Source organism: Pipistrellus kuhlii, unplaced genomic scaffold (assembly GCF_014108245.1).
Source record: "Pipistrellus kuhlii isolate mPipKuh1 unplaced genomic scaffold, mPipKuh1.p scaffold_m20_p_4, whole genome shotgun sequence".
NCBI lineage: Eukaryota > Metazoa > Chordata > Mammalia > Chiroptera > Vespertilionidae > Pipistrellus > Pipistrellus kuhlii.
In genome coordinates this window covers 44,716,425-44,777,372 of record NW_023425540.1, presented here as the reverse complement: position 1 = coordinate 44,777,372, position 60,948 = coordinate 44,716,425, and the positions used below count along the sequence as shown (strand labels likewise).

General features: G+C 38.5%; 3 protein-coding genes and 1 pseudogene across 4 annotated transcripts; 3 read left to right on the top strand and 1 right to left on the bottom strand.

Moving 5' to 3' along the window:
• The first annotated feature begins 1,790 nt into the window (after positions 1–1,790).
• On the top strand, positions 1,791–10,523 carry LYSMD3 (LysM domain containing 3). The gene is made up of 3 exons (XM_036408903.2): positions 1,791–2,022; positions 5,151–5,416; positions 8,458–10,523. The coding sequence occupies exons 1-3, from the start codon at positions 1,983–1,985 to the stop codon at positions 9,121–9,123; spliced, it is 972 nt and encodes a 323-aa protein (XP_036264796.1). The 5' UTR covers positions 1,791–1,982; the 3' UTR covers positions 9,124–10,523.
• Positions 10,524–15,243: 4,720 nt separating this feature from the next.
• Positions 15,244–47,150, bottom strand: POLR3G (RNA polymerase III subunit G). Of its 2 annotated transcripts, none has more exons than XM_045571715.1 (8): positions 47,019–47,150; positions 40,247–40,406; positions 36,839–36,968; positions 32,692–32,748; positions 30,271–30,321; positions 25,802–25,881; positions 20,860–21,006; positions 15,244–15,933 (listed from the first exon to the last, which is right to left on the bottom strand). In XM_045571715.1, exons 2-8 carry the CDS (start codon positions 40,361–40,363, stop codon positions 15,847–15,849), a joined length of 669 nt encoding a protein of 222 aa, XP_045427671.1. In that variant the 5' UTR covers positions 40,364–40,406; positions 47,019–47,150; the 3' UTR covers positions 15,244–15,846. The 2 variants fall into 2 exon arrangements, with proteins under 2 accessions (XP_045427671.1, XP_036264798.1); XM_036408905.2 differs by having other exon boundaries at positions 40,247–40,396; positions 47,019–47,143.
• On the top strand, positions 22,414–23,026 carry LOC118702694 (annotated as a pseudogene).
• A 145-nt stretch (positions 47,151–47,295) lies between the features above and the next one.
• On the top strand, positions 47,296–56,708 carry MBLAC2 (metallo-beta-lactamase domain containing 2). The gene is made up of 2 exons (XM_036408904.2): positions 47,296–48,259; positions 53,421–56,708. Exons 1-2 carry the CDS (start codon positions 47,806–47,808, stop codon positions 53,804–53,806), a joined length of 840 nt encoding a protein of 279 aa, XP_036264797.1. The 5' UTR covers positions 47,296–47,805; the 3' UTR covers positions 53,807–56,708.
• The last annotated feature ends 4,240 nt before the right edge of the window (positions 56,709–60,948 follow it).

The window sequence follows — 60,948 nt, the reverse complement described above, 5'->3', positions numbered from 1 at the left end:
CAACCTTTTTCATCTCATGGCACACATGAACTAATTACTAAAAGTCTGCAGCATACCAAAAAATATATATTTTTTGCTGATGTGACCAAAAAATAGGCATAATTTTGATTGATTTACAGAGAGAAAAAAAAAAGTGTGTGTGTGTGGGGGAATTACTAACCCTTTATTAACCCCTGCTCCAAAGTGACTTTAAAAAAAAAACAAAAAAAACAGGTGCCGAAGCTGGTTTGGCTCAGTGGATGGAGCGTCCGCCTGCAGACTGGGGGGGTCCCAGGTTCGGTTCTGGTCCGGAGCGTGTGCCTTGGTTGCGGGCACTTCCCTGGTGGGGGTGTGCAGGAGGCGGCTGGTCCATGATTCTCTCTCATCAATGTTTCTGACTCTCTATCCTTCTCTCTTCCTCTCTGTGAAAAATCAATGAAATATATATATTTTTAAATAAAATAAAATAAAATTTAAAAATCAGGTGCCTATTCATACTTGTTTGCAAGGGTTTCTGGTACCTAGAATTAACCAATCACATGCAACCTTATTATGCACGTGACCAATAAGATGCAACTGCATTATGTGACACATATGTTCCCCAAAATGTATACGCACACTTTGAGTAATTATAAAGGCAGTGTTTACTATCAATAAAATACATTTTATTTTCAAAATTGAGCTATCAGCTGTTAAAGTGTGTATACATTTTTCTATATTCATGGTTCAAGACAGGGCATCCCTGATGCCTATGGACACCTGATGCTATTGTTGTGTTGGCCGCTGTCACTTTCTTAATTTGACCAGTGGCCCTGACTAAACAGTCAAGTGTTGCATGTTTAAAAATTCTTGCAGCACACACACAGGGGTTGAAGATTGCTGTTTTAACCCTTCTTTACCTAAATGCAAACACTCATTTAGTAAAGTCATGAGGAAAATCGGGTATGAAGTCCCTGAACAAACTACTCTGTTCATTATTACCTCATACGCCCCAAATGTAACTACCAATGACTTTCAATTGTTTTTTCAAAACAAAATAAGTTACAATTTGTAGTTAGTGGGCTTTGTCTCATTGAGCATGGGAAGCCTGGGGACCAGGGCTGGCGGGCAAACATTTCCCAGGGCCTGACTCTAGGTGGCTCACGCTCTTCACCTAGAAACACAAAGGCTGAAATAATCATCTCTCGCCGCCCAAACGGCTTTCCTCCCGTGTTTTGCCTCTTCTGTGGCTTCCGCATGAATGATTAAGCGTAGTACGATTTCATAACACACAGACGTCAATACTGTGATTTGGCGCGTCCATCCCAGACCTACAGAAACCTCCAGATGCAGCGCAAAAAGGGATGCACAGCAGTCCTCGGCCAACCCCGAGCACCATCTCACTCCGTGCTTTCTGGGCGGTGCGGTCCGCGGCGGGAGGACGAAGGACAAAGGCACCGGCGTGCCCGGGAAGCGCGGGGGCCTGCGGACTCACTAGGAGCGCCTCTAGGCTGCAGTGTGGGCGGGGCCGGGGAGAGTGGGCGGGGCCCACAGGAGGGAGGGCGGGGCCTCGGGGAGGGTGGGCGGGGCCGGGGAGAGTGGCCGGGGCCCACAGGAGGGAGGGCGGGGCCCAGGAGGGTGGGCGGGGCTGGGAGGGAGGGTCTTCGGGGAGGGAGGGGCCTCTGGGAGGGTGGGAGGGGCCTCGGGGAGGGTGGGAGGGGCCTCGGGGAGGGTGGGCGGGGCCCCGCGGCGGCCCTGCGCCTGCGCGCGGGCACTGCTGTAGGAGCCCGGGTTCCCCGCCGGCTCCTACGCCCCCGCCCTCCGCCTCCCCCGCCCCTCCCCACCTCCGCCCACTGGACGCGATGACGCACGGCAGGTTTGCGGACGTGGCGGCGGCGGCGCAGGACCGGGAAGGCGGAGACTTTGGCCTCGGCGGCGGCGGCGGCGTGAGAGGGAAACGGTGGCAGCCGAAGGCGGAGGTTCGGCCATGAACTTGCCCGGGACGGCAGCGGCGGCGGACTCGGATGTCGTCTCCTCGTGGCGTCCCCCTTGCTAACGGGACAGGTAAAGATGGCGGCGAGGGGTGGGGCGCGGCGGGGTTGGGCCCCCGCGGCGCGTCCTCACCGGAGGCGACGCGGGGCCATCGGCCGCGGCTGTGGCGGCGAGGGGGGCGGCGGCTGGAGGGGACTCGAGGTGGAGACCTCGGGGCCAACCCCCACCGGAGCCCCTCGGCACAGTGTTGGGGAAACTGAGGCCCGGAGGAAGGGTTTCTCCGTGCCCCCCGGTTCCCGGATCGACGCATTTTTTTCCCCGCCCCAAACACTCTGATTTCTCCCGCGACTTGGTGTTTGTATGGCACAGTCCACAAGTGTCCTGGTGTGGGACGTGGGAAACCGGGGGTTGGACCATCGCTGGGGGTGACACGGAGGAGAAAAGAAAGGCTAGCCTTGTGGGATGAGGAGGGACGGACGCTAAGTTTTCAAAAACGGAATGGGCCCTGGAGGGTGGCCAGTCCCGCGCTCCTTCCTGTCCCGGCGCTGAGCTTCCCCTAAGGAAGGTCCCGGCCCCGCCGCGCGGCCCCCGCGGCCCCCGCAGGCCGGGCTGAGCACGCCCCGGCGGCTCCTGGGTCCGCCCGCCTGTCACCCGCGGAGCCGGCCGGCTGTTTTCCTTTCCCGGAGAGGAGGGGAGGCGTGCCTGTTTCCTGCCCAGAGAGGGTGAAGAGCGGTGCAGGGCCATGAGTCAGCTGCCGGGAGGACTGGGGCCAAAGTCGAGCTTCTCACTTCATTAGACACAGCCAGTTCGTGATGATTCAGAAACAATATACAGGCGTGTGGTCTTCTGCTGCCTGCATTTCATTGCGAAGGGGGAGTTAGTTAAAAAGATAGCGAGACAGATCAAAATTCCGTCTTCAAGTATTAACACTGTATCGTGGACCAGAGGTTGACAATAGATATCTAAAGTGGGTTTGGGGGCACTGCTCAGTGACTGTCAGCTGTCTGTGCTAAGCCAGTGTGGGGGGTTCAAAGAACAAAATATGAGGTAGAAACATTCTAACGGGTGGCACGACTGGGACAGCATGTTTAAGTTGCGGTATAATGAAGTGGTTATTAACTTTTTTAAAGTCAGGGACACCTTTTTGAGAATACGAAAATCCTAAGTACTTTGCCTAGAAAAATATGCAGACGTATATAGCATGTGTCTATGAATCACAGGATTCACAGGCATTCCCTAAAGACACGGAATGAAAAATACTTGATTAAGTAAGTGAAAATAAAATATTAAAGGTGAAAGAGAGATATTCTTTCAGCTTTTTTTTTTTTTTTAACATGAAAGCATCCTTAATGTATTATGGCGCTAAAACAAGATTAATCACTTTGTTGCTTGTTCAAATTCCTTGAAAGAATTGATCAAGCCTTCAAAATTGCTTTTGAGATGCAAAATGTGGGGAGCTTTCTTTAGTCTGGTGGCTGTCAAGAGTCCCAGATAATGGTAGGTAATAAATAATGTAGCATCTGGAGGAACAGGTGAAGTAATCTACTTAATATATAACTATTAGTTATGTGTTATCTGAATGGAAACCTTTCAGTTTTTAAAGCATTATGTAGCCGTAGAGCAAGGTCAGAAACTGGTTTTCAAGAGTTGGGTTCAATTATATGAAATTGTTCTGAAAATTTTGTATGTGCCTACATAGAAAGTATAATTTTTTGTCATCCAAACTTCACAGACTTTTGGAGTTTGTGTTTTCTGATTTCTTTTTTCTCATTTTCATTTGGTACTTGTTCATTATATTCACAAGTGAACTAAGTCCTTCTTTTTGAGACATCATTTTGCCTTGGCTTTTTGACATCCAGTTTCTTTCCCTTCTGAACACTCCTTTTCCATGTTCTTTGCCTGCTGATTGTCCTTCACCAGGATATTAAGTGTAGCAGTTCTTCAAACTAAAACTGGGAATGTGGAATTAGTTTGTTCTCATTTTGTTCATTTTTAATGAGAATAGATCAACTTAATGAAGGTGAGTTGAGAGTATGCAAAAAAGCAAAAGTAATTTATTGATACATGTTTTTCACTTAGGCCAACTCTCATTCAGTCTTACAATGTCTTTTCTGAAGTAGAAATGAATCTGTTCACAGTAAATTGAGTTTGAGGAGGACCTGCATAAGTTAAAGTTTAGTGAAAAGCGTCCAGAGAAGAAAAATCATGACCTATGTAGAAAATCACCTACTGTAGTAAATAAAAAAAATGATGTCAGCATGATCCAAGGGGGGAGGTAGGTAGTACAAAAGATATTTGTGCTTAACCCAACATGAACTTAAAGTGCAGAGCAAGCCAAAAAGTTTTGGGTTTATAAAAGTATTTGTGTGTGTACCTAAAAACGTGTGTGTATATATGTATATATAATATAATCATGTTTTTAAGATAATATAAAAGTAGTTCTCATTTTAGTCTCAAACTCAAAATAAGGGGAATGTAAGTTTTTTACTGAAAAAATTATTATAGCAATTTGTTTTTGTTAGCCAGGCCGGTGTGGTTCAGTGGTTGAGCATCAACCCATGAACCAAGAGGTCACTGGTTTGATTCCCAGTCAGAGCACATGCCTGGGTTGTGGGCTCAATTCCCAGTAGAGGGTGTGTAGGAGGCAGTCAATCCATGTTTCTGTCTCTTTACCCCTCTCCCTCTCTGAAAAATAAAAAACATATATTTTTTAAAAAGGAATGAAAATATAATCACCTTACATGTTTTGTGATACCTGGTCTAACGCAGTGTTTCCCAAACTTTTGACATATGTGTACCCCTTCTATAATTTTTGTAACGCTGAGTACCCCTCGTACTCATGAGAACGTAGAATTAGGCGCAGCTAAGCACGGTGCAGTGCATATCCCCACCAAACTCCGGTGCAACGCGTACCCCCACCAAACTCTTCCCGTACCCCTGGGGTACGCGTACCACACTTTGGGTAACACTGGTAAAGAATGGATTACCTCTTCATCCCATCCCATTGTCGCCACTGCCAAATATATTCACTGTACTTTGTCAGGTATAAAACTTGAACCTAAATTTTAAAATAATTGAAACCATTCTTTAAAAAAAAAAAACAAAAAAAAAACCCGAAGTGACCTGACTGTATGATACATGTAAAACCAGACAAATGGATCAGCTATATTTTAAAGTTTTCTCTGCTTTCTCCCCCCCAGGTTTTGACATTATGGCAGGGAGGCATCAGAATCGCAGTTTTCCTCTTCCAGGAATTCTTTCCAGTGGTCAAGTACACGCATTTGTAAATTGTACAGAGAATGATGTGTTGGAGGAGGATGCTGAAGTATATGAGCTTCGATCCAGAGGAAAAGAGAAAATCCGAAGAAGTACATCAAGAGATAGACTAGATGACATTATAGTATTAACAAAAGATATACAGGAAGGAGATACTTTAAATGCAATTGCCCTTCAGTACTGTTGTACGGTAAGTTTTAATTTTATTTTGCATAATGCAGTTCAAAATAAATTATTTGTTCATAACACAAATTGAGTTAATTCTGTGCCTTTTTATTTTGCTCCCCCTCCTTTTCTTCTTTCCATAGAAATCTGTATCCTGTTGATGGATGTTAACTTTTTAAATTTTTAAGTGAATACTTGAATTTCTTGTTATTCCTTAATCCATGCTTCTAATTTCAGTACTAAATATCACCTAAATATGTTATCTATCTCTTTCTCCTTATCCAAGTAGTAAGAGAATGTAAAATCATATAAGGAAGTTTTCCTTGTCCCAATTTCCTGAGATAACACACTTGTGTATCTTTTCATACCTTTTTTCTGCTTTTAATACATACATATATATATATATAACATTCTTAGGAGGTTGGTTTTTGGGTTTTTAAAATAGGTTTATACCATGTCTGTAATGTTGTAAGTTGCTTTTGCCTTTTTCATTTCTTAGTTTATCAGGGATATTCCCACATAGATCTAACTCGTTATTTTATATAACTATGTAATTTTCCATAGTATGCATGTACCATAATTATTAAGCCATTTTCATACTCATGGGTAGTCAGGATTTTCCCTGTGTTTTCTATTGTGCTATGAATGTCTTTACAACTATATCTTTAAATTGAGGTACTTTTATTTCTGTAGAATAGACTTCCAAAAGTGGGATTGATAAAGGAAAAATATATTTATTTTAGTAGAAACTAAACTGTTAAAACCCATTTTATATCTGTATTATTTGAATCTTGCATCCTTAGCATGGAATCTGTTTTCTTGTAAACACACTGATTTGGAAACTGTGGTTTTCAAACATTTTGTTCTCATACGTCCAATAGAATTTTGAAATGTATGTACCTTCTACATTTTATTTTTAATTTAAATTCTTTATTGTTTAAAGTATTATATGTCTCCTTTTCCCCCCACAGACCTCTCCCCAGCCACCCCCACCCCCAGTACCTTGTACATTTTAAAGTGAACTCCTTAAATACTTCCTAATAACTTAAAGTAGTTACAAAGATATTATTTCTATAAAGTCAGTATTGATATCTATAATAATAAAAGGGTAATATGCTAATTAGCTGGATGTCCTTCCTGATGAAGCTGGGTGGGAGGGAAGCCAGCCCGGGTCCCAGGTGCATGCTGGTAGCTGGAGGGAAGCCACTGGTGCTGGCAGCCAGGGGAAGGTCTACTTTTGTATGAATTTTTGTGCATCGGGCCTCTAGTTTAAAAATAAGACTGTTAGAATAGTTCTTAAATGTATGCATGGGATTCTAAATACTAATTTAGGATTTGCTACCTGAAATTATTCGTGTAAAATATATATATATATATTTTTTATAAGTATGAAATTTCATCACTTTTTTCTGATTAATAATTTATCCTCATCCCCAAAATCTTTAATAATGTAAATTGCTGTACTTGAAAACATTTTATGAATACCTATATACTGTAGTTACCTGAAATAGAAACACATAGTACATACAGGATGTCCCCCCCAAAAATGTGCACACACTTTCATAGCTGATAGGTGGTGAGCTGTATGAGTTCTTTGCATATTTTGGATAGCATCCTCTTGTCAGAGCTGTTGTTTGCAAATAGCATCTCCCATTTGGTTAATTGTCTTTGTTTTTTGTTGGTTGTTGAATCATTTGCTTTAAGAAAAAACAATCTTGAGGTAGTAAAATTGACAAAGACCCTTTATCTTTACTGTATCTCCTGTTTACTCTTCAATCCTCTCTCCCTCCTACCACACATACACTTTAAGGGAGATGATTTTTCCCACAAGAAACGCTCAGTCTCCATTGGACTTGATCAGTAATCTGCCATTGATTCAGTTCACCACTCCTTCCTAAAAGCTCTTTGTTTGACCTTGATACTGCAGGTTTCTGATTTTCCTGTTACTGACATTTAAGAGTAGCTGATATTTACATAACATACAATATGCCACTTTTCTAAATGTTCTTTAATTGATTAATCTTTACAATAACCTTATATGGTAAGTGGTAGTATCACTTTCATTTTACACATGTGGAAACTGGATTTCAGAGAGGTTAAACACCTTGGCCCAAATCATATAGCTGGAAGCTGTCAGAGCAATCATTCAAACCCAGATAGTCCATGCTTTTAATAACCACTCTCATCTATTACTTTCCTGGTCACTCTTAATCTCCTTTGTGGATTTCTCTTACTCAACATACCCCTCAAATGTTGGCATTCCCTTACGGTAGTGGTTGGCAAACCACAGCTTGAGAGCCACATGCAGCTCTTTGGCCCCTTTAAGTGTGGCTCTTCCACAAAATACCATGTGCGGGCCCGCACCAGTGCGATATTACTTCGTGGCCTATGCCCAGAAGTTGCTTTTGGCCTGGGAGAGTCTATTTTGAAGTGACATCAGAACATTCAAGGGGCCAAAGAGCCACCTGTGACTAGCAAGCCAAGGAGGTCTTTCCTATGTTACCTTTTGCTCCTGTCTTTTTCTAGTGAATCCATTCTACTCTTGTTGCCTTTTTACTGGTAAACCACAAATATATATCTCTAGTTGAGATCATTCATCTGCTTTTCAAACATATATTCTAGAATCTACTTAAATAGCTGGCTTTTGGGCTTTTAAACATGGGAGATAGTAAAAAGTTAATTGGTGATTTCCTAAGACTGGTAGATCATAAGTGGTGTAGAACTGTTACCACAAATAAAATATAGTCTCTCTGGGTATGATAACTTAACCCTTTGCACTCCAAACCATTCTGGACATTGGCTACCAGCTACTCGACGCTACTTTGCGGCAGACACGTGCATTGAATTAACTCAATTCCCCGAAATCACTAATTAACTGCAATGGGGGGACATCCGAGTGATATGCTAGAATTCCAATGTCCCCTGAGAGGGGACAGCGGAGTGCAAAGGGTTAATACTACTAGTAATTAAGCAACTCTTTTCCCCCTCTCCAAAAATAAGTGGGATGAATGATTATTGCTACCTCTATTTTGATTTAGAATTCATTTGAATGTTTTGTTTTAACAGGTAGCAGATATCAAGAGGGTCAACAATCTCATCAGCGATCAAGACTTTTTTGCCCTTAGGTCTGTCAAAATTCCAGTAAAAAAGTTTAGTTCATTGACTGAAACACTTTATCCTCCAAAAGGAAGACAAGCTTCACGTCCTTCATCTGTTCAATATGTTCCAGAGCAACAGGAAATTTTGTCACTTAATGATTCTTTTTCTTCCACGGAGTCAGCTGGTAGCTTTTTAAAAGAAGTAGACCGAGACATAGAACAATTAGTAAAATGTACAGACACCAAAAGAGAGAACCTTAACGAGGTGGTGTCTGCCTTAACAGCACAACAGATACGTTTTGAACCTGATAACAAAAACATTCAACGTAAGGATCCTTATTATGGAGCAGACTGGGGAATAGGGTGGTGGGCAGCTGTAGTGATAATGCTGATAGTGGGTATAATAACACCAGTATTTTACTTGCTCTATTATGAAATTTTAGCTAAAGTGGATGTTAGTCACCATTCAACAGTGGATTCTACACATTTGCATTCAGGAGTCACACCTCCATCACAACAGAGAGAAATGGAAAATGGAATTGCTCCAACTAAAGGAATACCATTTGGCCAACAAGATGATCATAAACTGCATAGTCACAATTCTCAGCCTCCTGTTGCTCAACACAAAACATAGCAATTAGCTCGTAATTACAGTGTTTGTGGTCACCGGTTCATCTGGAATGTGATAAATCCATTCTATTCAATAACCACTTCAAAAGCAGAAATTAGGAAGATAGAAGATGCTTTTGTTTTTCAGGTTTTTGGTGTTTTGTTTTTTTGAGCCATTTACAAATAGATTGAGTATAAAATACCTGCAGTTGTTAGTTGTTGATATTGAGAACAGTAAATTTATATGTTGTATCAATGTTTAAAGCAAAAATGTATTTTGTGTGTCTGGGAAATTCTTAACTTGGAAAACATCATTTTTCTTATTCAAGACTAGTTATGTTTAAATTTTATTTAAATAATTATTAAGGTTATTAATGTTTATTAAGTAAAAAAATGATAACACCAGATATCTGCAACTGAAGACAATTTACTGTGGACCATCAAATTATTTAGTTACAAAAGTTTGATTCTAAAATTATTTATAATAGCACATTAATACTCTATTTTAAAACTTTTGAAAACAACTGTAGCACATATGCTATGAAGACTTAAGTAGACACAGAAATAGGAAAGCGATGTGTGATGTCTGTTAATAGAGGCTAAGATAGAAATTAAATATTTTTAAGCTCTGAAATGTCAGGGTTTATGGTTGAAAATTTACCAATTGATCACTAGAACACTGGATTAAGTAAAAAACCTAAAGTGATCTTTGTCTCTTAAAAAAGAGTGCTGCCTCCATTTTTAATTTTTAAGTCATATTGGCCTCTGATATTTGTAAGCATTTTTGCAGTTCTTTGAAAAGTGTTGTTATACATGTACAAGTTAGCATTATTTAGAAAATTTCCTACATACTGTGATAAGATGTTGCTGTGTTAAATATGGTAACATGCCTTAATTACATTTAATGCCTTATAAAATATATAAGCTAATATTTTTAGAATTAAAAGGCATTATTTCAGATGGTCCCGTGGGATTCATTACATAGGCTGTATAAATTTGCCTTCACTTTCACTATCAAGCACAAATTAATGGGGTCAAAACAAGTTTTCATGTCTGCTTCTGATGTCTGTTGCAGAAAATGGTTCATTAAGCAAAACAGGAGTAAAGACATCTTTGGCATTAGCAATAACACGCCTTTATTTATTGATACCTTAAACTTTTCAAAGAGAAAATGTTCAACTTAAATCTTTTTTCCCTTTTAACTAGAGCACGAAATTGGGGAACAGAAGCCAAAAGTGTACAGGGCCACTTTTTAAAATTGCTATGGATCTGCCAGATAAACATTTGCATACTGATTTCATATAGTTTTTTAAAGTATGTGTTTTTAAAAATGTAACTAAAATGATTCATTAGAAACAAGAATTGGTGGAATCTGGATTGCCTGTTTTATGTATAATAAAGTGTGTACCTTAAGATCTGTAATACCACCTCATTTTCTGGGCATTATTTCCTAATTTTAATGTTTCAGCTTTTGACCACTTTGTATTTCAAACTAATCTTGATACAAACTGGTGTGAATAAATATATGTGGTAAATAGGATTTCATGTATCTTCAGCAGCAAAGTGTAAAAAGACAGGGCAAGGATGTAAAACATTAAAACCTTTGCATGTTTTGAGGACCTTAGATAATGACCAAAAAGTATTAATGTGGAAATTGTAGCAAATAGATTCTTTGAGTAACTCTTTTAGTTTAAAATGTAAAAAATTATTTTAATGTGCCTTGGGCATCTTGAAAGGAGGAGTGTGATCTTTGTAATTTATGCTCAATGTCCACTTGTATTAAGCCTGCTGAAGAATCAAGTTTTAGGGAAGAAAATACCAGTATTTTAAGGCAGAATGGACTAGATGTCCTTTGAAGAACTTTTTTTTACATCCAAGTGATGAAATTACAGAAAGTCAGTGATTCCTTTTTGTTAGTGGTACTTTGAAATAGAGAGGTCTGATTCCCAGGATAAGTTATTTTTAAAGTAGTGAGATATACTGTGTATTTATTAGTGTCCTGTTCCTTAAAATACACATTATACCTGAATTATATATTTTAATTGAATATAATTTGAATTATAATTCTATATTATATATAGAATTATAGATTCTAATTGTGTCATTTTTAAAAGAAAAATTCCTAAACATTTAGTAGAGAATAATTTAGCTTTTAAAAAGTACTAATATACCTCAAAACTTTAGCAAATGTAGATTACTTTGTAAAAATCAAAAATTGTGGATTTTAATTGTGTTGAAACCCTTGTTTGAATTTACTTTGAGGTTTCACAGAAGATATACCATGTGTATGTATGTGTGTGTATACATATACATATATATACATATATATATATATATTGAATATATATATATGTATATATATATATGAAAGTAACAACTTGGATTTGGTTCACTTAAAAATTAGAGTTACAAGTGAAGAAAAATCTATTTAGGACAGATTTTCTTTTAAGTCGGTACCAATGGTTAAGGTTGTTTTGAATTAACGAATGCTGTTTAAGGAAATTTGATGAGAGTCTACTGGACACATTAAGAATTAGAAGACTGCTATGTTAAATTAACTCTGTTTTCTAAAGCTTTTTCTTTTTCTGGACTCTACTTGCTGTTCAGTGGCCTGAAGAGTTCTTTCGGTGAACCATAATGGTTCATTAATTAACAATTATTTCTTTTTATCTACTTCTAAAATTACCTACTTGGGAATATGAAGGATACAGCTGGAGTTTTAGAAATATGAGGGATTCAGTCAAAGTGCTATAGGTTAAGGTGGAGTTTTTAGATGTATTTAAATGGCACTTCGTGATGGGAATCATTATTTGCAATTACAACGTTGCTCAGGAAGTTAGTATTTTTCTATTAAGTGTGCATATTGCACTGTTAGATCATAGAAATATCTGAATGCAATATTTAATTATATATGCAAACACTATAAATCTTTTGTATAATGTATTTTATACAAATGCAAAATGGAATTATAGAGCATTATTAGTATGTACATTTGTAAAACTGGTTTTTAAAACTTTTTGCCCCTTTTCATATTTTAAAAGGATCTTAAAAATAAAGTTTCTATTTTATTATTCAATCTAAAATGGAAGCTGGTGAATTTAATTGAATAAAGCAAACCTTTTCTCTTTCAAACTAGTTGACATAAAGACCCTAATGCACTATGTATCCTGCCCATGTGGCTTGGTGGTTGAGTGTCGACCCATGAACTAGGTCAGGGCACATGCCCGGGTTACAGCCTGAATCCCTAGTAGGGGCTGTAAAGGAGGCAGGCAATCGTGATTCATTCATGTTTCTCCCTCTCCCTTTCTCTGAAATCAATTAAAATAAAAATGAAAAAACACTAAGATAGATTGAGTTACCAAAGGTTTACTAATTCAAATTTCTCCCTGGTTATACTGAAACAAAATCCACTGAATTACTTATAGGATGTAAATGAAAACAAATTTCAGAGGAATGTCCTTTGAGGGATCCTGGATCTAAGGGAAGAAAACCTCATAAAGCACGGTTCAGAACTTAGCAAGTGGTAGACAAAATCATATAATAATATGCTCTACTTATGTGCAAATTTTATTATGAAACAAACCTTTCTACTTAATTTTTTAAAAATCAGCAAAAGAATTGAAGTTCTTTGTAGTTTTTATTTAATGGAGGAATTTATGTAATATTTTTTTAAACCATTTTTACTATCTTGCTCTTAAAACTAATTACATCTTTTTTTATATAAAAAAGAAAGTTTTTACTAACTCCAGAACTTCTACCCATATTAAAGGCAAGCCACTGACACTGTACATTTGAGGTAGTTGGGAAGGAAGATTAATAATCCTCTGAATTTGTTAGCAGTCTTTTGTATGCAGTGTTCGTCAGTCCATGATGCCAGTGATCACACTGATGTTACACTGGCTGCCAAACCTCTTAGTTTGTTATCATGACTGTAATTACTTTGTGTTCCCTGTTAATGTGTGCAAGAATATTTGATACTGGCATCCCTGCCTACTATGCAGTTACTTTACCAGATATAATCTGTATTAATAAATTACTTTATCAAATATAAGTAGATTCAAAATAAAACAGGACACAATTTTGTATGAATTTAATATGTAAACACAGAAAAATAAACCCTAAAGCAACAAAACAATATTGTTCGCAATTTTAAAGACACTTCACCAACAAGTACTCTTATGTATGAGATACTATCTCTGCATTAAAGTTTACCTTCCTATGGAATAACTTCACAGTCTGACATTTTAAGCTATAAAAACAAGATTCATGCTGGCAAAGGAACTTGCAAACATTCTGCCTGTTCTCAACTTTTCCAAAGGAGACAGTGCACTCAGGGGAGAAGGCTGGGGCTTCCCAAGGCAAACACCTGCCCAAGGGCTGTGGTACCACCTGCAGGTCTGAAATATTGAAGACAGATGAAAGCTGGGGAGAAAAACACTATCTTTGGTACATCTGCCCTATTCAAGCAGTTATCTGTAGATTTACAACAAAGCAAGCAAACAGAAGCACAGAGATAAGCTTTATAAATTAAATAATATTAGGTTAAGATACTAAGGAAGTGAGAGAGTAAAAGAGCTATGTTAAGTATCAATCCTAAATGACAGCCCATTATAACTAAAGTGAGGTCCTGGCCGGTTTGGCTCGGTAGATGGAGTGTCTGCCTGCGGACTGAAGGGTCCCGGGTTCATACTGGTCAAGGGCATGTACCCTGGTTGCGGGCACGTCGCGGGGGGGTTAGGGGGTGGTGGTGGTGGTGGTGCACGAGGCAGCTGATTGATGTTTCTCTCTCATTGATGTTTCTGATTATCTGTCCCTCTCCCTTCCTCTGTATAAGAAATCAATAAAACATATATATATTTTAAATTTAAGTGAGGTTTCTATTCTAAGTGCAATCAATTGCTGCTTTAAAGTAGACTTCATGTTTTCCATTTAAAATGTTTTGTAAGTTTCTTTAAAGGAAAACATATAAACAACATAAGCACTGAACTAATAATGGCCCTCACCCATCTTGAATTATCTGAGGAAGTATTACAATCGAAAGGGATCTTTTTTCCTGAGAAAGCCAGTTTACAAAATGGCACAAGACAATATAAAATTTTCCCACCAGAATACCAAGATGGGAAAGTCAGGTTACAATATATTTTGTGAGGAAAAAATGTTTGTTTCTCAAAACAGTGTTTTCAATCACTTTACAAGCTATAATTTTTTAGAGGGCCAGACACATTTAAGTAAAGTAGAAATTATTTCTAGATATTAAGAGAATGGGTACATATGGTAAATTTTGGTTGGTCTTTAAACAGTTTTTACAGAAAACCAAACTCAATTTCAAGGTTGAGTTTAATAGTAGGGGTAGAAATGGAGTCTAGGGCTCCAATTCTCAGGTTAGAGGGTAATGGGTGATACCTTCCCAAAAGGGACAAATAAAAATTTCTTTTGGTAGGTGATAATAAAAAATAATTTTTGAAATATATAATATGACTTCCCTTCAAAATCTTTGGCATTTGTGAGTCTGTAGAGGCTAAGGTTTTTAGGTATTTCCCCCATTCCCAATATAAAATGTCGGGGGGGGGGGGGGGCTAGTTTTTAATTAAGACAAAAAAGGTTAATCTTAGTTTCAAAGAGACCTGAGTGTTATTCTGCACTTTATATAAGCCAATTGGATGGCTATAAAGTCCTTTGAAATATAAGAGGCCATCATGCCTCGAAGGTTGCACACATGCATTCTGCAGTGAGATTTATGTGACTACACTTTTATAAAGTACAAATTTAAATGTCTAATGTTTCATAAGCCAAATTATTTGAAATATCAAACTTATTACAGTGAGATGATGATTACTTCACATAATGTGTGGTATGAAGTCACCAAATTCAAGTATTTTTAATATTCCTCCCAAGTCTTTGCACTTGGCTGAGATGTACGCTGGAAAATTCATATAGCTCGTCCTAACCGGTTTGGCTCAGTGGACAGAGCACCGGCCCGCGGACTGAAGGGTCCCGGTTCGATTCCGGTCAAGGGCATGTACCTTGGTTGCAGGCACATCCCCAGTGGGGAGTGTGCAGGAGGCAGCTGATCGATGTGTCACATTGATCTTTCTATCCCTCTCTCTTCCTCTCTGTAAAAAAAAAAATCAATAAAATATACTTTAAAAAATTTATATAGCTCTGACTGATATTTTTCTCTGTGTATATTTTTTATCACAAACTTCTAATCTCATATGCAATTTTAAGAACGCAGGTAGGTTTATGTAGTCATCATATAGTAGCATAGAACATACCATGTAAAAGTAAAAAGTAAAATTATTTTCAAGTTTCTTTGTTTTTAAAGTGCTCCATGTGCAGTATTAAATCAACTTTCAGGTTACAGAAATCCATTATGATGACAAGTAATAGTTTTATAAAAGATCAGCAAGCAGTTAAATAAGAATAATTTGTTCAAGTACAAATATGTAGATTAAAAGATGCAAAAACTCTTTAGGCATATTCTAATCCAAATAATACCAAAAATAAAATTTTCACTTGAATACTTAAGAGGCAAAAAGAGGTGCGGAGAAGGAATGTCAGTGTCAGAGACTAATTGGTAAAGTAACTAGTGTGTGAACTCAAAATGGTTCCAAATATTTTGGTAACAAATATTGTCAACAAAACAGAAACAAAAATACTTACTCATTTCTTATCAGAAATAAGGAAATAAATCTATCCAAATGTTCAGAAGCTGTATCATAGAAATATTTTTGGGTTAACTTCATAGCTAATAGGTTGCTTCATCCATGTTGTCATCACTGTCTACGATAAAATCATCTCCATTGTCAAAGTATGAATTAATGTAGTCATTTTCCTAAGAGAAATGATAGAGTCCTCAGTAAACATTAAAATTAATGAGTAGTAACATTATTATTAAGAAACACATGTAGGCTATCCCTTTATATTTACAAATATCAAACCCTATATAATAAAAGCCTAATATGAAAATCGACCATCTGGTGGAATAACCAGTTGCTATGATGCACACTGACCACCAGAGGGCAGACGCTCAGTGCAGGAGCTGCCCCCTGGTGGTCAGTGCGCTCCCACAGGGGGAATGCACTCAGCTAGAAGCCCTGAGCTGGGCTCACAGCTGGCAAGCACAGCAGCAGTGCAGGAGCCTCTCCCGCCTCCACAGCAGCGCTAATGATGTCTGACTGCAGCTTAGGCCTGCTTCCCCCAGGGAGCGTGCCTAAGCCAGCAGTCAGATATCCCCCAATGGCTCCTGAACCACAAGAGGGCACAGGCTGGGCTGAAGTATCCCCGCAAGTGTATGAATTTCATGCACCAGGCCTCTAGTTTAGGTATAAAATACATCAGGTTATGCTATCTGCTTAGAAAACACATTAGCTTTTACTTGCATCTACCTGTGCTGCTTTCTTCAAGACCACCAACTCTTTTGTTCTCAGGCATCAACTACCGTATTTTTTGGACCATAAGACGGTCCGGACCATAAGACGCACCAGTTTTTAGAGAAGGGAAATGAAGAAAAAAAGATTCTGAAGCAAATAGTGTCCTAAAATATTTTATGTGCATTAAAACCCAACATCACAGCCATAAACACATGTAATCAACCCTGTAAAGTAAACAGCAGCATTTAGAACCATTTTAGAGCCAGGCAAGCACACAGAGACCACACAGAGCCGGGCAAGTAAAAAAACTTTTTTTTTAAAGTATATGTGTAGGCTATATTTGGACCATAAGACGCAGGGACTTTTCCCCCCCACTTCTGGGGGGGAAAAAGTGCGTCTTATGGTCCGAAAAATACGGTCTACCTGTGCTGCTTTCTTCAAGACCACCAACTCTTTTGTTCTCAGGCATCAACTAGCTAAGAGATCATGAGGGGATGCCTATTACACTTTAGTAGGATGACACATTTAATTCATTAAACCTCAGTGGGATGATATATAGTTAGCTATAACACTGAGCACTTATTTAAAATAAATGTACAGAAACTTATGGAACTGCCATTTGACCCCAATGATCCCACTTCTGGGAATATATCCTAAGAATCCTGAAACACCAATCAGAAAAGTATATGCACTTATGTTCATAGCAGCATTATTTACAATAGCCACGATTTGGAAACAGCCAAGGGCCCATCAGTAAATGAGTGGATAAAAAAACCTGTATTAGATTTACACAATGGAATACTATGCAGCTGTAAAAAGGAAGGAGCTCTTATCTTTTGAGTCAACACGGTTGGACCTGGAGATGATTATGCTGAGCTAGTAAAAAAAAGACAGATATCACATGGTCTCACATGTGGAATCTAATGAACAAAATAAACTAAGGAACAAAATAGCTCCAATGGTATGGATGCATGGAACAGAATAACAGATCTCCATTGGGCTAGGAGTATGTGAGGGGAGAGGAAGAAATTAACCAAAAAACATATGTGCATATATGCATAACCCATGGAAACAGACAATAGCATGGGGAAGGCCTGGGGTGGGGGTGGGTGGAGGGAGGCAAAAAGAGAGAAAATGGGAGACATCTGTAATACTGTGAGCAATAAAAAAAAATAATAATTTATGTCTGAATATACATTATACAACACTTTTAAAATATAAAGATTAAAAGACATTTAAGAAAATTACTAACCAACTGCAATGTATGGACTGTATTTGGGTTTTGATTGGGACCATTTTTTGAGATAATCTAACAAATTTGAACAATGGCTTAATATTTGATATTAAGGAATTATATTTCATGTGTTAGGAATAATACTGTAACATTGTTAAAGAGTTCTTATTTTTGAGTACATACTAAGATATTTATGAATCAAATGATACAATGCCTAGGATTTGCTTTATAATAATCTAAGACAGATGGGTTTTGAAGTGGGGGGACAGGAATAGACTGGGTGGGTGAATGACTAAAAGATCAGTAATACATTGATCATTGTTAAAGCCGAGCTGCTATTTTAAGTCACTAGATTTTGCACATGATTGAAATCAGCCACAATAAAAATGTCCATGTCTCTACTCTCTACAGTAGGAATTATGACAGTAAGAAATAGGAGCTATTCCCAAAAGAAAGTCTCCTGGATATCATCTTATTTAGTATCTCCATGGTGGAATTTTATATATAAATTTATATAAATAATGCAAGAAAGGTAATTTGTCATTACTTTGTCTTTCCTGAATACTGTAAGTTTCTGTATCTGGATAAGACCCTTACCATTTCCAGGAAGTTGGGTTGGCTTCACTGGTCCCAAGTAATCCAACAATATATGGAAACTGGCTGAAGCCTGAAGCCAATGTATGGAGGAGGCATGGCATGGCTGAGAGGTTGAAATTATGGAAAGGGAAATGACATAGGCGTAAGGTCTCAATAAAGGGCAGGACAATTAGCCTTCAACAGGATGAAGTACATTTCTCTTTTTCCATTAATAAAAAAAGAGGAGGAGGGAAGATAGCTAGTTTGAAGGCAGAGGACATGAAATAAAAGAGTTTTCTCTTAATGATTTTACTTTCTGTATGAAGGTGGATGCTATATCTGCTGAAAGTAAAAGAAAAGGTAGTCAAGAAGAGGGATTAAGAATAAAGATACTTGCAATGGGGAACTGACTTGACAAGAGAAACAGAAAATGTGTTAGGTAGCCAAATAGGACTAGTGTTTTTTGTTTTGTTTTTTTAAGGAGCAACCGTTTTTATAATTCTTCAGAAAAGCTCAACAGACAGATTTGGAAGGAAAAGGAGAGAGAAAATGCAACTGATCAAGTAGGTTTGGTCTTAGTTATGTACTGCGAGACGAAGACAAGAACAATAGCAACAAAGAAGTTGAAGGGTGAGCAAGGGCTCCTGAGGGAAGGAAATAAAGACAGGGACCCAATACAGCAGAGAGATAGAGGATCAGAGGGTTTGGTAGTTGTTGTTTTATTTATTGTAATATATTTTATTGATATATATATATATATATATATATATATATATATATATTTATATTTATATTTTTTTTACAGAGAGGAGGAGATAGGGATAGAGAGCTAGAAACGTCAATGAGAGAGAAACATCGACCAGCTGCCTCTTGCACACCCCCTACTGGGGATGTGCCCGCAACCAATGTACATGCCCTTGACCGGAATCGAACCTGGAACCTTTCAGTCCACAGACCGATGCTCTATCACTGAGCCAAACCGGTTTTGGTGGGTTTGGTAGTTTTAATCATGTCAGCTCAGAAATAAAGTGAATGATCTGGAAAGAAAACTGGAGGCAAATGTGATATGTTTAATTTTAAAATGTCTGGAGTTAAAATTTATCTGGAAGAATAAACAAACAATACACAGAAAAATCCTGAAAAAGGGTAACATACCCTAAAAATACTAGATTTTAGTCATTAGGACAGTGATGGTTCCAAAATAGAACAATGGAATAGAGTCCAGAAATATGACTAAGTAGATGTGGGAATCTAACAGTTAATTAAGGAGAATTTCAAATTAATGAAGAAAGCAAATTATTTCATAACTGAGGTTACCAGTTGGCTAGATATTTGGAAACAAATAAAAAATAGACCAATCTCTCCTTTTACATAAATATAAATTCAAAAGAATATGAAATTTAATGCAAAATAATTAAAGCAAATAATAAAGATTTCATAGTTGGAAGAGTTTCAGGGGAAGACTCAGTGTGGTGTGAGAAGCTGAAATGGAGTGAAGACAAAGGTCACTGGAAAGGAGAGGAAACTCTTAGCCTAGGGTTACTGCCTGAAGTCTCTGCAAGTCCCAACGCGGCATGGCCAACCAAGTCACCCTGCTCAAAAATACCTGGAATGATTCCAGCTTATTTTGAAACATACCGTTTCTCAAAGTTGGAAATCTAAAATCCAGAACACTGACTCCTAACTGAGTCAGATGCCTGAGGTTGGGTTATAAATGTTTCCCTAGTGTCTACATGCATTTTGTGATATAGGGAATTCCTGCTCAGACCTACATGACTAAGCCCCTAACTGCTGCCGAAACAGGTTTGGCTCAGTGGTAGAGCATCGGTCTGCGGACTGAAAGGTCCCGGGTTGGATTCCGGTTAAGGGCATGTTCATTGGTTGCGGGCACATCCCCGGTAGGGGGTGTGCAAGAGGCAGCTGGTCGATGTTTCTCTCTCATCGACGTTTCTAGCTCTCTATCTCTCTCCCTTCCTCTCTGTAAAAAATCAATAAAATATATTTTTAAAAAAGCCCCTAACTGCTGATTTAAAATTTTATGTCAACAAATTTTAATTAAATCAATCATCAATTTCCTTAACTGGTGGACTTGCACTTACAAAGTTGCCTATCATTTTATTTTTATTTATTTATTTATTTTTTTTTTTTTAAATATATTTTATTGATTTTTTACAGAGAGGAAGAGAGAGAGATAGAGAGTTAGAAACGTCGATGAGAGAGAAACATCGACCAGCTGCCTCTTGCACACCCCCTACTGGGGATATGCCCGCAACCAATGTACATGCCCTTGACCGGAATCGAACCTGGGACCTTTCAGTCCGCAGACCGACGCTCTACCACTGAGCCAAACCGGCTTCGGCTATCATTTTATTTTTAACTCCTATATTCAATTTGCCATCATTATAACAACAATGCTACAAAATTCTCTTGATAGAAAGGAATTGATGCCAGTGATAAAAATATGCCCCTGGTTCCCATCAACTTGGTGTTCATTTTAACCTATTCCATATATCTGACTCCTTAATGGATAATTCTTCATCTTAATTAATTTTGTTATCCTTACAAAATAGACCATTACCTCTTCTTGCTCTTCTTCATCATATTCCTCTTGTTCTGCAGCATCATCTTCCTCCTCCTCCTCATCTTCCTTACTTTTCTCCTTGCTTCCTTCTTTCTCTTCATTTTCCTCATCTGATTTTTCACCATCACCTTTCTTTTCCAATTCCTGTTATAAAGGAACTTCATTAAATTTCCTTGTAAACCACTAGACTTTGAGATCCCTGCTCAGCCTTAAGATAACAGTTACCTATCACCTTATTCTAATCCTCCCTTACCAAGACCTGGGCATCATACAGGAAATTGTGAGTTAATCCAAGAAAGGAGGAACTCGCTGTCTTATCATGACTCTAGAGTTTTATTTTATTTCATTACTTCATAATTGGGTTCCAGGTGATGCTGGGGGATCAGCTCCATAAACAGTGCTTTATTTTTGTGATTTTTATCATACCTCAGTCAAAAGTATTGAATTGACTCAGTTTATGGAGAACTTTCAGAATGTTCTTTCGTTTCCTTCTAACATAGAAGGAGAATAGAGAATGTTATAGTGCTATTTCCAAATGTCTATGTTTTAGTTTATAAGTGAAATTATTTAAAACAATATCAAGTCATTTTGGGGTGAGTTATACTATTTGTAGATTATCTATGTCTTTTTACTTATTTTCTTCATTATTTACTTCCCATTTCCCAGGAATTTTGCTTCTTAATTAGAAAAAAAGAAAGATTAACTCAACTCAGGTCAATATTAGCACTTATTAACAACTCTGTGAGAGGAGGTAAAAGAGAGGTACAGAGTTAGAAAACTTTGATTGCCTGATGATTCTACTTATCCACTCTGTTAAAATCACTATGGTATCATTTCATAACTTTAACAAATCCCGATATTCTATTATGAATATCAACAATATTCTTCTATTTGATAAAAAATGTGCTGTTTCATTGCTGTCATTATTCGATCACTTAAATGTTCTACATTAATTTGTACAAGTGATAGGATTTCACAAACTTTCTAGGTGGGCGCAGCAATAATTTCACATATTAATATTCATAATTAAGGCATAAGATCACGTTAGTTAAGATGTGTATATTCCTAAACAGTAATCATAACACTAATTCATAAATTTGCAAATATCCCATCCTATTATATTTGCTTAGTAGAGTAGATACAGAGATAAAAACACATTTTACATTTGGAGCAATTATAACTTAGTCATACCATTATTGGTTCATAAATATTTATTTTTAGAAATTTATTACATTCAAATTTGAATTTAAGGAAATCAAAGGCAACAAAAAACTACATCAGATAAACTCAGTTTCTCATCAAAATTCAAACTCTACTTTCCTGTCACTTGACCCCACTAAGAACAAAAAAGACCTCTTATCTTCATACTGATCCATCTTGCCTTATAACTTATTACTACAATGGAATGTGTGAAAGTTTTATAAGTGGCAAGTCTTTGGGAAAATGCAAGTAAACAAAATCTTAACTATAGGTATTTTAAAGTGTCTATAAATATACACACACATACACACACACAAACATCTCTTTCTACCATCTTTCCATGCCACCATAATGGTGTACATGAATGTTCTGGCTGATTTTCTCAGGATTATGAACAATGCCAAAAAGAAGGCAAGCCGAAACCAGTTTGGCTCATTGAATTGAGCGTTGGCCTGGGGACTGAAAGGTCCCAGGTTCAATCCCGGTCAAGGGCATGTACCTGGGTTGCGGGCACATCCCCAATAGAAGGTGTGCAAGAGGGAGCTGATCGATGATTCTCTCTCATCGATGTTTCTATCTATCCCTCTTTCTTCCTCTCTGTAAAAAATCAATAAAATATATTAAAAAAAAAAGAAGGCAAACTCCAGGTTCTTACTAGGCCGTGCTCCAAAGTCATCTGATTTCTAACTATGATGATGAAGCATGGTCACATTGGCAAATTTGAAATTGTTAATGACCAGAGCTGGGAAATACGTTGTAAAACTCACAGGCAGGTTGAACAAGTGTGAAGTAATCAGCCCTAGATTTGATGTGCAACTCAAAAGATCTAGAGAAATGGCAGAATAATCTGCTCCCATCCTATCAGTTTGCTTTCATTGTACTGACAACCTCAGTGGGCATCACGGGCCATGAAGAAGCAAGATGAAAACATACAGGAGGGCAAGTCCTGGAATTATTATTCTAGGGATGTAATACATACATGCAAACACAATGCCTCAATGGACAAAATATATATATATATACATACACACACACACACACACATATAGAATGATGCTATATTATTATAATATTAACTAATATATGGATTTTTTTATTTTCTGTTTTAATGAAAACATAAATTTGTGTAGCTAAAAGGGGATTGTATTTAACTATGTGCAAGGTTAAGTGTTGCATTTGAAAAATCATGCTATTAGCTATTATTTTGTAATTAGCAAGGAAATTATTTAAACTAGTTATACAGAAATATAAAATTCATTCCATACTTTATATTCATTATTGCCACCTCAAATACCTTTAATTAAAAAAAAATGTTTCCATTGATTTCAGAGAGAGGAAGGGAGAGGGAGAAATAAAAACATCATAGAAACATCAATGATGAGAACCATTGATTGGCTACCTTCTGCACACCCTCTACTGGGGATTGGACCTGCAAAAGTGGCATGTGCCTAGACCAGGAACAGAACCGTGATCTCTTGGTTCATGTGTCAACAACACTCAACCACTGAGCAACAAATACCTTTAGATAAATAGCTTTAACTTTATTTCTATGACATAGACCTAAATGAAACCCATAAAATACTTGACGAGTTAACCAAAAGCAGATTTAATGGAATTTAAAAAATTATCTAAGTGCTACACACATTGTCTCATTACTTCATTACTTTATTTATTACTTTATTTATTACTTTATTTATTTATTTATTTATTTTTGCAGTAAGCTACTAGTTTTGGTTCATCTTCAGTGTTTCCCAAAGTGTGGTACGTGTACCCCCAGGGGTATGGGAAGAGTTTGGTGGGGGCTCACGTTGCACGAGAGTTTGGTGAGGATATGCACTGCACTGTGCTTAGCTGTGCCTAATTTTACATTCTCATGAGTACGAGGGGTACTCAGGGTTACAAAAATCATAGAAGGGGTACACATATGTCAAAAGTTTGGGAAACACTGATCTACATAATAGTTTCAAATTTTATCTTCTATGAGATTTAACTATTTAGCCTACTACTTTACATATTTGTGTTAAGAATAATGTGAATAATATAATGAGAAAACACTTTGAAAACGTTAAATAAGACTTTCAACTGCTTTTGTTGAAAAAATGAACAGTAACAGAGTCATCTGGAAGCTAATTTTGCTCTATTAAAACTGCTCATTGGAGTTTTTAGATTTGAAACTCCAGTTTTAACAATGTTTGTACTGGAAAAGGTGTTCTAATGCAGGGACTAAGAAAACAATTTGTCCTGATGAGAAACTGCATTCAGAGGTCCAAATCAATCTTCCTCATAGCACATGCCAGCTTAGCAACTCATTTCCAAGAAGCCTTACGAACAGTCAGAATCTGTGTTCAATCAATGCAAGTTGGGTAGGTCTGCAACCCCATCCATCCGTTTACTACAGTTAAACCTGACAGTTAATGCTATTATTCCAACACTATTCCTCTTGGTTTTATTTTCAGCCATGTTTTCTCCAGCTCAAGCAATGGACAAAATAAAAAATCAAAAATATGAGAGAAAAAAAAAAATACGAGTTTCTGTTACCATGTAGCTGGCCAGCTGGCCCAGGCAAGTAAAAGTTGTAAAGTAAGGAAGGGATAATAACGCCCATCTCATATGTAAGGAATAATAATATCGCCTATTATAATGAAGTCTTAAGGACATAATGAATAAAAATCAAAGAGCCTGGTAAATAATAAGGTTTCAATAAGTGCTGGTGGCCATCCTTATCATTATCCTTATTATCTACATCAATGCAAGGTATTACCGGCATGATACCAATAAACTGGCATGCCCTTCATGGACAGTGATCTGTTAATATTAATCCATATAATACAATGCATATATCCACCATCCCAACAAACCCATTTCTAGAAATCAACCCTACATGTGTGAAATGACATACTTGACATGAATTCAGCATTGTTTCTAATAATGAAACACTACATGAAACATAATGTCCATTAGTAGCATATTGATTTTAAAAATTATGGTTTGGTCTTATAGTGCAGCCAACAACAACAACAAAAAAGAGCCTAGACTATACAGACTGACCTGGAACTATCTTAAAGATAAAGCTCTCACAAATATATCACCTGCCTTGGCTTCCTGTTCACTGATCAGTGTATTTAAGTGGTAAAATGAAAATGCATGAGTGTATATGTTACCTTTTGTAATTAAAGAAAAAAGTTGTGTTTGCTATGCATAAAATATTTCTGGAAGGATATATAACAAACTTGTAACATTGATTGTCTACAGTAGAGGAACAGAGCGGGTGGGGAAATTTTTAGTTAATTAAACTTTTGCATTTTATATCTTTTTTGTTTTGAAATATAAAAATAAGTTCCGTAAGTTATGGCTTTCCCTAAATAAAATCTTATACAATTAACATAAGAAAGAAGAAAAGTATTAAAAAAGTATACATACAACAATAGGAGAAAAACTGAAAGGTTTTTAAAAGAAATACGTTTGAGGTATGTATTATGCAAGGGAAAAATAGAAACAGAGTGGAAAAGAAGGCAGGTGACAGAAGGTGAGGCAAGCTGACAGGCGGGTGAAAGAGAAGGCGAGAATGGTGTCCCTTATCTCCCAGCCAACGATGTCAAACCTCTCGGGTTACCTGTGTGCTGGGCTCGGATCTGCCAATTCCACATGTTATTAAAATGTCCGAAAAGGTGAAAAGGCTGAAGGCAGAGGCGGAATGACAATTTTTCAGTTCACTTTTATAACAAGAAGGAAACTTTACCTCAATTGTTTTCAGTACATCTGCAGTATTAGTGAGTGAAATGTCTTTGCCAGTGTCGTTCACCTTTTTGGATTTGGGACCTGTTGAAGTAAAATCACTGTTAACACATTTTTACTAGTAAATAATATCAATGGTATATTATATTTCTTTGCCGTCTAACATGCTGCCTAGCATAAGGGTATGCCATACCAGGCCATCACATAATTTACAGACTGAATTGATTTTCTTAAAGAATAAACAAAATAAAACAAAAAAATCAACACACCTCACCAATTTTCCATGATTATAAGTAAACGATAATCACCTAGTAGGATATTTTCTAAGACTGCAAATAGATACCATTTTACTAATACTGAGAATCTGTATTGGCAATTAATGCCATTCAGGTCAAAACTGCTAAAATATCACCTCCAAAAGAGTCGTTACAGGACCAGTGAAAAGCTCTCACAAATATATCACCTGCATTGGCTTCCTGTTCACTGATCAGTGTATTTTACTTTAACTAGGGCAATTTTATCAAGTTTGGAAAATAAAAAATAAGTGCAGAAGAAATATGCATTTGCCAATGGTTAAAGAGATGAGAAAGAGGTTATATTCAGTGCAGCATAGCACTATATTTGGAATGAATATTAAAATGGTTAATGTGAACATATCCATCACAGGAATTTGAAAATTTAAAGCAATATAAATAAAATATGTTAATGCCTTTGGGATATTGTTTTAAGCCATATAAAAATATTACATTTATGCCGAAACTGGTTTGGCTCAGTGGTAGAGCGTCGGTCTGCGGACTGAAAGGTCCCGGGTTCTATTCCGGTCAAGGGCATGTACATTGGTTGCGGGCACATCCCCGGTGGGGGTTGTGCAGGAGGCGGCTAGTCGATGTTTCTCTCTCATCGACGTTTCTGGCTCCCTATCTCCCTCCATTCCTCTCTGTAAAAAATCAATAAAATATATTATATATATTGCATTTTAGGCTGTTCTGAAACTGCAGAAACTAGAGAATTATTTCACACATAGCTCCTGCCAATTAGTTACCAAAACATCATAATATACTACAAAATTGTCATGGTGATAAAAATAAGTATTAAATTTATTTTCACAATCATACTAAATACCTAGAAATTACTTGGGAACAAGAAAATATAGCTCAGAAAGATATAATTTTGTTAAAGATTAACATTTAACCTATCGAAGAAGTTTTAATGAATTATAATTTACTGGGTTATTCCAAATTGCCCCTTGGAAAATCACCAAACTCAGAATTCCCAAACATATATATTAGTGAGGTTTTGCTTGAACAAAGTAATGGTTAGATTTAATAATGGGTAACTTTCTTGGTTCCCCTTGTGGGCAAAGTCTGTTTAATTTGAACTGTAGCACATAAATACAGAGTATCATAAATGAACAAGATCTCAATATCTATATATATAAAAGGCTAACATGCAAAGTGTCCCCTCGGGTATTCAATCAGACCTTGTTCGATTACTTGCTATTACATGCGCAGGCCACCAGGGGGGCAGCGCAGAACGAAGGAAGGCCCTGACCAGCAGCCAGAAGGCCCAGATGGGCCCTGATCACTGGCCAGGCCTAGGGACCCTACCCGTGCATGAATTTCGTGCACTGAGCCTCTAGCATATTATAATATTGGTGCCAGATAAAATTAGCTAAAAACGTAATTTATTCACACCATTAATTCTTTTTTTTAAGGTTTTTTTATCAAAATTATTTAAGTTTCATAACACATAGTCTGCTAAATCCATACTATAGAACAGGGTCAGGTAAATCAACATTAAAATTACTAATTTCTTAAACAAGAAATAAACTGTACACTCAAATCTACTGAGAATCTTTTGCTACTTATTATTCTCACTTTCTATAATGCCTAATCCATTATATATATAATTGGGGGAGAACTGTCAAATTACCAAAATCTGTTAAAAGACTGTTTTAACCCCAAAATATTAACATGAATTATTTTTCCATCTTTGGCCCAATATATGCTATTCTGGTAAATCAAATTCAAGGAGTAGTCATGGGGACATCTGATTTATATGCAAGTCAGAGAGAAGTTTGGGTAACCTGGGAACCTACTACTCATGATTGGCATCTGAAATGGGAAGCAGACTCGTGGGACTGAGCCTTTGACCTGTGGGGTCTGTGCTAACTCCAGTTTCTGTCAGAATTGAATTGAATTGCAAGACACGCAGTTGCTGTTGCAGAGATTTGTTTGGTGTCAGAAATAGGGTGATTGGTATTAGTATGAGAGTAAAGGAGAAAAGCACAGGAGTATTGTTTTCCTACAGATTGTTATCCAAAATATACCAAAAACTCTTAAGACTCAACAATAAGAACACAAAAACCCAATTAAAAAATAGACCAAAGACCTTAATAGACATCTTGCTGAACAAGATATACAAACTGAAAGAAAGCATATAAAAAGATGTTCCAGCCGAAACCGGTTTGGCTCAGTGGTAGAGCGTTGGTCTGTGGACTGAAAGGTCCCAGGTTCGATTCCGGTCAGGGGCATGTATGTTGGTTGCGGTTACATCCCCGGTAGGGGGTGTGCAAGAGGCAGCTGGTCGATGTTCCTCTCTCATCGACGTTTCTAATATCTCTCTCCCTTCCTCTCTGTAAAAAATCAATAAAACATATAGCTCTCTATCTCTCTCCCTTCCTCTCTGTAAAATATCAATAAAATATATTAAAAAAAAAAAAAAAGAAGTCATGGAGGAAACTTAGTTGCATATTACTAAATGAAAAAAGCCAATATGAAAGGCTATATACAATACTATATAATTCCAACTATATGATATTCTGGAAAAGGTAAAACTATGGAGTTAGTGAAAAAAATAGTAGTTGCCAGGGTTTAAGAGGAGGGATGAATAGGTAGAGTATAGATGATTTTTAGGGCATTGAAAATATTCTGTTTGATAGTATAATGGTGAATGCATGTCATATATTTATATTTGTCCAAACCCATAGAATGTAAAACACCAAGAGAGAGCCCAAAGATAAATTATGATAATGATGTATGAATGTAGGTTCAACTATAACTAAGGTGCGAGATGTTGGCAATGCGGCTATGCATGTATGTGGAGCAGAGAATATATGGGAAATCTGTATTTTCTGCTCATTTTTGCTGTTTAAAAAAGTCTATTAAAAAACATAAACAGGACCTGCAAAAATACAGAGGTGTATGAGTGGAGTTTCTTCTCTTAGTTACTAGCCCCATTGTTCTTAAACTCTCTGGCGATTCCCTTTTTATCTCTTCATTCTTTTTAGCACAATTTTCTAGACTACTCTATGTTGACTCCATTTCTTAAACTCCTATTCCAATGTTTAACCCATTCTAATCTACTAAATCCTACCTCTACAAATCTTTTAAAAAGCTCTCACTGAAGTCAGCAATGATCAACATGCCAAAAATTAATTTATCTTTTCCAATCTTTATAGACCTATCAGCAGTATTGTCTACCATTCTTTAGCATGGTTGCCCACCTTCTAAAATACTCTTCACTTCTGAATACTCTTCTGTAACTCCACTCTCTTTAGTTACTCCTCAAACTTCTTTTTCTCTCTTTCTATCTCCTTTTTTTTACTGGATCAGTTTCCTCTACCAGCTATTGGGCTTCGGCCCAAGTTCTTTAATTTCATTCTAGACAACTTCATTCTTTTTTACAGTCTCAATTATAATATCTATTTGATGATTACGACCTCCCTTTTGAAGTCCATATTCAATGTTGCTATTTTTATATCTAAAAAACAAAACAAAAGCACAGCAAATCCAAACCCTTAAATACTATCTTTGAATTAACTTATGATTTTCATTCTCAAACCAGATCTTTCTCCAAATCCCTCCTCCAACCTCACCTTAGTAAACTCCTACTCATTCTTGAACCCGGAGTCCAATTCCATCTCCTCAAAAAGCTTTTCCCTGACCTCTCAATGAGGACCATGGGATTTTGTTTTTAATGTTGTGACTAATGTAAGCCCCATTAGGATAAGGATTATTCCCACTTCGCTCACTATTTTATTGCTCTTAGCAGTGTCCAGCAAAAGTAGATTCTCAACAATTAATTACTCAATGGAATTATGAAAGCAATACAACGGAAACTTTCACTTTGGTATTTTATGTACAAAAAGTTCTATTCTACCAATCCCCAAATTTTACAAATTCCAAATGTTTCAACTAAAGAATGAAAAATCGAGCAATATAACCATTTACAAATTTTCAAATAAAATTATCTACATAATTAAAAAGATTTTCCTATCCCATCAAATTCCATAATTTAAGAAAATAAACAAAAAAAAATCAACAAAAAGAGCTTTGGCAAAATAAAAATGTCAGTCTATTTTAAGAAAAAGCATTCAGAACACTAAGTGTAGCTTCAGATTGACCATTTCACATTAGGTAGAATTTAAGCAATAACCTTTTCCTACCTGGATTATTATTCTAGTCAATATACCTTTTTTGATTTTCTTCCTTGGCATCATTTCTCTTGGGAGTCTTCTCCAATCTGTATGTACAAAAAAAGAAATATAAAAATTGCAGTTCCTTCTACAAATTAATGGTACTGGACATAATTATTTCAAAAAATACAACAGTTGCTCAAGCAATGAAAATAAAATTTCTTAATATCAAATTGTACAGATTTAGCATGGGTATCAAAATATCACAATAATGTATTTTCTCCCATGAAGAAAAAGTGTTCATTAAAATAGCTTTGAAATCCTATCTAATAAAAGAGTAATATGCAAATTGACCATCACACCAAGACACAAGATGGCCACCACAAGATGACTGCTACAAGATGGCCTTCAGAGGGGGGCAGTTGGAATTAGGGGTGACCAGGCCAGCAGAGGAGGGCATTGGGGTGACCAGGCTGGCAGAGGAGGGCAGTTGGGGGGACCCAGGTCTGCAGAAGAGGTAAGTTGGAGAGGAGGGGCCCAGGCCTGCAGGAAAGGGCAGTTGTGGGGGACCAGGCAAGCAGAGAGGGCAGGTAGGGGTGACCAGGCTGTCAGAAAAGGGCAGTTGGGAGGGACCAGGTCAGCTGGGGAGGGCAGTTGCAGGGTTCCAAGACTGCAGAGGAGGGCAGTTGGGGGGGGCCAGGCCTGCAGTGGAGGGCAGTGGGGTGGGGGGACCAGGCCTGCAGTGGAGGGCAATTGGGGGGGGTGGACCAGGCCTACAGTGGAGGACAGTTAGGGCAGATTGCCCCCAACCTGATCCCTCCCCTGCCAACCTGCCAACCTGATCCCTCCCAACTACCCTCCCTACTGGCCTGATTGCCCACAACTGCCTTCCCCTGCTGGCCTGATCAACCACAACTGCCCTCCCTTGCCAACCTGATTGCCCACAACTGCCTTCCCGTCAGTCTGATTGTTCACAACTGCCCTCACCTGCCAGCCTGATCATCCCCAACTGCCCTGTCTGCCGCAACCCACCTCCTCTGCCAGACTCGCCTCCTCCATGCATGGTGGCAGAGACACTGGGACCAGCCTTCTCCATGCCACAGGACCCTCAGGCCTCACTGCAAGGAGGGGCCACTGGGCCCCACCTCCACTGTGCATGCAGCCATCTTGTGGAGGCCATCTTGTGGTGGCCATCTTGTGATGATGTCACGAGAGGGCATCATGCATCCTAGGTTTTTATTATATAGGATTTATATAAGATTTTAAAAACAGAAATTTTTATAACTAGAAAAGTGTAGAAGAATATTTTTCTACATAAAACTTTTGGGGAATAAATAGATATTAAATGTTACTCATAATAAATTGTTGATTTAAATGTTTTTAAAACAATATATAGAGTCCCCTTTAAAAATAAATCTAGCATAAGCATGCTCTCACTCTTGCCTTTCCTGATCCCTCCACTTCTTCGCAGGCATGTAACCTTCACTCCGCTCTCTCCTAAGTGCCAGGGCCTTCTTTTGCCTCTGTAACTTGTGTTCTAATAGCACTATCCAAATCACCCTGACAGGTCACTTCATTTCAATGGCAACTTTTTTTTAATCTGCAACATAAATGAGCTGGATGAGATCTCTCCAGCCCCTTCCACCTTGTCTATATTCAATGCAAATTTATGAATTTTTTTGGGGGGGGAGACCCTCATGGGTATGGTTCTTTTGAAAAGGCATCTTAACAACTAAAAATAGTCTGTCTGCTTGAAAGAAAGGAAGATCCATGAGCTTAGCTTAGAAAACCCTTAACACTAGATTTGTTCTTTCTTCAAAAGCTGTCAAATCACTCAGGAGTACAGAACTGAGTACTGCTGGTACTACAGACTAAAACTGTGATTGTGGCAAATTAAAATGGAAAACCCAAATAGGTCTGCCAAGTCCTAGTATGTGTGTGTGTATATGTATATGTACATATATACATACATATACATATATATACTTATACACACACACACACACACACACACACACACACACACACACACACATATATTGGAGGCCTGGTGTACAATATTCATGCAACAGTGGGCTTTCCTTCCCCTGGCTGCTGGCTGCGGCTTCTCTCTGGCACATGGGACCCGGACTTCCATCTGGCTGCCATTAGGCTTTCCTTGTAGCCCCTGCTTCATTCAGAAGGACATCCAGAAGGATGTCCAGTCTAATTAGCATATTATGCCTTTATTGTTATATATACAATATATAGATAGATATAAAGTATTTTAAGAACTTCCACAAAAATACTTCAACTCTTCCTTGTTACAGTATAAATATCCTTTCTTCTTGGCTTTTAAAAGACATACATTAAGAATTAATTTTGGAAGAGATAGAATCTATTTTACTATGGTGAAATAGAAAATTTGTCCTACAAAAATATGGTGCAGGAAAAATAGCCATTAAATATTATTTTAACATTCTCAGTTTTATATTTACCTGGTATCCACTCTTCTTTGTACACCTTCATATATCTTTTACTATATCTGTCAATATCTAGAAAAAAAAATTTTAGAAGTGTTCATTAGAAAAATCAAGAATAAGCCTGAATTTAAGCCATTCCTTTAAAATAACTGAAAACACAGATACCTTTCACTTCACATTCAGGGAGCTTCCTGCATTTGCACATAATATATCCCTGAACACATATCGAAGAGTCCAATGAGCGTTAGGTATTTAAGTGAGTGTCAAGAAGCAGCTGTGTAAGAATGGCTGGAATTGAGCAGAAACCTAAACTTTAATTATAGTTCTTACAATCAGACAACCTGACTCATCGCTGAGGATATTCACAAAAACCAAAAGACATGCCCAGAAGCCACTTACATACAAGGGCAAGGAGTCTACTCAGCATCTTCTATTTCTTCTGCTGACACTGGTCTCCAGCTCCTCATCTGTAAACCTTGTGTAACTGTGATGTATTAAGTACCTCAGTGGAGATGAAGGGCTGTTTGCTCACTTCTAACACAGTTAGGCTTCTCAATTAGCTACTTTTCACAACCCATTGGGGAGGAGAATGAGGAAAAGGAGAGGAGTAGGCGAGCTTGGACTCGAATGAGCAAGCTAAAAACCTTCATGCCAACTTCTGAGAACTCTGTAGGGATCTTCTGAGTTTGCCAAAAATGGATGAGTCATAATTGTGTCTCTTGATTCTGTTTTGCCCACTTTGCCACAAAATCAAGGCCCAAATATGTAATGATTTTTTCTATGTTAACAAAATGCTTCCAAATAATACTAAGACTATGGCGGTAGACAAAGAAAACTAAAGATCGCTAAAGAAGATCAGAGACCAAGAGATCAGGCTTTTCTAGGTATTTAACTGTCTGACATCAATCTTGCTCTCAAGTTTTTCATCTATAAAGAGAAATCAGCAAAAATGAGAGATTTCCATCATTTGCATTTTATAATTTCCTACAAAACATATTCCATATTTGAAAAAAAAAATTAATCCACAGTATACTAAGAAAAACAGTTATTACCTGCTTTTAATGAACCATTTTTTAAAAATTTTAAATTACTTTCAAATAATTTACAGACAACTAAGAAATAGTACTAGGACCCAAATAAAAAGAGGCCAATAATTTGAACAGCATTTCACCAAATATATACGTGGACAAAAAACATGATAAGGTATTGAACATCATTACTAGTTATTCGGGAAATTCAAATGTATACCACAATTAGATACCATTTTATACTTAGTAGGATGGCTACACCCAAAAAGACAATAATAAATGCTGGCAAGGATGTAGAGAAACTGAAAATCTCATACATTGTTGGTGATGAAAAAATGTGCAAAATTTTGCAATGTTACACATAGAGCCAAAACTGGTTTGGCTCAGTGGTAGAGTGCCGGTCTGCGGACTGAAAGGTCCCAGGTTCGATTCCAGTCAAGGGCATGTACATCGGTTGCGGGTACATAGGGGGTGTGCAAGAGGCAGCTGGTCGATGTTTCTCTCTCATCAAAGTTTCTAGCTCTCTATCTCACTCCCTTCCTCTCTGTAAGAAATCAATAAAATAGCCGAGACCGGTTTGGCTCAATGGATAGAGCGTCGGCTTGGGGACTGAAGGGTCCCGGGTTCGATTCCGGTCAAGGGCATGTACCTTGGTTGCGGGCATATCCCCAGTGGGGGGTGTGCAAGAGGCAGCTGATCGATGACTCTCTCTCATCGATGTTTCTAACTCTCTATCTCTCCCTTCCTCTCTGTACAAAATCAATAAAATATATTTTATAAAAAAAAAAAAAGAAATCAATAAAATATATTTTAAAAAAATAATTTTAAAAAATGTGACATATAGAGTTAACATATGACCCTAGATATATACCCACCAATAGAAATGACTTATGTCCACATAAGAATGTATACATGAATGTGCATAGCAGCATTACTCAGACAGCCTCAAAGCAGAGCTGACCCCAGTATCTGCCAACTGATGTTTGGTTAAACAAAATGTGGTATATGCATAAAATAGAATATTACTCAGCCACTAAAAAAATGAAGCATTGATACATTCTATACCATGGGCAAACCCTGAAAACATGCTAAGATTCCTTATATTTTTAAATATTTTATTGTGCAGTTATCAAAGATAGTCTCCTAAAAAAAGATAGAGCCTTTTTATCCAGGTACAAACCACCCACTCCCAGAAACCAGCAACAAAATTATGTTCTTAATATGCCTGTTAAAAGATTCGCATGAAGACTTTCATGGTATGACACACTTTTAATTAACATGTGCTTTAATATCAAGCACATTTAGTTAAATAAATTTGTTTTGCAGTCTGGAGAAAAGACTAATTTTTAAAAACCATATATGTCAGAAAGGAAGAGAGAGAAACATCAATGATGAGAGAGAACCATTGATCAGCTGCCTCCTGCATGCCCCCTACTGAGGATCAAGCTGCAACCCAGGCACGATGAGCCCTGACTAGGAATCAAACCCTGACCTCCTGGTTCATAGGCCGAGGCTCAACCACTTAGCCATGCCAGCCAAGCAAAAAAGACTAATTTTTGAAAAGATTAAAATATACCCTACATTGTTATTTTTTTTAAATAAGAATGAATATTTATTAGTTCATTTAGTGTTACTTTTAAAAATCTTTAATATGAGATATTTATTCCCATTTTCAACTCAAAGAAATAAAAGTATGCAACATAATCATGAAAGTTAAAAAAATTCAGTATGTTGAGGTAAACAAATTCAGTATTTTTTTTTAGGTATAATTATCTCTTTCTTATCAAACCATTATGTAACTTCAAGCAGTTATATTTTGAAAAGTTAAATGAACTTGTCTAAAAGGCTTCTTATAATTATAAGCACATGCAATATTACTTTATAAGACTTCCTTTTTGACTCTTAGCCAATTCTAGCTTCCAGAGAGAGGGGAAATGGAATGCATTTTTATTACTAATGGAATGTGATAGTACTATATGAATTTCTCATGTTTTAATGATGTTGTTTTGAAAGCTCAAGAATGATATTGACCTCTCTAATTTCAACATTCAAGGGCAGAAACTGAAAATCAATATAGACCTACTCTGCTAAATAACCTCTCGGGAATGGGTTCCCTGCCTCTAAAAGCACTTCCCACTTCCAGTCTGAGACTGTCAAACCTTCTCCTACTCCATCTCCTCTCTGGCCTTAGCATAACCAATGAATGTGTGTTTTGTATTCTATTACATCTGATATATAAAAAATAAGCCAAAATACAGTTAAAGCATTTAAAATTTTTAACCAAAATATGAAATAATCAGAGGCCTGCATTAAGATTTACGTACGTATAAGGATAGTAATCATGGCATTATATATGAGGGGGGAAAAAGAAACAACCTTAAGACTAACAGCAGGAAATTAGTTACAATTGATGTTATATCCACAATGAAATACCTCATAGTCAATAAAAATAATATTTTCTAAGAATACCAAGGATAAGCAAAAATGCTAATAATATGCTACTGAGTAAAAAAGGGAGATACAAAAGTAACATGAATCCAATTTTATAAAAAGAATATACATGCAGCTCTAGCTGGTTTGCTCAATAGTTAGAGTGTGGCCCTCAGATTAAATGGTCTCATGTTTGAGGCCAGTCAAGGGCATGTACCCTAGGTTGCAGGCTGAATCCCCCCACCCTAGTCAGGAAGTGTGTGGGAAGTAACCAATCTACATCTGTCTCTCACACTGGTATTTCTCTGTCTCTTCCCTTCCCTTTCACTCTCTCTAAAAATCATACAATGGGTGAGGATTAGCAACAACAAAGAATATACATACAGAAGAAAGATTCTGGAATATACTAGAAAACATTTTAATCTAGACATAAACATTACAGATGATTTTCACTTTTTAAATATTTTTTATTTTTCACAATTTTTACTGAATACATAAAACTATTGTAAAAGGTAATTCTACAAATAAAATATCAAAAATTTTAATATATATTTTTTGTTAAATCAACCTAAAATACACGTTTCAAGGTAGTTGATAATTCCTGACTAAATCAAATCAGTCAGTATCAAATGATCATATATCTTGTGCCAAAGTATTGTTTCATCTGTTTGCACTGAACCACAGAATCAGAGTCCAATACGCACCTTGTTTTTCTTCGGGTGTTTCTATAAAATAAGGCAATCTTTTCACAGTTTCTCTCAACTCCTGTTTTAAGGCCAGCATATAATCTTCACCCTCTCCTGTTTTCAGTGGCACTGGTTTATAATCTGTATCCTGTTTAAGTTAAGAGACAATGATTTTTTAAATAAATATTTTAATATCCCTTTTGTCTACATTCTAGAAAGTGTCAGTTTTATTGAAAAACTACATTTTATAGGCAATAAGCTTAACAATCAACTTAAAAGATGTTGAGTTTTTGTAATTTATTTAATCTTTTAGCCCATTTGCTCTTATTTTAGAGGTAGGAAAGATGTTTAATTTTTCTATTGGCCCTAATTTTCCTAATGACAAAATAATTATTTTGCTATACAGTCTGTTTATGTGATTTCATATTTTAAAGATCAAGGCGACCAAATGAGAGTAACTGCTTTTATTTTCTAATAACCTCAACAGTGGTGGTAGAATTGGTTGGAGCAGTAGCATAAAAAAAGAGCAGCAGCTATTGCCCTCACCGGTTTGGCTCAGTGGATGGAGCGTTGGCCTGCGAACTGAAGGGTCCCAGGTTAGATTCTGGTCAGGGACATGTACTTGGTTGTGGGCACATCTCCAATTGGGGGTGGGGGGTGCGGGAGGCAGCTGATGGATGTTTCTCTCTCATCGATGTTTCTAACTCTCTATCCCTCTTATTTCCTCTCTTTAAAAAATCAATAAAATATATATATTTTAAAACACAATATAAAAACTTATATATAGCACCAATAAAGCTTTAAAAAAAAATAGTAGCAGCTATCATTTAGCAAATGGTTACTATGACTAGGATGTACTCAATATTCAACATCCGTGATCTCATTTGAAGTATCATCAATATTTCCCATTTTACAGTGAAGAAATTGAAGAAGTGAATAATCTGTAAGCCCACAGAACATGAAAAGCAGGAGTTTGAAACTATATCTTCAATTTTTAAAAATTACAGGCAAACACCCACATATTCATAACAAAGTAGATCCTCAGGGCATATAGTAAAGACATTTCTGGATTCAGAAGCTAAGTATAGGATACATTTTCAAAATTTAACTCCAAATGTATTCATTAATTCTACAACAATTTTTTGAGTGCCTACTATAAGCCAGACGTGGTTAGACAACAGCAGATACCATCATAACTAGTCAAAGTTCTTGCCCTCAGGAAACTAACATTCTAGGAGTGAAAAACACAGTAAAATAAGTAAACAAATGAGTTAATATGATATGTAATTTTGGGTAGTGATAACTATGAAAGGTAGAGGAAAAGGTGACAGGTAGTACACGGAGGTTGGAGGTGGCTGTTCCTACACAGGATAAACATGCATGACCTCTCGGGGAAATCCCGTTTGAGCAGAGAGCTAGGTGAAATGAGGAAGCCATCTCTACAAAGACTTTGGGAACAGGTGGCTCCAGGCAGGGAAATCAGCAGAGGAAAATGCCGGAAGGAACAAGGAGGCCGGGAAGGCTAGGGGGAGAGAAGAGTGTGGTTGGAAAGGGGTAGAGAGACATCAAAAAGCCTCTTCGCCAGTAGGAGGGACTCCAGTTTTATTCCATGTATAAAACAACAGTATATACTAACAGTTCTAGTGTTTAGAAGTTATCCCACTGTTTTAAAAGAAATAAAGATAAAGTGGCATTATACCTATATCTGAGAGAGTTATCTTTGTTTTTTTTTGGTTGTAGTGAATATTGGAAAGGCAAAAAATATCAAGAGCAAAAAGTAGAGACTCCCTATGTGAGGTATCTAGATCCCCAGATATACTTGCCCAGGTCCTCTCCTGCCATCAATCTTTCAACAAGAACTTTTCCTTTTGAAATAGGAAAAAGATTCCTGGAAGGTGTATCTGGTTATATATGATTTTTTTTGTTTTTTTATACTGCAACGCATGCACATCTGGAAATGTAAGCTTACTTTTTAGACTAACTATAAAGTGAAAGCATTAGCCATTATGCCAATTAAGCCTGCAGCATACTCATTAGATTTAAAAAGCAACACTAAATGTAATAGAAGCATTTATCGTCTGAGAAACAGTAACAAAATTTAAATTTGCTTTAATAAAATAGGAAATAAAGCAAAAGAAAAAGTTCAGTGGAGAAAAAAAGGCCAAATGGTAGAGTAGGGAGGAAAATTAAATTCTATAGATGCAAGGTGAAAAGAAAATCACTAAGTCAAAGTCTGGTAGGATGGGAACTGAGGACCACTGTAAAACCTTTGCTTTTAAAAAATATTATTTTAGCCGAAACCGGTTTGGCTCAGCGGTAGAGCGTCGGTCTGCGGACTGAAAGGTCCCAGGTTCGATTCCGGTCAGGGGCATGTACATTGGTTGCGGGCACATCCCCGGTAGGTGATGTGCTAGAGGCAGCTGGTCGATGTTTCTCTCTCATCGACGTTTCTAGTTCTCTATCTCTCTCCCTTCCTCTCTGTAAGAAAAATCAATAAAATATATTTATTAAAAATATATATATATAATTTTAATCATATAACATATCAATAATAGCAATCTAAGATACATGAATTTTAAAAAATATTTCTTAGTTCACACAGGACTGAACATATTCATGGAAATGTATGTATCTAGTTTTGTTTCCTGTATTTTGAGAAAGGAATCAGAAAACTAAAATAGATTCAAGTGAAACATAGTGGCAACCCTACTTTAGTAAAAACTGCTGTTTGAATGCTGTTTGAATTTTAACCCTTCTAGTTTGGCTCTTGCACCTGATTAAACAGAGGGGGGGTGGGGGGAGCTATTTACCTGAGCTTTCAGGTGGAGACTTGGAGGCTAAGGCAATTTTCCCTTGCCTGGGACCAGGAGCACAGGAGAGTAATTCCCACTGACTCAGTAACCTTCAGAGATAGAAACTAAAGATAACCGCTGAGCTCTGCTTCTATGTTATAGGCTATTGCAGGATAGGGCCACATTCCAATGTCCAGCAGGATGTGACTAGCAACGACCCTGCGGGCTGACCCAGTCTTTAGAATGTAGTCTTTAAGATTTAGAATTTAGAACAAAGGAAAATTCCTGTGGTTTGAACCTTTAAAAGGGACTTCTGACCCCTGAAACGGGGCAGTTGTGTGGAGATCACCTGCGTGTGGTGCTCTCGCATCTGTCCTGGCCAGTTATTTTGATACATCATTGCCTGCTTTTTAATTAATCATCAGCCTCCGGTGGTCTTATTTTGAACCCAGGGTTCGACCCCACAACACAAGGAAGAACAGTAGATATATTTAAAGGAAAGTGAAACATGCTCTTACTTTCTTACACTTTAGGATATGATAATGATATCACATATTCAAGTCCTATACAGAATTCTAATTTTCTCGGAAACATGAAAAAGCACGCTGCGAGAACTCATTGTTGATGTACTTACAGGAAATAGTGGGGGTGGTTTCAGTACTACATCAGGTAACCTTTCACCTCTGCTAAATCCAACCGCCTCAATATTGAAGGTATAAGCAGCACGTCCTCTTCCTTTATTCCCAGCCATTGGAACTAGTTACACCAGAAATGTGGGGAAACTCTGAAAGACACTAATGAAGGAGTAAGGTTTATTGGATCATATGAAAAATAAAACCAACGTTTTAAAGCAAAATACACTTCACCCCTTATGTAGCATGGCCAATTTTAAAAACTTCTGGAAGGCAAAATTTTGTAAAGAAATGAGCATGTGATACTCGAATTCCTGAACTCCTCACATCTAGTAGTCATGTTTGCCGATGGCCTCAACTACCTCACCCAGGCCCTGGGTGGAGACCGACCCCGGGTCTCCTTCAGGATGCTGCCCCCACCACCGCACAGCCAGTTGAGGCAACGTCCTCCACTCCTCGGTGGTGTGGCAACGAGATCTCTTATGTACGTAAAAGTATGGACAAGCAAAGGTCAGACTGAAGACACTGCTTTTTCATTCAGCTCGAAGACTATTAGTCATACATACTTTAAATTTGTAAATGGCCCTGGCCTGTTTGGCTCAGTGGACCTATGGCCCGAGGAAAGAAGGGTTGTGTGTTGGATTCCTGGTCAAGAGCATACTTTGGTTGCAGGCTCAATCCCCAGCCCTGGTCAGGGAGTATGCAGAGGGCAACCAATTGATGCACCTCTCCCACATCGATGTTTCTCTCTCTTTCTCTCTCTAAAAACCAGTAAAAAAAAAATATTCTTAGGTGAGGATTAACAACAACAAAAACTTGTAATTGATTATTTCTTTAATCCTAGAATTTTTTATATAAAAGATCCTTGATGTGACGTTCAGTGTCCTCCCTTTAGAAATGGGAATGGGCTCAATAAGACTCTGAAGATGACTGTCGAAGCAAAAAATCATAGTAAGTTCAGAGAAAACCACCTGAAATTAACACTGCTAAAGGCAGGATAAAACTGTACTCTCTTCAACTCTGGAGACAGTAGAGATGTCACAGTACTCAATGTCCAGTACTGAATGTCTGAATTGTCTAAAGCATGTTTACATTATAATGTGGCAACTGAGCTGGCACTGCATTAACAGGATTCCTACCCTAAAGATCTTTCACCACAGCTCTGCATTTGACTGTAGTGAAGATTATACTACACACTTTAAATATATTTTTTAACGCTCACCAAAGGATATGTTCGTTTGGGTTTTTTTTTTTATTGATTTTCTAGAGAGGGGAAACGAGAGAAACATGGATATGAGAGAGAAACATCGACAGGCTGCCTCCCAGGTGGGGATAGAACCTGCAGCCTGGGTATGTGCCCTAACCAGGAATCGAACCCTCCACCTTTCAGTGTAAGAGACAATGCCCCACCCAACTGAGCCACACAGGCCAGGGCTAACTCCCTCTTTTAAAATCACCTTTTCCATGGATAAGATTATCATTCAATCCTGTGAGCTCAAAAAGCAGTAATATGCCCTCCCATACCAAATTAAGAGTTCCCTCCCACTTTTCTCTAGTCATTTATTTTAAAAACTGGGGTCATTGTACATACAATGCTTCTCCAACTTGAAGGCACTTGTGAATTACCTGGATTCCTTGTTAAATTGCAGATTCTGATTCAGTTGGCCTTGGGCGGGCTTAAGAATCTGCATTTCCTGTAAACTCTCTTGAGCTGCTAGTTTACAGACCCCAATTTGAGAGAATCAAGGCTGTACCTTGTCCCATATTTTGGATTTGAATCGTTACATACATGAGCTACGGTTTAACAGATTTCCGTTCCCTGTATCTTCTATAAACAGGTGGGCTAGAGGCTTACTTAAAGTGGGGTTTGCTGTTTTACAAGGATACGAAAGAGATGATTGTTTCCTACTGCATCACATCAGGATGCACACGAAGTGTCTGTCCCGGTGAGGTGCTGGTCTGGTCAGTGGGCTCAGGTGCTATCAGTGTGTTTCATCTGGTATAAAGTTCCCCCTAGTTTTGACCTGAGATTTTAGCTGTCATTGATGATCATAGTCTAGATCCATTTATTTATTCCCTTATGGATTGCAATATGGTGATATACACATTTTATCATTCTTTCAGAATGTATTAACTGAAATTCTACCAGGAATCAGTTCCTCTCATCCACTATTTAGTTACTATGAAACACAATTCACAAAGGAAAGGTGCTTATTTTAACAATCAAGCTCATTGCAGTGGCCCACAGTAAGAAAAATATCCAAATGGCCTTGTTTCAATTGCTGAGTCATTAAAGCAGACGCTGAGCTTACGGAAGGGAGGCCTCCTAAGTATGAAAATTGCTGAGCAGGAGGGCTCGCACCTTTACCCTAAGAAGTGAACTGTGGGAGCCCAGCAGACTTGGCTGAGACCACTAGGAGGAATTCCACCCAGGATTTGCCACTAAGAACAATTGTAGACAATGTCTATGAAACTTGCCTGATCAGGAGCACTAACTGAAAGTCTTCTTAAACAGAGTCCCAAGGGATCCTCAAGATCTCAAACCTACTACACCAGAATCTTCAGAGGTGGGGCTTGGCAAGTAGTTAGAAAACTCACCCTAAAAAGGGAGTTTATTAGCTACCATTGTTTGATGGGATATCACTTGAGAAATAGCAAACTTTGCTGCCTCTAAACTTCTGTTTTTATCAAGCAACCTTTGGGTAAGTGCTATCTTTAGAGAATGTACTGCCCTTGGCAGACAAAAATCAGTCCTCGTTCTTGAATCACCCTTAATAATTAAATGGCATTCTGGCCTACAAATCCATCCCTTTTTAGTTTGGTTATCCTGAGTCAGTCAGTCCTCCTGTAACTGGAGAAACTGCTAAATTCATTTTTTCTTCTCTTGCAGACTGAGAGGCCCTGGCAACTGACTCATGGGAAAAATAGCTCACAAGCAATGCCTAAGCAGCAATCTTTAAAATCTTTTAAGTTGACTTAACATTGCTTTATTTTTCAACTCTTTCTCACATAAATGGATTTTTAAACCTGCTTTCCCCATTTTCTCATTATCTAAGTCTTCCTTTACTTCAGATTGGACAGCTTCATTGAGTCATTCACTCAACCAATATTGAACTTTCCAGGCACACTGGCAGAAGCCAAGCAGAACGGAACAAAACTGGTTGCTGCCCTCAGGTCTTATATTTCAATGGAGGAAAGAACACAAAGAAGTAAATAAATATGTAACATAAAATTATCTATTCTTTGTGTTCCCTCCAAAAGGATGTTCAGCCAAAACCGGTTTGGCTCAGTGGTGGAGCGTCAGTCTGCGGACTGAAGGGTCCTGAGTTCGATTCTGGTCAAGGGCATATGCCTTGGTTGCGGGCACATCCCCAGTAGGGGGTGTGCAGGAGGCAGCTGGTCGATGTTTCTCTCTCATCGACGTATCTGGCTCTCTATCTCTCTCCCTTCCTCTCTGTAAAAAATCAATAAAATATATATTAAACTGTGGAGAACAGTATGGAGCTTCCTCAAAAAACTGAAAATGTAATCCCACTCCTAGGAATATATCCCAAGAAACTAGAAACACCAATCAGAAAGGATATATGCACCCCTATGTTCATAGCAGCACAGTCTACAATAGCTAGAATTTGGAAACAGCCTAAGTGCCCATCAGCAGATGATTGGATCCAAAAACTATGGTACATCTACACAATGAAATATTATGCTGCAATAAAAAAGAAAAATTCTCATCATTTGCAGCAAACTGGATGGAAGTGGAGAACATCATGCTGAGTGAAATAAGCCAGTCAATGAAAGAGAAAAACACCACATGACCTCACTTATTTATGGATGATAAAGAACATTATAAACTGAAGAACTAAAAGAAAGATATAGAGACAGTAAAGCAACAAGTAGACTGTCAAATTACAGCGGGGAGGTTAGGGAGATCTGGGGGAGATAAGAGATCAACCGAAGGACTTGTATACATGTACATAAGTACAACCAATGGACACAAAACTCTGGGGAGGGAGGGCATGTATGGGACAAAGATAATAATATACAAAGATAATAATTTAATTTAAAAAGTACATATATATATATTTTTCTTTTTATTATTATTATTTTTTTTTAAAGTATGTTCAAGTCCTAACTGCTGATAACTTGAATGTGACTTTCCTTATCCTATCAGGAAAGGCTAATATGCAAATCTACCGACTGGAAGAATTGGTTACTATGACACACACTGACCACCAGAGGGCAGACGATCAGCACAGGGGCTGCCCCCTGGTAGTCAGTGTGCTCCCACAGAGGGAAAGCAGCTCAGCCAGAGGTTGGGCTCATGGCTGGCGGGTGCAGCTGCTGGCCGGAGCCCCTCCCACCTCCGCGGTAGTGCTAAGGATATCCGATTGGGAAAGGGCACAGGCCTGCCTGAGGGACCACCCCCCACACCCACGTCGAATGCACACATTTCATACACCAGGCCTCTAGTTTGGAAATAAAACCTTTGCAGGTGTAATCAAATTAAAGTGAGGTCATACTGAACCAGGGTGGGTCCTCTGCATCCTTATAAGAGGGAAATTTGGACACACAAAAAAAGATACACACAGGAAAAACACCACGTAAAGGTAGAAACAGATAGGCAACACTGCAGCAGCAAGCCAGCAAACACCAGAAGCCAGGAGTGTGGTATGGAACAGACACTCACTCCCTCCGCCTCTAAAAGGAACAAACCCTGCCAACACTTTGATTTCAGACTTCTGGCCTCCAGGACCATGAGATAATAAATTTCTGTTGCCAAAACCGGTTTGGCTTTCCCCTCTGCACTTGTTGTTACTTCTCTCTGTAATTATGTCTACTCCATCTCATTCTGTCCCACACCTCCTATCAAATCATTCAATTCTTCCTTCAATGTCCCTGCCTTTTCATTTCTTCTACCATTAACCAGCTCAGCCCTTTCCCACCTCATTTTCTTATTACCCATATTTTCCGGCGTATAAGACAACCCCCTAATTTTACAGTTAAAACATAGGTTTAGGCCTATATTCGCTGTATAAGACTACCCCCCACTTCAAAGAAAAGACTTACTTTGCTGTCAAGATCTGCAGGTAATTTTTGTGCAATTTTGGTCTTTTGCCCCCGATTTTCGGTTGACTTCTTTTCGGTTCAAAAGTCGTCTTATACGCCGGAAAATACGGGTAACTGCAAATTTTGTGGTATTCTTTGTTCTTCCTGTTTAATTTATTCTTCCATATTATTCAACAGTTTTTATTCATATATATATATATATATATATATATATATATATATATAGCCTAGTTCTGATTATGCTTCTCTCTTCTTCCCTCTTGGCTAGAGAATTAAATCCAAACTACCTGAGTATTCAAAACCCTTTTAAGATGGTGGCACCTGCCCTGCTGACTCAGTCTTCTGTAATCATGGCTTAATTACCATTCTCTCCACTTCAACTCACTCCCTCTTCCTCCCTGGCTGGCTGTATCTGTTTTCACCTTAAAATCCAGTTTAAGTCCCTTAACATCCACAAGAGTCATTTCACCCCACCTTGCTCTTGGAAAGATCCCCCAAGATCATGTTTAAAACTTGAGGTGATACATATTGGTACACAACTCAATTCTGGAAGACATACAGACATGCCCCTTTTGGGAAATAGGCCTTTTCCAAAGGGAAGGAGTTTCACTTACATTTTTTGTTTGTTTCTTCAACTGTATTAACAGTAGAGATTTTACACCCCCCACTGCCTTCCCTCAAACTCTTAGGAACCCAGATCATGACTTTGTTCACACATCTAGCTCAGGGACTTGCACAGAGGATAGGCCTGAACAGAGCGGGAAAATTCTAACTGGGTTGGGAAAATACTTTTTTAAAAAAAGGCTGCATCTCCACCAAAGGCTTTAGGAGGATAGGGAAGGAGAGCACACCTATGCCTGTATGAAGGCTTATTAGTAGATGCCACGATAAGGGTTTTTAATTACCTCTTATAATGCTGTCTCATGGGTCTCCAATTTTTCCTGGCTGACTCTGGAGGTTAGTCAAGTTCTCAAGAGAATCTCTGAAGACTACATGGATGCTTCGACAGCTGGGAAGTGCAGGGCGGGAAGAGTGACCCAGTGTTCATGGTGGGAGTGATATTTGTGGCTGGCAGGGCTACACCCAGTCATTACCCACTTTTTCTGTCCTCACCAAGTGTGGCTGCCTTCACTCTCCTTAGTTGAACCTTTCTACCAACTTCCCTTGCTCTCTTTCAAGATTGAATAAACAAAAAACAAAAAAAGGAGGGTGAAGGAAGAATAAAAAATTTATTTATTATTTTTATTTATTCATTTATTTATTTGTTATCTATTTATTGAAGAGAAGAAACCCCTTATCAACAATTTGTTTGTTTGTTTGTTTGTGGAAGGGAAGAAAACCCTTATCCTGACACTGGATAAAACGCCTACAGTGAAGAAAAGTCCGCGGCAATGATTCCTGCCTGAATCAATCGCCTAGTCATCGGACTTGAAAACCTACCATCAGTAAGAGCCTACATTCCTTCCTAACTCAGGGCAAACAGCCCCGGGAAGAGGAGACGAGGTTAAGATCTGCAAACGATGATTTTTAAAAGGCTCCGAAGGGATTCGAGGTAAAGCTACCTCTCAACCACCCTCAACCCCAGAGGCGCTTTAATAAACCTCCACCGCAGCCTCCCGCTCCCCCCCCCCCCACCTTCTCCATGTGCCCCTTTACCTCTCCCCCACCCTCTCCATCCCCTCACAGGACTCCGTGGTTCCTTGTTACCTGCTCCCTGAGGACCCAGGCTCCGGCGAACGCGTGCGGCCGGAGCGCGGCGGGCGGAGAGCCGAGGCGGACCCACGGCGCCTCCGCTCCAAACAACGCGGGTTCCGGGAGCCGAACCTCCCTCCACGCGGCCTGGAGCCCAGCTCCCGGCCCCACCAGGTAGCCCCGCCCACTCGGGCGGACCCCGCCCTCTTTCTCCCAGGCCCCGCCCGCCCCCTCCCAGGCCCCGCCCACCGCGCTGCGCAGTTTAGCCCTCCGCAGGCTCCGTAGTCGCTCTTCCCCGCGGGCCTGACCCTTGCGGCGCCGGCGGCCAGCGCGCCCGGCAGAGCCGGCGGTGGGCGGGCGCGACGCACCCCGCATCCGGCTCGGGCCTCCGCAGTCGGGGGGCCCCTAGGCGGGGGGAGTGTCGCCCTCCCATCTCCCGTTGGCGGCCCCGGCCCCGGCGGCCCCGCCCCCTCGCGCTGCGGCTCCGGGGGCTGCGCTGGCTCTGGCGCCCGGGGCGGGCGGGCGGGCGGGCAGCCTCCGCTCGCTCCCTGCGGACCCGGCCGGAGAGCGCGGCGGGCGCTCTGGGCGGCGTCTCCGCGCCTCCTCCCTCCTCCTAGCTCTCCCCGCTCCACCCCGATCCCTCGCTCCCCGCCCCAGCCCCAGCCCCCCGGCCCCCCCTCGCTCGCTCTGAGCCTCCTCCCGGGCTGCGGGCACACCGCCCCCTCCGCCCGCCGCAGAGCCCCGAGCCCGGCCGGCCGGCGGGAGGCTCCCGCGCCGCCCTGCACCCGCTCCGCTGCCCAGCATGTCGGCGCTCGAATGGTACGCCCACAAGTCGCTGGGCGACGGCATCTTCTGGATCCAGGAGCGCTTCTACGAGTCCGGCAACCGCGCCAACATCTGGCTGGTGCGCGGCTCGGAGCAGGACGTGGTGATCGACACGGGCCTGGGGCTGCGCAGCCTCCCCGAGTACCTGCACGCCGCCGGCCTCCTGCAGGACGGAGCGGCCCGCGAGCACGCGGCGTGCAGGCCGCTGCTGGCCGTGGCCACCCACGTGCACTTCGACCACTCCGGGGGCCTCTACCAGTTCGACCGGGTGGCCGTGCACCACGCCGAGGCCGAGGCCCTGGCCCGCGGGGACAACTTTGAGACGGTGACCTGGCTGTCCGACAGCGAGGTGGTGCGGGCGCCCAGCCCCGGCTGGAGGGCCCGGCAGTTCCGAGTGCAGGCGGTGCAGCCCACCCTCATCCTGCAGGATGGTAATGGGCCCTCCCGGGCGCGCGCTTTTTTTTTCTCCTTTTTAAGGCCGGGGATAGGGGAAGAAAATGCCCGAGGGATGGGTGCATGTGGCCGAGGTGCATGTCTGCGAGGGGCTTGTCACGTCGCAGAAACGCCACTCCTGTGTCTGCCCTCCCCGAGTGCAAGCCCTTACTCCGCCAGAGCCCAGTCCATGGCCGCCTTCCTGACCGGAGACCAGCAATGCTGAGCACTCGGTGAAAGCCGGCCCCACCCCCTAGTCAGTTTCTCCTGTCAGATACAGTAGCGCCGCACTTGTGATTAGAAATGTTCCGTTCTTTTCTCGCCCCCGAAAACCTATCTGACATTTTCAGGCGCTTATCCAGCGAGAAGACCTGGAGAACGACACCTCACACAGTGCATGCCATGCTCTGTGCTTCTGAGAGCTGCTGACTGCATCTGCTCGGTGGCCATGGGCTAGGAGGAATTCCCACCTGTAGGCTTAGAAAACCTTCAGAGAGCTGTGGTTCAGATCTGCTCGTGCATCCTTAGCTTCCCCATAGATTTCTGTTCTTGACGTGGCCTCCCGAGAGGAAAATCTTGATACAGGGTACACAAGAAGTAGAATTATGTCCTGAATCTACATGCTATGACAAATACCCTGTCTGATTGGAAAGCAAGGCCTGAGAGAGATGAATAAGGAGGTTATTTCCGGTGATGGTGAAGTAGGTGGGCTAATGTATAGATATCCTTGGGCCTGTGTGAAAGATAGGACAGGGTTTAGAGAAACTAATGGGATAAAATAAGAGTAGGACCCCAGTCTTCCCAATCCCATGCAGGCACTTAAATAATTGAGGTAATTAGACACAGTGGTACCATTTGTATATTGATTTCCTTTATTCTTTTTAGTATACTGTGTTGACTTCATTTTATCCTCACAACAGATTTGAAGTGAGCCAGTGGACACCCAGTTCAATGGCATGGCTAGAGTGCACAGAGCAAGACAGCGGCAACAGTCAGGATTTGAACCAAGGCACCATAGCTCAAAGCATGCTGATCATACATAAATCCTACTCCATAAATATATTATGGTAGTTCTGAGTAGAATGTGAAATCCTCTCCTTTCCATTCTATTCTTGAAACCATTTTAATTTCCACCTTAATTTATTAAAACATCCTTCAGTGAGGTAAAAAAATCAAGTTGCTGCAATACAATAAGGCTCATTTTATGACTGGCCAATATGACAAATAATGAAATATTTTACAAAAATAATTTTGTTTTACAGATGAAATCCTGATCACTTGAAATATAAAATATAAAGAGCATGATTCTATACCTTATACCCCACCCAAAAAGTCCTTTCATTAAAAATTTAAATCTAAATATAAAATTAAAAAAACTGGTTTAGATGGTAGTCTTATATTACCTAACAACTTGAGATGAAAGTATGGCACATTTAATGTAAATTTAATGTCTTTTCACATTATCATATATTTAATGTAAATTTATCATAAATTTACATTAAATGTACTTTTAACTACTATATAGCTTGATAAAATTGATACTTTTACTAATAAAGGTAAGATTTCCATGTAGTTGATGGATATTCAGACTAAATTTTTTCTGGCATCCAGATAAAAAAATGTTGACATTAGGATTTAGAATACATTTAAATTGTGTAAATGAATAAATTACTTTTGATTCATTTCCTTTTGCTCTCTGCCAGCGATCTATGGTGAAAGAGTGATAGAATGACTGTTTCATAGATAAATATTCCAGGCAGGCCTGACTGTCCCATGCACACACCCACTTTGAAAAAGAGCTGGGACTAGAATCCAGGTTTACTAAATACCATTTATAGCTTTATAATTATAATTAAAGTATTTTGGAGCTGCAAGGGGTCTGTACCCTACCTGTGTGATATTTTAAGCCTTTGAAGGTATAAAAAGAAAGCTTGCCGAGATTGGTTTGGCTCAGTGGATAAAGCATCGGCTTGGGGACTGAAAAGTCCCGGGTTCGATTCCGGTCAAGGGCATGTACCTTGGTTGCGGGCACATCCCCAGTGGGGGGTGTGCAAGAGGCAGCTGATCGATGACTCTCTCTCATCGATGTTTCTAACTCTCTATCTCTCTCCCTTCCTCTCTGTACAAAATCAATAAAATATATTTTTAAAAAATCAATAAAATATGTAAAAAATAATAATAATAAATTTAAAAAAAAAGAAGAAGAAAGAAAGCTTGATATTTACCAAGCACTTTGAAGGTTATAATACTGTGTTAAATCAAAAGGTATGTGATTTTTTGTTTTGTTTTTAGTAGCTGAATGCCTCACCCTCTCAAGTAGTATCTAATTTCCTCTTTTCTGAAGAATATTAATTTCCTGTCTCTTCTGTATGGCGTTGTCTGCTAACTTGCTATTATCATAATATGGATGCCTGGAAGGAGATATAAAATATTTATATTAAAAGTGCATACACAGTTATGCACACACATCAACAGCACATACCCAAACAGCACATCTTCTTCATTGCTTTGGTTAGAAGATAAGGAAGCTGTAGTCAATTATTTTATTACATTTCATTTAAGTGAATTGATGATCACCTGTCTTGGGGAAACATAAATCTGTACACTGTATTACTAATCCAATAGCTGACTTGTAAATGAGGGACAAGGAGGACAAGGAGAGATCATCATACAGTGCATCATCTCAGATGGAAAAACACTCACCTTACTGCTAGTGAAATAGTGTCTTCCTGTAATAAAATAACAATAAACCATAGATTGACATAGCACATTCTTCTTGAATGGGTGCACATTTTGCCTATTTTTTTAACAACATTCAAGTGATATGAAGTACAGGCATTTTGGCTCCTATTATGCACATTTAAACTATTCAATATTTGCCCAGAGTCACCAACATACAGAGTTAGGCTAAAGTAGGTTTATAGTTAATTGTATGGAAAATAATACAATAAATGATAATACAAAAATAAAGTGTTTTGCATACTCACAACTGTATGCCTATTTTGTATTTGAGCAGCTGTTTCAGATGGACTTGAATCATTTAGGGACAATAAAAATAAATAAAAAATTTAAAAAAAAAAAGATTCCAGAAAGGTAGGTGATTAAATAAGCACATCTTATTTGACTTCTTTCTAAAACCCCATTAAGAATACTATAAAGGGACTTTGGTTTGCTCCCCACATTAACTGGGGAACTGTTTCAGTTGTGGAGAGCACTAAAGGATGACTGAGTGAGTAGTTTTATCCTATTCCAGCAATGGGAAAGCAAGAGCCAATCCAGTGAGCACTGCAGGAGCTTTAAAAGGAATTAGCAGTCTCTGGTACCTAAGTGGAGGCAAAGGGAAGAATACTACTAAAATGAGTAGAATTGGTTGAAAGCCAGTTAAGAAGCTGTTAAAACTCAAGAACCCTTCTTAAGTGAATGCCCATCCAGTTAGTTTGTTCTCTGGAGAGAGTAAAGCAGAGGGGTTTCTTGACTAAGCGATGGCAAGTACTATTGAGTACAGAGTTCAGAATGGAAAATAGGAAGAATGTGTGTGATTCCCTCCTAGTTCCCTGAGAATGAGAGCCAGGCATTTGTCCCCCACCTCCTCCCTCCTAGAAAATTGAAAGAATCAGATCTGAAATATCTGTTCAGACATAGAGGAAAGATTAAGATGCTGATCTCTAAGTAATCCTTGGCTTGATCTTTCTGCAATGAAGCCCATATGTCACTAGGACCCATGCATGTGTTCCTGGCAGCCTTTTCATCCCCCACTTTTTTTTTTATAATATATTTTTTTAATTGATTTTATACAGAGAGGAAGGGAGAGAGATAGAGTTAGAAACATTGGTGAGAGAGTCATCGATCAGTTGCCTCTTGCACACCCCCTACTGGGGATGTGAGCACAACCAAGGTACATGCCCTTGACCAGAATTGAACCCGGGACCCTTCAGTCCCCAAGTCGACGCTCTATCCATTGAGCCAAACCGGTCCTGGCTCATCCCCCACTCTTAAACAGGCAACCAAATATTATGGAAAAGTCTGTGAAAATTCTCTAACGAGATCAAATACTAAAACAAATAGCATAAAGCAACTTGGATGGTAGAATTATCATTAATATCATCAGGGGACTACAGAAAGTATTGCATTCAAGTTATCCAAGAGACAATAGGATGCTTTCAAAATAAGCAACAAACGGAACAATACACACACACACACACACATACATGAAAGAGGCTCTTGGAATTTAAGACATCCAAAAAACTTAGCAGAAGATAACATTGAAGAGTTACAAAAAGAGCAGATAGGTAAAATGAAAACTAGGAGAGAACCAGTAAAGGAACAGTTTAGAAAATCCAACATTGGAGTAATAGCAGCACAGACAAATAAAGTGGCGGAAAAGAAAGCACAGTACAGATAATTCCAGAAAATACCCCACAGCTAAGGGATGTAAATTTCCAGATTGAATGAACCCAGAGTTCCCAGCAAAATGGATGGAAACACTTCCAACCCAAGGCACATTGTTGTAAAATTTCTGGCTACTTGGAATTAAGCTTCCAGAAACCTTTTTTGAAAAGTTATCCTGTAAAGGTATCTGGCCATGACTGGAATGCTGGGAAATTTGGGATTGTCTGATCCCATCTCACTGTAATTACTGGGATTCAAGACAAGACTAGAACAGACTGCTCCCACCCCTTGCCCCATTGATCTGTTTTGTGTCACTATAGTTTATTTTTTCTGAAAAGTTTCTACAAATGCAATTATATAATATATAGTGACACAAATATCTTCCATTTAGTATGATGTTTTGGAGATTCATCCATGTTGTATTTATTAATAATTATTATTTTCCATTGCCTAGAAATAACTCAGTCAGTGGACATGAAGTATCTCTTCTTTTATTAGGTCTTTTTTCCCTATTTATTTTTAATGTTGACAATATTATAGATGTCTCCCAATTTCTCCCTTCTTGCCCCTCTCCACCCAACCCTTGCCCCACCCTAGGCCTTCCCCATACTATTATGTGTCCATGGCTTATCTGTATATAAAATAAGGTATTTTTAAAGTTAAAATAAATGTCACCCTTCCCAACCTCTTTGAAACCATTTAAATGTTCTATTCTTTAATTGAAGGCATATGTGCAACATGTTTATCTGTGAACTCTGTTTCTGTTTATAGGGGATGTAATCAACCTTGGTGACAGACAGCTCACTGTTATGCACATGCCTGGTCACTCCAGGGGCAGTATTTGCTTACATGACAAAGACCGAAAGATTCTCTTCAGTGGAGATGTTGTATACGACGGATCGCTGATTGACTGGCTCCCCTACAGCAGGATAAGTGACTATGTTGGAACCTGTGAACGTCTGATCGAACTAGTGGACAGAGGTCTGGTAGAGAAGGTGCTTCCTGGGCACTTCAACACGTTTGGTGCTGAAAGGCTTTTTCGATTGGCTTCTAACTATATTGCAAAAGCCGGGATATGTCACAAAGTTTCTACTTTTGCCATGCGATCTTTTGCAAGTTTAGCCCTACGTGTAACAAATTCTAGGACCTCACCATAGTACCTATTCTGATAACCTATTGAGGTTAGTTCTATAAATTGATCCAGTTCACTTTGTGCTGGTTAAAATGACTAATGGTGAGCATTTAAAGAAGTGTTATTATTACTACCGTTGTATATTAGAGGAAAAGAAAAAGGGTTGAGAAGGAATAAGCCAAAAAAGAAAGTTCTTAGTTTAATTTTTTTTTCTTTCCTCAAATAATAAGCCTCTTAAGTAAGATTATAATTTGCCAAAGCTGTCATCTTGTAATATTTGCTTTAGAAATGACATAAAAATACATAGGGAGCAAGGAGACATTTTGAATAGTAAGAGAACTATCCTTGCCTTCCATTTGTCTTATTTCCTAGAAAAAGGTCATAAAGTGTTACTAATACTCCAAACTTGATATTTTTAATATATTATTTAAAAGTAAAGGTTCTTGGGTTTAAAATACATTAGAACTCGATACAAACATATAAACTAAGATTTAGAATGACAGCTAAAACAATTCATTGTTCTGATACAGAATTATTATACTTCATTTTATTTATTCTTAATGTAATTATCACATATATTATGTGTTGTATAATTTTACTTACAAAAGTACAATGAAGTTTGTTTTATTGCAAAGCTTTAAATATAAATTGCAGAGTGCTTCAGTAAAAAGATGTTATATATTGTTGTTTGTTATGTGTGTGTGATATTTGTAATCATAAAAGTGAATTTCAAATGTCTGTACTCTAACTACAAATTGTCAGCTTTCTCAAAAGGACACTGTCAGGCAAACCTGAAAAATATACACATTGAGAATAATTTTATTTTATCCTGTTTTAATGTTAATGGCTATTATAAACAAAATTTTTCTTGTGAAATAACAGCTTCAATATATGTCATATTTTATAGTAACAAAACAACTAGAGACCTACAACATCCTGGTCTGAACCATTCTTTTATTTTAACATACCATACACATGTATTACAGAAGCCTTTCAAATAATGGGAAAATGTGCATTAGATATTGTCTTAGAGTGAATTGCCTTTTTAATCCTGATTCACAACACCTATTCCTGTTCAGTATTCTTTGTCCTGAATGAAATGAAGTCTACATTTGTAAAATTATAGGAAAGATTATACCACTATTTAGTAAAATGGTTTGGTGCTCTTAATTATTAAAAAATTTTTTGGAATAGTTCATAAAGGATTTTTTTAAAAGTGTTTTCACTGCCTTTTTATTATTGACATGTCCAAGACCAAACTAAAATAGCTTTGGAAATTAGATTTTCAGTTTTAGGAAGGTCCAGCAATTGGTTTCTAAAAAATTATTAAACTTTTCCTACCCTACACCCACCCAGGTTCTTTAGTCTTTTATTCACTCAACATACATGTGCACACACACCCACATGCATACACACAGTCACATATATACATGTACAGCATTGTGCTAAACACTGTGGAAGCTTAAAAAGTCAAAGAGACTACATCCTAACTAGAAGTAGAAGTCAAAGTGTGAATAATATTATATGCAGATTGAAGTTGATATGAATTACACATGAGTGAGTGTCAGGACATAAATGGAGGAATGTGAAATTGGGTTAGAGAAAGATTCCTAAGGAGGGGAATTGAGTCATATTTGGAAGGATGGTTTTCTAGGTAGTCCAGGTAGGAAAGAAAAAGATTCAAAATCGGGATGAAAGCATTGCTGTCTAGAGGAGCTATTCCCTGTGATAATTTAAATTTAATTTTCAGGGATCTTAGATCTTCCATACACCAAGTATTTAGCATGAGAAAGATGGGTGTGTGATTGAATATTTAAAAATAATCTTTAATGACAGACAAGTTGTACTGCCACATGTGACCAAATGAATCTTTATTTAAAATCAGTAAGAAGGCCATGATTGTTCAAATGTAAAATATCATGATCATTTCTCTATTATAGTCATTCAAGGCTGTAGATCGGTTTCAGTTGATAGTGCAACATCAAGAATATAAATTTGGTTCAGGGCAACTACAAACAATCACTTAACGAGCCTTAAATATAGCCATTATTTTTTTATATCAGTAGCACAAAAGAAAACCAAAAGTCCTTAACCATTGACCATTTTATCATATATTTTTAAAGTGTATAGTATGCACTAATTTTTATTGAGAAATAGTTAAACCCAATTAAATTTTTATTTCTTAAAAGTGCAGTTTTCCAAAACACATTGATTTGATTTTTTTTAGTTTTTCAAATTGTATCAAAACATAGGACTTCGATATTTTACTATTGAACAAATAGGGGAAAGCATCTATTATTCATTTAGTCCCATGTTATAAATTTTAAAATGTGCATTATTTAATTTTATCCTGGCCTCAGTGCCAAGAAGTAACTGGCCAGCCTCAAACAACACAAAGCTGGTCATTGAACACAGGTCTCTCTGCCTCCTAAACTGTGTGTCTTTCTCTTATACCTGCACAATAACATAAAATTGGCAAAGTGTATTTTTTTTTCCAAGATGCCATATGTGCCAAGAATAAATCAACTGATGTTAAAGCATAATAATCGCATATTAAAAAAAAAAAACTTAAAAATATATATATCAAACTGACAGTGACCCTTGTTGTAATTTATGCTTTTTGGAAATGATAGCATGTAAGTAAAATTCAAAGTTGTCAAAATGTAAGAGATTTAGGAAAAATTTTTATTTTATTGTTAATAACTGAATCTTTGGAAATTTATTTTACTAATTTAGTGTTTCTTTTTAACTGAAACGTCTTAAACACAAACTTTGTATGTTATCCTAATATAGGTAAATAAATGATTATGTGTAGTTGTTATTATATGGATAATAATATGAATGTGACATGCACAAGTTGTCCTCATGATTTTCAGATAAATGTAAGTAAACGTGTGATTATTATTAAAGTGTACATTTTATTTCAATCTCTAATTGGTATGTTTTATGGTGTTAACAAATTCCCATTTAATTTCTTGCAAGGATATTTTCTCATGTGAAGTGCAGTTTTGAAAAGCTGGTAATAAGATGTCAAATTGATGGGCAAAAATAGAAAATCCATAAACCAAAAAATACCAAAGTAAGCTTTAGTAGTTAATAAATATGACATTCCAAATCAATGGATAAAGGTGGACTATTCCATCGTATAAGAAAAATGTAAAACACTATAGGGGAGGAAAATTATTTTCTCTGCCCTCTTATGTTCTGTGGCTGGGCCTAACAACTAAACTTGCAACAGGAGCAAAACATACAATTTTTTTATTATTATTTGTATTTTTATATGTACATGGAGGCCTTAATACAATATATAAGAAATAAAAACCCAGTGAAGCAGATAGTCTTGAGAGCATGCATACCATTAAAAAAAACACAGACACAAAAAGATAAAGTGTAAAGACTGACATGGTAGGAAAAAGAGGTTTGGGCTAGGGTTGATAAATTGTAGAAAATTGAGTAGGAAATATATGGGAATAACTAATTAAACACAAGAGTTATTTTAGTAAGTTAGTTTATGCAGATTAATTTTGATTTCAAGTTCTGTCTCTGGTAATAGGAATGTTTTTCTCTTCTCTTCCATATGAACAAATTGGGGAGGATACCTTTTTCATGGGAAATTTTATGTCCCGTGTTAGAAAGAGGGAGGTCAGAGAACACAGCCTGCACACTCTCACAGTCTGGGGGAGTAGGCCTAAGCCAGCAGGCAGACATCCCCCAAGGGGTCCTTAGTGCTGCTGCAGAGACAGAAGAAGCTCCTGCCACTGCTGTGAGCCTGGCTTCTGGCTGAGCGGCACTCCCTCTTGTATTGAGCGTCTGCCCCCTGGTGGTCAATGTGCATCATAGTGATGGGTCATTCTGCCAGTTTGGTCTATTTGCATATTAGCCTTCTATAATAATAAAAGTGTAATATGCTAATTAGACCAAACGTCCTTTGGTATGACCTTCTGGACAAAGCCAGGGCTGCAAGGGAAGCGCAGGTGCCGGGTGCCAGAGGGAAGCCAATGCTGGCAGCCAGAGGAAGGAAGGCCTGCTTTTGCACTAATTTTGTGCATTGGGCCTCTAGTTTAAGTTTTGGTGAATGGATTTGTGCACCAGTGGGTCCCTCAGCCTGGCATGCAGAATTGGGCTGAAACCGGCTCTCAGACATCTACCAAGGGGTCTCAGATTGCAAGAGGGCATAGGCCAGGCTAAGGAACCCCACCTGTGCACAATCAGGGTTGGGGAGGGATGTGGGAAGTTGGCCAGTCCGGGAGGGACCGTGGAAGGGCTCCAGGGCATGTCCGGCCCATCTCGCTAATTCCAAATCAGCCAGACACCAGCAGCAAGCTAGCCTACTAGTCCGAGCGTCTGCCCCATAGTGGTTAGTGCATGTCATAGCGAGTGGTTGAGCAGCCTTAGCATATCATTAGCATATTATGCTTTGATTGGTTGAATGAATGACCAGACAACTGATCACTTAGCATATTAGGCTTTTATTATATAGGATTATGTTGAACATCAGTAGTAATCAGGGAAATGCAAATTTAAATAATGGGATAGTTTACTCAAACCAGATTGGGGAATTTTGAGTATATGAATGTTGGGAAGGGTAATAGATACTTCCTTGCTGTGCTGCTAGGAGTATAAAATGTTCCAACCATTTTCAGGGAGGTGGGGAGTAATTCTGGAATGTGATTTAGCACATTCTAATCTTGGGTTGAGAATGGAGGTGGAGCTGAAACCGGTTTGGCTCAGTGGATAGAGCATCAGTCTGCAGACTGAAAGGTCCCAGGTTCGATTCTGGTCAGGGGCATATACTTTGGTTGCAGGCACATCCCCAATAGGGGGTGTGCAGGAGGCAGCTGATCAATGTTTCTCCCTCATTATTGTTTCTAACTCTCTATCCCTCTCTCTTCCTCTCTGGAAAATATCAATAAAACATATTTTAAAAAAGAATGGAAGTGGAGCACACACCTCTGTCTTCTGAAACTCAGTAAAATAACATAAAATGCTTTATTTTTATTTTATTTTTTAAAAATATGTTTTATTGATTTTTCTTACAGAGAGGAAGGGAGAGAGATAGAGAGCTAGAAACGTCGTTGATGAGAGAGAAACATTGACCAGCTACCTCTTGCACACCCCCTACTGGGGATGTGCCCGCAACCAAGGTACATGCCCTTGACTGGAATCGAACCTGGGACCTTTCAGTCCGCAGACCGATGCTCTACCACTGAGCCAAACCAGTTTCGGTGCTTTTTTATTTTAATGGCATAAATTCACAAGAACAGCAGGCATTGTAGACAATAGCACAATATTTTGGACACTGAAAAGCTGATAGATGAATGGAAACTTATTTGGCAAACTCAAGAAAGCTGAAAACAGGAATGAGGAAAGCCAAGAAGCAATCTAATTAGCACAAAATTCCCCTAAAAGGCTTAGAAATTGATAGCACAAGAAAAATTTCGGTGAAAGTCTTTTTGATTCAAGTCATGTATTGATTTAGACTACCAAACCCCTCCCCAATTTTATACTGCTATGTAATTTTCTGTCCCTGTATTGGAGAAGATTGGAGGTTATTTAGATTTACCAAGCAATTAACTGATCTTTAACTTCAAGGCCTAGCATTTGCTGGGCCCCTTCCAAAGCCCTGGGAGGGGGCCCAAGAAATGGGTTTAAATGGTCATGTAAATTCATAAAACAAAGGTACTTTTATTCTTTCTCTTAAAGCCCCAAATTCCATAAATTTCAGGCCCCACAAAATTAGGATGGGCTCCTGACTAGAGGAATGTTGTATGGGGGGGGGGGGGGGCAGTAAAACAGGATCCCTACTCAGAGGAAACTAAACCTTGTTAAGCATGGGTCCTATATGGAAAAAAGAGGGATTAAGCAAAGGTTTATGTACAGTGAAAGACTGTATCCTAAATGTTCACACTCCCAGATGTCTCCAACCTTGCTCAAAGAATGCTGGCAGCTAGGATTATATATACACCCTTGGGCAGAAGTCTGAAAACACCTTTTCTTAGAAATTTGACTCCCAAAAGACAAGACTAAGAGATACTGAATCTGGAGTCCCAATTAGATCACTCTACAACTTCCCTTCCTTGCCACTCTCACACAGGAAAATCTAAAATCCCATTCTTAAGTTTATTTTTTTAATTATATATATATATTAATATATTTTATTGATTTTGTACAGACAGGAAGGGAGAGAGATAGAGAGTTAGAAACATCGATGAGAGAGAGTCATCGATCAGCTGCCTCCTGCACGCCCCCCACTGGGGATGTGCCCGCCAACGAGGTTCATGCCCTTGACCGGAATCGAACCTGGGACCTTTCAGTCCCCAAGCCCACACTCTATCCATTGAGCCAAACCAGTTTTGTCCCATTCTTAAGTTTAAATACAGGGTGGGGCAAAGATAGGTTTACCATTGTTCTTATGGGAAAACAATACAGTCATTAATAAATAATAATAATACAAGAATAAATTGTTTCACATACAACTGTAAAACTTTCACCTTACCCTGAGTATACACCAAATGCAGCATCTTCTGATAAAAAGCACACCACACACACAAAATAATAAATGGAAATAAATGAGAAAAGCCACTTAAAGCAGTAAGATAATTTAACAAAGTAGCAGGATGTAAAATTAACTTTAAAAATCTATAGTAGTCTTCACCTGAAAAGATATACATATGGCAAATAAGCATATGAGAAGATACTCCACATCATATGTCACCAGGAAAATACATATTAAAACAATGACCTAACTCAACATACTTATTAGAATGACCAAAACCCAGGACACTAATAACACCAAATGCTGTCAAGGATGTGCAGCATAAGAAATCTTAGCTAGTGCTGGTAACACAAAATGGTACAGCCACTTTAGAAGACTGTTGGCAAATTCTTAAAAAAACTACACATACTCTTACCATATGTCAATGAAAGAAATGTTCAAACCTGTAGAGAATTTTTATTAGGTTTTTTTTTAATTTTGTTTGTTTGTTTTTTGTTTTTTGTTTTTTTTTTTGCCAAACATGGAATTGCCAGGAAACAAAATCTCAATGGACTGAGAAAAGCTCCAGGAAATGGAAGCTTTACCACTTATTTTATACACCAGTATCAAAGGAGAAGATGTAAGAGGCTTACATTGGTGACAGATTAGGAAGATGGGAGAAAGCAAAGCGG

Bases quoted from the DNA above. Each gene is read 5' to 3' on its own strand.
- LYSMD3 (XM_036408903.2), top strand. From the start codon at position 1,983: ATGTCGTCTCCTCGTGGCGTCCCCCTTGCTAACGGGACAG. The intron at 2,023-5,150 runs GTAAAGATGGCG...TCTCCCCCCCAG, and splicing joins CCCCCTTGCTAACGGGACAG to GTTTTGACATTATGGCAGGG. The intron at 5,417-8,457 runs GTAAGTTTTAAT...TTGTTTTAACAG, and splicing joins CCCTTCAGTACTGTTGTACG to GTAGCAGATATCAAGAGGGT.
- MBLAC2 (XM_036408904.2), top strand. From the start codon at position 47,806: ATGTCGGCGCTCGAATGGTACGCCCACAAGTCGCTGGGCGACGGCATC. The intron at 48,260-53,420 runs GTAATGGGCCCT...TTCTGTTTATAG, and splicing joins CACCCTCATCCTGCAGGATG to GGGATGTAATCAACCTTGGT.
- POLR3G (XM_045571715.1), bottom strand. From the start codon at position 40,363: ATGGCTGGGAATAAAGGAAGAGGACGTGCTGCTTATACCTTCAATATT. The intron at 21,007-25,801 runs GTAAAGTTTCCT...CCTTTATAACAG, and splicing joins ATGTACTGAAAACAATTGAG to GAATTGGAAAAGAAAGGTGA. The intron at 15,934-20,859 runs GTAATGGTCTAT...CATTTCTCTTAG, and splicing joins ATGAAGAAGAGCAAGAAGAG to GAAAATGACTACATTAATTC.